The 71,241-nt window shown below is 48.7% G+C and overlaps 1 protein-coding gene across 1 annotated transcript; it reads right to left on the bottom strand.

The window, feature by feature from the left end:
* Positions 1 to 16,613: 16,613 nt before the first annotated feature.
* On the bottom strand, positions 16,614 to 58,188 carry LOC134409296 (gamma-aminobutyric acid receptor subunit gamma-4). The gene is made up of 9 exons (XM_063141981.1): positions 58,129 to 58,188; positions 49,231 to 49,379; positions 44,311 to 44,378; positions 29,356 to 29,576; positions 28,719 to 28,801; positions 21,299 to 21,436; positions 19,544 to 19,696; positions 18,506 to 18,708; positions 16,614 to 16,915 (listed from the first exon to the last, which is right to left on the bottom strand). The coding sequence occupies exons 1-9, from the start codon at positions 58,182 to 58,184 to the stop codon at positions 16,616 to 16,618; spliced, it is 1,371 nt and encodes a 456-aa protein (XP_062998051.1). The 5' UTR covers positions 58,185 to 58,188; the 3' UTR covers positions 16,614 to 16,615.
* Between the last annotated feature and the right edge of the window lie 13,053 nt (positions 58,189 to 71,241).

Genomic DNA, 71,241 nt, shown 5'->3' with positions numbered 1-71,241 from the left:
TCAAAGAGCAGGCAGGTAAGACAAGAAGCTGCTCTCTTCCTGCTTTCCGGGCTTTGTGGGGTTACATCCTTGTCTCTGCTCCATAACAAGTGCTGGAGAACTCAGATTAAAGAAGGGGGGATCTACACTACTGCTTTAAAGCGCTTTATAACAGTTTTGACAACTGTTGGGGCCCAGGACACACTGCATATACAGGTTTCAAAACGTTTTCAAAGCGCTTTAAAGCGCTTTAAAAGCAGTAGTGTAGATCCCCCCAAAAGCTCAAACTCCTAGGTTCAATGGGGGTTACAGGAATCCCACACACATATACGCCACAGTGCTTTCCCCCCCCAGCCATGATGACTGTGATGCAAATTTAAATCAGCAGTGTGCCTCTGCAAGCAGGGTTGGAGGTGAGTCCTGAAGATGTTCCAGCATTAGCATCCTCTCCATATGCCCTGGGTTCCAGACTGAGAGAGGGCTAACCATCAACAGGCATTTTAATAAAGCCGGTAAAACAGCAGCGGTTGAAGCAGAGCTGGTAGTGCAGAACTGCTTTCAACACGCAACAAGTCAAGTCTTTCATTGGCAGCGTTGCCCAGTCCAGAGGTCGGTCCTCAGGTCCCTCTGCCTCCAGGGCATCCCAGAGCTGGTTTTCTTTGCTTATCAGTTATGTCCTTCCACTCTGCCTCTTTACCTAAGAACATAAAAAGAGTCATACTGGATCAGAACCAGATTCCATCTAGCCCAGCATTCTGTTCACACAGTGGCCAACCAGCTGTTGACCAGGGACCCGCAAGCAGGACACAAGTACAACAGCATCCTCCCACCCATGTTCCCCAGCAACTGGTGTTCATAGGCTTACTACCTCTGATACCAGAGGTAGCACATAGCCATCAGGACTAGTAGCCCTTGATAGCCTCCTCCTCCAGGAATTTAACCCGCTTTTAAAGCCATCCAAATTGGTGGCCATCGCTACATCTTGTGGTAGCGAATTCCATAATTTGCACTGCGTGAGGAAGTACTTACTTTTATCTCTCCTGAATCTTCCACTCATCACCTTTGTGGGATGACCCCATTGGGTTCTAGTATTATGGGAGAGGAGAAAAATGTCTCCCTATCCACATTCTCCACACCCTGCATAATTTTGTACACCTCTATCACATCTACCCTTACCCTCCTTAGGCTAGGTGGGATCTCAGTGGCCCAAGAAGTGGACATGATCTTCCTTCCTGTACCACAAAGCTTCTGCTGCCACAGATATGCTTGGGCAAGGTGGGTGATGAGCTTAGAAGGGAAGTGGGAGAGGAGCCCAAGCAGGTGAGGAAGTCTACACCCACCTCTTGCAGGGGGGCGGCTAAGCTCCAATACTGATGAGGGATGCAGCTCGAAGTCCGTCTGTGCCCAGGCAGACACCAGTTGGAGCTCGCTTTGCCTGGGCAATGAAGCCATCATCATAAATGGCAATGAATTATGCATGGAGAGCATATTGCTGATGCAATAAATCACCACTTGGTAGCAATGAGGTTTTTCCTGGTATATTCAGATGCAAATGGAAAGTGGCTCTTCTCATTTCCCTCCACGCCAACATCTCCTAGTTTTGTTTTTTTTCTTTCCTTAGAACTTGGATTGCTGGTGCTTTTTGTGATTTTCAAGTGACCGGCTTATACCTTAACCCTTCGGCTTCCCGTTAAGGCTAAAATGACAATACTATTCAAGCAACCAAGTTAGAGGGTGAATGGGGGCAGAGAGAAGTTCTCTCTGCTTGAATATATTTACACCACTTCAGTGCAATCCTGTATGCGTCTATACTGAATATAGTATACACCTTCAGATGGCTTTAAAAAGAGTTTAGACAATGTATGGAGGGGGAAAGGTCTAGCACTAGCTGTTAGACATGGTGATTAAATGGAGAACCTCCATGTTGTGCAGCCGTTCATTGCCAGTTACTGGGGACAGACAAAGAAGGCAGGACAATTTGGTTGGCCACTCTGGTGGGAAGCAGGGGGCTGCTCAATGAGGTCTGTTTACACAGGGATTCACTTTGAACTCCTTACTTAGAAGAAGTGCAGGATACAAATGGAACAACCAATCAACTGGGCATTCAGTCACAAGCCCAGGTTGGAATTGTGAGCTCAGTTTTAGGACTGGATTGAAAGCTACATTCTCCTTCCTCCTTCCTAACCCTGGCTGCTGACATAGGATGTGGCTAACATTATGAAGAATTTTTGCAAGGAAAGCTGAAACCAAGGGTTGGTCCCACCAGCTTAATCATGAGCCCCAAGCCCTTGACTCTGTGATAGCGGAAGATTGCCTCTCTCAAGATAAAGGATGGTTGTTGTAAGGCTAAGGGAACTAATACATGTATGTATGTATGTATGCATGTATTATTGCATTTATATCCCTCCTTTTTTCCCCCAAGGAACCCAAGGCAGCGTACGTAATCCTCCTCCTCTCCATTTTATCCTCACAACAGCAACCCTGTGAGGTGGGTTGGACTGAGTCTGTGACAGGCCCAAAGTCACCCAGTGGGTTTCCATGGCTGAGTGGGGACTAGAACCTGGATCTCCTGACTCCCAGTCTGACACTTTAGCCACTACACCACACTGGGGCCTTAGTTAGACCTAAGGTTTATCCCAGGATCGTCTCTGCCTGCTCCCGGGATATCCTGTGTGTCATTTACATGAACAGGGATGACCCCAGGATGATCCCAGGATAAACCTCAAGTCTAGCTAAGGCCTGGCTCTCACTTGTAAAAGAGGTACTTTTTAGGCCAGCTGCCCTGTTTTTTGCATGTGAGCTCCATCATTTCTTCACAAGTCAGATCCAGTTTGCAATGCTGGTTGTGTGTTTCCTGCCATGGGAGTATTGCTGCTCCTTAGGCAGATACATAATTAAGCTCTCAAATGTCTCCCACATACATGAATGAATGGAAGAATGAATGAACCTGCTCTTATACTTAGGGCCGTTTTTTTTCCGAGGCCCTGAATCCACTGGCTGAAGGAACTGGCTGCTTTTAGCAGGCTTGGAGTTTCATGATCACATAGAGAGGCTGGCAGTACGATGACCTGAAGAGAAGCTGACCCAACTCCATAAAATATCTTGAAAGGTGCACTTGAGTGAGTCAAAGCTGGCCTGGAAAACAGTAAAGAGGCCAAGCTCAGCCAAAGTTGTGAGTGTGAATGTTCACCGTTTGGGTTTAGAAAAAGGCAAGTAACATCTCCAACCTGTATTTCAAGCCTCCATCACCAAGGTACATAGAATCATAGAATCATAGAATAGCAGAGTTGGAAGGGGCCTACAAGGCCATCGAGTCCAACCCCCTGCTCAATGCAGGAATCCACCCTAAAGCATCCCTGACCAATGGTTGTCCAGCTGCCTCTTGAAGGCCTCTAGTGTGGGAGTGCTCACAACCTCCTTAGGTAACCGATTCCATTGTCGTACTGCTCTAACAGTCAGGAAGTTTTTCCTGATGTCCAGCTGGAATCTGGCTTCCTTTAACTTGAGCCCTTAACATGTCAGGAGCATGAATGAAGGGTCCTCAACGTGTTCCCTCCTGAGCCAGGTTCTGTCCTGCTTTGGCACTGCTGTGTGTGGAGTGGGTGTGAGGTGGGGGGGGAGAGTTTCCTGTAGGATGAGTCAAAAGTGCTCTGCTATGAAGCAAGCATGACCTTCCCTCGTTCTAGATCAGATGAAAACCCTCTGAGAAATCCAGCTGAACTAGCTCCGTAAAGGGGACTGCAAGAACTTGGGCTGAAGAAGAAAGAGCTGGCTAAATGACCTTGCTTAACAGGTTCCAGGAGCTGATGAAGCCAAGCACAAACTGGGCTGTGATGGTCCCAGGAGCCGTGGAAGGCAAACTGCGGGCGGCTTTCCCAGGCATGGTGCTTTCCACAGCAGGCTGGATGCTTCAGCAGAGCAGGGTCTTCCTGGTACCACTGTGCTTCAGAGAATGACCGCAAAGGGGCTGGGTGGCTTGTGGGTGGCCATGCCTTCTAGCGCTCTGACCATGCTGGCAGAAGCTTGAGCTGCAGCCAGCAATGCTGCCTTGGAAACCCAAATATGAAATGTTCCTCATCAGTCCCAGCGAGCGTCCTCTTACAGTGTTTGAACTCTTCTTCCTAAGAAGGATTAATATTACATTAATTTGATGGGAGCAAATGGCAAAGTAATCCACTATTCAAACTAGAGCAGAAATGAATGGAGGCTGGGACCCTCACGTGGGTTCTGAGATATGTGGAAATCTCCATTTCAGAGCCTGCGTCTTGAATTCTGAACAAAAAAAATCTCAGATTTCAGAGATGTGCAAAATGTTGGAACCACTCCCAAGTGAGCTGGCCAGAAAGATGGGGTGCCCAGCACAAATAGCCTTAGGCTGGCCCTCCCAGGAGCAGAGAGGAACTTGGGGGTGACAGAGGAGGAGGAAGAGGAGGAGGAGGAGGAAGAGGAGGAAGAGGACTGCTCTTCAGAAATGAGAAGGTGGGGCTAGTAATGTTTCAGCTGGCAGGCTGCCGTTTTCCCCCTCGCAGGCACACTGATTTCAACAGTAAAGCAGAAAATCAAGTGTGTGCAAGAGTGACACCTCAGCAGCATTTGCTTTCCTTCCCCTTCCTTGCAAGGTCCTTCCTGAACATCCCAGCCAGATCCATGGACATGAAAGACTCAGGCTCCCCTGCCTCCTTTTCATATAGCACTCCGTCCGCATCTAGGGAAGCTGCACTGAGATGCATCCATCCAGTTGCATTCCCAGTCCCCTACCAAGCCTTAGCTGGTATCTCTGGACCCACAGGAGAAACTTCTTTTTTAGGAGCAAGATCCCCCACAGTACTATGGTCGTGACTTGGTGGATACAGGTGGTGTTTTTGCATGCTGAGTCTCCCTCGGCTGGACAAGGACTCTGTTTGTGAGAAAGCCTCCAACTTGCCTGTCAAAGTGAACAGCCAACAGCCAACAAAGCCATTAGGGGAGGGGGGGGCTGCTAGGCTCCACGGAGAGGAAGCTTGTCCCAAGCTGCCTCCCTTGCACTTTGAGGTTCTCTTTTGTGGGCTCAGCAGGAATTGGGTGCTTCATTTTTTCCTCCCCGGTGAGCCTTCAGCGTTTTCTAGGCCATCTGTCCCCAGCTGTTAGCTTCATATCTCACTCTCCTTTCCATCTCTGCCTCTACCTTCTTTACCGCTTCCTGCCTTGCTACGGAACTCCTTTTCCTCGATCAGGAGTGAGCCGAGGCAGCAGAGCGGTGGCTGGCAGCTTTGCCGGGAATACCAAACAGCTAGGCCACCTTGACCGGTCCTGCGGTCCCATGCCCTGATCAGTGAGGTACATGGCCTTGCTATAGCCATAGGATGTATGTGTGTGTGTGGGGGGGGGAGAAGGGCCTCTATGGGCGCTAGCCCTGATCTGGTGCTATGGCATAAATGCTAATCCCATGTAGTGCATAAGTAGGGGCTGAGGCTTGTGATAGGGACACAGTCTGAGCACACCTGGAAAGATGCACACAGGGGCTCTATCTACCCAGGCATCGTCGGCGCTAGTGCCATTCAGAATATCATTTCTGGAGACAAACTGGAGCAGACAGACTCCCGCAGAATTGACAAAAGTGTCTTTGGAGTTGCGTTGGCCAGCTCTGAATTTGTCGTTGCCCAATGTGTATAGATCACCACACCAGGAGATATCTGGGAGATGGGTTCCAGTTCTTGCATTGAAGTCACCCGCAGTTATAGGATAGGCTGAGGGAAATTTAGCTCTGCTCTAGAAAATAGCCTTCAGCTTTAAGCCAGCTAGCCTGAACAGTCTCTTTGCAAGCCATTGGTGGGAAATAGACATTGAATAAAAGCAAAGTCAGCCCAGCATCCCCTAACTCCAAGGCCAGAGCCAGTACGGACGAGCAGTGATTGGGGAGTTCCCTTGTCCTGATGTCAAGGGAGGAAGACACCAGGGGCGTTACTAGATGAGGCTCTAGCGCGCGTTACCTTCCGCAGTCACGTCGAGGCTTCCAGATGACGTTCACGAGGATCCGCCGTTATCCTGCGGTGAAGCCTCTTTCTCCCGACTTTAAAAAAGTGAGTTTTAGGGCGCCTTTTCCTGCCGTCCCGCGGTAATTTGGAGTACGTGTGGGAGGATGTGAGGTCACTGCGGTCCGCACTGGGCAGGAAAAGGCGTGCTAAGGGGGAGTGGTCAGCGGCTTCGGTCAAGCCGCCTCCGCCATTTGCGCGCAGTCCGCCAGCTGGGGCAGCGCGGCGGAGCGGCTTTTTTTTATTATTCCCCCAGTGACAGTTTGCGCAGGAACGGAGGAACGGAAAAGTGGCTAGTGTGCTGCTGGGGTGTGTGGGGGATGGGTGGGGGATGTGCGCCTGTTCTAGTGTTTTTTTTATTATTTCCCCAGTGACAGTTTGCGCAGGACCGGAGGACCGGAAAAGTGGCTGGTGACTCCTTGCGGTGGGCAGCTACCGTGGCCGCATAATGGCGGTGCTGTACGCTGCCTGTTAGTGTGGGTACCAGGCTGGCAGAGGGCAGAGCTGTTTGTGGGCTGCTGCCATGGCTACGGCCAGATGTGGGTTGGCTCCTTGGGATGGGGCACAGGGCACAGAGGCGATCATCGCCGCCGACACCTCAGAGGCATGATGGGAGATGTAGGCACAGAGTGGCCATGCAGACGATTGACCTCGGGTCATATGACACCCGCCACGACCCCCATCAGGAAGTGAGCGCATCAATGTTGACCCTCAACAGCACCAGCAGCACTTCAGCTGGCACTGGCACTGCCGCCGCTGCCGCCGCCAGGGCCGGCGGCGGCATCGCTGACGGCTGCGCAAGTTTGCGGTCTTTCGGACGTGCGCAAACCGTGCAGCGAGCGAAAAAAAAAGCCGCGGCAATCAGGCCGGTGTGGCTGCGCAACCGTGCTCGCGGCGGCAGCAGCACAACCGGCGCAAACTTCCGCCACAAATCGAAGGCAGGTGTGGATCATGAGGCGTCACGGCTGAACGGGAAAAGCCGCTTTCACCGCTCCTCAACGACGGAACACCCGGTAGGTCTAGCAACGCCCCAGGATACTTAAACCTTGTCTGGCACCGCCCTTGCCTTTACTTGGCAATGCAGAGAGACAATAGGACACAAACCCATTTACATGGATATGGTCATCACACCAGGTCTCCTGGAGCATGACCACATCAAAGCTGTTGAGGTAAGTTAGGAGGTCAGGGTCTCTGCATTTAGATTTTCAGCCAGCAATGTTCCAGGAGAGGATTTTTAGTGGGTTGTTGGCATGCCCCAGGCGGAGTCAAACTATAGTGTCCGTGCTTCCCTTCTGATCTCCCAGAACATAGCAGTTGGATGAAAAAGCATGGGAGTTGAGGAGTGGTGGAATTTGCCTGGAAGAATTCTTGGTCTTAGGTGAACCAGTCTCATGTGGGTCCAGGGATTGCATGATGATACAGTCCGGTGTGTTATAGCTGAAGCATTTCTACTTTACAGGAGAGAATCCTGCTGCAGTAGGAGTGTTTCCAGATGGAACAGACAGGAGCCCACATGTTTCATGGTTAAGGGAGACAGTGTGTTGGCCCAGATTTGATGGATGTTTAGCTGTAATCTTGGGACTTAGGGCTGGAGGACCCTTGAAGTTGAGGTTTCTCTTATTATTGTCTGAGGAGCTTTCTACACAAGTTGTGCACCCCATCTTAGCCCAGATATTTCACTCCTCTTTTGAGGGATCAGAGATGGCCATTTCTATTAGATCCTCTATGATTACTTGTCTTTTTAATAGCTAACTGTACGCTAAGTGTTTCTGTATGTAACTTTTGTTGGAATGGTCTATTGACTGCAATAAATTGTTGTTGTTGTAGGAAGGTAGCCAAGGCAGGCCTAGGAGCAGAGCAATTACTCCTGTTGCCCTGGTTGTTGTTGTAGCTGCTGCTGAGTTCGAATTGCCTCTTTCATTCCAAGGAGTCCCAGAGACTTTGTCCCAGAGCCTTCCAAGCAGCGCATGACAAAGAAGGAAGCAGGAGGCAGAGTTGGAGAGTGCTTTCAATGCAATCTGAAATCTTAAAATCCATTTAGCTGGTCAGAACCATCTTGCTTCCCCCCCCCTTGCTTTTTTGCAGCATCACATTTTTGTGCACAAACTAAATGGGAGCAAAAAAGTGACGCTGCACAAAGGGGAAAAATGCAAGTCTGATCTGGAGATGTGTCAGTGCATTCTGCTTATGGAAGAGAAGAGGAGGGGTGCAATTGTTCCACCCCACTTGGCACAGTTCAGACCACATCCAAGTTTTGACAACGCACTTTCATAACTCTCAGAAGCTGCCTGGTGTCCCCTGACACCACTCCAGGGAGCAGAGTCAGCCATATTTCCCTGCTCAGGTGCCCAGGGCCTCATCCTCTGTGGGCTCATAAATGACCCTACATCCCCCTCCAGCTCCATCTGGAATTGCTGCTCCTGAATTTTCCTGGCTGGATAGCCTATGCTCACTCCTGCCGTGTAGCTTTATTGTTGCTGCTTCACAGCAGTGTCGCTGCAGGGTTTTTGGGGGAAATCCGTAGCTAAAGTGGTGCTGTATAGACGCCACCTTGGAGAAGCAACCTTCTCTCCCAACGTCTTCGCCTCAGCCCAGATTCACTGACTCCACTGGATGACATCAGGTGCTGGGGAGCTCAGGCAAAAGAACCCAGCTGCCTGATTCCTGGACCACATAGGGAATGAGGACACCCTTTTAAACCATGGGACCCTTGAGTAATTCCTCTAAAGCCTGGGCCACAGTTGGAAGAAGTTCTGGATACAGCGTCTTCCTTTCCTGCAGTGAAAGCAGACCTTCCTTTTTTTCTTTTCTTTGTTAAACCTCTCCACAGCTGCCTGGTCCGAGCATTGCAGCCTTTCATTCTTTTCTGCAGCTTCCTTGCGTGGGACAATCCAGGCGGTTCTCCCAGAGCTGTTGCGAGGGTGCCTGTGATAGTCTTGGATGCTGCCACCTCGACAGAGCCTTCCAATAGACTTATGAATAAATTGTGAGCCGCTGTGATCTGATCCCAACGAAACCCTTTCAGTCAGGGCTGCATCCATTTCACAACAACTTCAAAGACACAAATAGTGCTTTGATTTGACTTTTTTTTTGTATTAAACATGCATGCAAATCCCAGAAGCTTCGAGGGAAGGGGCACATGGCAACTGCTGCGTGTGTGTGTGTGTGTGTGTGTGTAGAAACCAAGGTATGGCAGCACATGGCAACTACCAAAGCTCAGAAGCCAAACGAAGCATCTGTCCGGTGTCTTTGTCTCTTATTCATCATCTGTATTTATCCCCTTTCTGCTTGGTTGGGGTTTCCTTTTATATCTGCTCATTTCTGTTGCTGAAGCATGAAAATAAATTCTTTTTTGTCTCCTTTTTTTTTTTAGTGCTGTTGCAGTGCCTCCAGTGAGCTAGTAGTGACGGCCAAGAAAAACCAGAGTCAGATCAAATTAGTAAAATAAATTCGGAAGATTTATTTAATGACAAATGATGAGGACGTGCAAACTCAGCAATAATGGAAATATAAGGGGAGGTATATTATGAATATACCTCAACTTATTGTCACACAGAGGAGGGCCGGGATCTCTTCTCGATCCTCCCAGAGTGCAGGACACAGAATAACAGGGTCAAGTTAAAGGAAGCCAGATTCCAGCTGGACATCAGGAAAAACTTCTTGACTGTTAGAGCAGTATGACAATGGAATCAGTTGCCTGGTGAGGTTGTGGGCTCTCCCACACTAGAGGCCTTCAAGAGGCAGCTGGACAACCATCTGTCAGGGATGCTTTAGGGTGGATTCCTGCATTGAGCAGGGGGTTGGACTCGATGGCCTTGCAGGCCCCTTCCAACTCTGCTATTCTATGATTCTATGAGATAGGGAGCTATCTATAAATGCGAAAAAGTACAATATGAGATAACAGGTAATGACTGACCGGGGAGGGAGAATGTGAAAGAAACTGTAAATAGAAATCTAATCTAAGGGGCAAGTTAGTACAATGGGAATATGAAGAGAACAGTGTTTTACACAAGAAGAAAACGGAAAAGTAACAAACAATTAGACCAAAGGCCTCTTTAGTCTGGATTCTGTTTCCCACAGAGTTAAAAGCAGACTAAATTCCTTGTGATAGAACAGTTTATCTTAAAGGTTAAGGAAAGGAAAGAAGGAGAGCATTATACCCAGAGTGGTTCAAAACACAGGTTCTTGTGGGCTCAAGTGACCGTTGAGGAAGATTGATCCAGGATCCAGTGTACAGAAAATGATAGTTTAGATTAAAATAGAGGGAAAGGTCTGAAAATAAAATAGCGAGGGAATAAACAAAAATAAGTGGTTTTATGTTAACAGCAGCAGCTTCAGCTAAATCTATTCAAAAAAATTCATGAAGAAAGCATTCAGTCCCAAAAGGCTGGCTCAGGGGGGAGGGGGGCGGAATGACCAGGAGCGTCTTCAAAAACAGAGGGATGGGGGACATGTTCAAAGCAAGAAAATGCCCATCTTCCCTCAAATTAAGAGAAGACATAAAAACTAGCTGGGACCCAAATGGCTCCCAAATAATCAAACATCTGCTGGCAAAATGGGAACTAACCAATAAAATAGAATTGGGGCTGCAATCCTGTACCCACTTACCAGGGAGTGAACTCCATTGAACTCAGTGGGACTTTTCTGCCTAGCTATGTCTAGGATTGTACTGTAAATGAAGAACTGAGCTCCTGCACAAAGATGCAGTCTCTTCTTGATACGCCAATACCACCAAATTTGCTCTCCTTTTCTCACTAAAAAAATCTGCATTGGTGAAGGACAGGTCAGGGGGCAGAAATCTGCAACAACAGTTTCCTGTTGTTTTGGGGGACTGCTGTGTATTTGAATCTTATGCAAAGTCTACAAAGGTCGCCCAGAGCATCTGGCTATAGCAGAGAGGATAGGGAAAAAAAAGGAGTAACAAATTCTCAGGATGCAAACGTCTTTATTACAAAGCCTAATGCATTTCGGTTTGTATTCTCTCAAAGGCCTTCTTCAGGGGGTTGTTAGAGGATGACTGCAGAATTTTCTCTAGCAAGATAATTGTCTCATTGGCGACTGGTCTCCTTTTTTCTGACCTCACTTAGATGCTCTCCTCCTTTTTAGGTGTTGGTTATTACCAAGATTTGCCTCTCTCTTTTTTTGGCACTGCTGCATTGTTTCAACATAACTATGGTCTCGTTCTCAGGATTGCTTTGACTTCTACCTGTTTCCGTGTTCCGTGAGCCCCGGCAGAGAACATGCCTGTCCTTAAGAAATGACAATCAGGTCTTTGTTGTGATTCAAACAATGAACCAGAACATTTCTCCATTCGAGTTCCCTTCCATTCTGTTCCATAGCTCTCATAGCCTCTGTCCTCAAAAGACCAGAACCTCCCAAACAACAGCAGAGCTACAAAGCAAAGGGAAAAAAGAAGAGGGTCTCCTGTGCCAATTGAGAACCTTCTGAAAACATGGTAGGGCACTTCTGCTTCTCTGGGGAGCTGAAGTCCCCTTGCTCATCTTTCAAACAGGGCATATTGGGGCATTTGCAGCTCAACATCCACCAAAGTCCCTGCATTTCCAAGGAGGGCCTCTCGACATGCACAGACACCATGCTGGAGCCCGTCTGACATGTCTTTGGGCCATGAGCCACACACCTTGCCCTGGCAACTGGCTCCACAGGGCCAAGTCTTCATGTCCACTGGCTCACCACCTAGCTCAGGTGAGTATTCTTCTCTTAACCCCTCCGACTACTTTGTCCCCCACACCCCAAGCACACTGCTGTGGCTCTGCCCTCTCACGGAGAGGCAAACGTCTTTCCCACACTCTCATCCTCAGCCCTGGCTCCCTCCCTCCCTCCAATGGATGTTGCCAGGTGCTGGAAAGATCAAGCAGGACGGCCGTTTCTTCACCCATGGATTTTCTTCCAGATCAAACCCCCATATGCACTCTGGACCCATCCAGCTCCCTAGAGGGGATCCTCAAATTTCTCACTACAGCAGGATTGGTCATCCCCCCTCCCTTGCAAAAGAAAAAAAATGGTTTGCCATCCTTTCAGAGCTGCCTGGGATGAACCCCCTGCCTGCCAGGGCCAACTCCACCCCCACCCCGACTTTCGCACCTGATGTTAATGATGTGCTTCTTCATGTGACAGGGAACAACAGGCGTCTCCCACGGAGTTGTCACAGGATGGGCTGCTGTGGCTGGCAGGAACTGAAACAACCCCTAATTCAGGTCACCTTGTGTATCAGGATATTTCTAGATCTAATTATCAGGGAATAAAAAGGAAAACACAACCTGACAGGATCCTGCGTTCTCTTCCCTCCCTTGTATTCTGCCTCCAAAGTCCCTCCCCCCCCTCGCACATGCTAAGCAGCCACTCCACTGGCAATGCAGATCCTGCGGTGGCAGCGAGGATAGGGTGACCAGATGAAAAGGAGGACAGGGCCCCTGTGTCTTTAACAGTTGTAATTAAAAGGGATTTTCAGCAGGTGTCCTTTGTAGGTATGCAGCACCTGGTGAAATTCCCTCTTCATCACCACAGTTAAAGCTGCAGGTGCCCTGCCCTCTTTTAAATCTGGTCACTCTAGTATAGCTCCTGCAGTTTTAACTGTTGTGATGAAGAGGGAATTTCACCAGGTTCTCCATATGTACAAATGACACCTGCTTGAAATTCCCTTTTCTATGCAACTGTTAAAGATACAGGAGTCCTGTCCTCTTTTTCAGATGGTCACCCTAAGCGAGGAGGAAGATGGTGCTCACGTCATGAGGGATGGAAAAACCTCTTCTGTTCACAGTAGGCGTCTTTCTATTGCTCCCCCTCTCATTATTCAGTTCACATTTGATGTCCCCTCTTTGCATCTTTCCTCCACCTCCATGTCATATTGGTGATCACCTTTGCATGTTCTACTCAAACAACTCTCCAGTGCCCTGGTCCACCTCGGACTTTGTTGAGCTTGTATTCCTTGCCAAGGCCTGCAAGGCTGGCTTGCCCCTTCATTGGCCACCATAAACATTTTAGAAATGGATGGGGGCAGTGAGATTTGGGACAGAGGAAGTTTCATGGAAATTCTCTTACTTAACATTCTGCGTGTTGTTGCAGCTTTTTCTCACTCACTCCCCCCCCCCTTGTAGCATCCTCGACATTTTATTTTTTACAAAAATAGGCAATCCCAGCCAATCAGGATTCATAACTAATGGTCATCATATCAATTCACAGACAATTGGCTTTGGCTAAATGAAATTGTTTCCTTTGGTATTGGAAACACTTATTGAAGCTGATCAGGTATATCGACCCACGATTCATGTTTATAAATACTTATTATCAGTGACTAAATATGATTCATGGGGGAGGGGGCCTTCAGGAATGGAACAGGGAAATAGAATGTGCAATTTGGTCTAATCAATGAATGGACTGTCATTTTGGCATTGGTATCTGATATGTCTATGGACCTATGATTACATCTTATTCAGTAAAACCTTTTGTTTCTGGTCTAGAGGCCCAAGAAAATCAACAGGGTTACACGCTCCCTGACTATCTCCCAACAAAGGGAGTGACCAAGGCAGTTTCCATTCCAAAACCATGCCTGAAAACCAACTGAAATGGATCTAGATAATCTATTTAATCAGTTTCATTCAAAGGTTCCTGTAGTTGTCTGGGAACCACTTGTTCAAGCACCTTGCTCAGAAAGGGGAGGTTGGCTACCAGCATTTAGTTATTAATATCATACGGGTCCAGGTTTATTTGTTTTTTTCCAGGAGTGGCCTAATTACCACCTCTTTTAATGAGTTATGCACCACTCCTTCTCTCAAGGAGGTATTTACAATCTCCTGGGCCCAGCCGGATATCCCCTCCTTATTCTATGTAATATAAGCCATGAAGAGCAAGGATCAAGCACACAGGTGGTTGACTAGACTTGGCCAGGCCCCTTGTCCACATCCTCAGACCTCAATAACTGAAACTCATTGAATAAAATGAGATGCAATGGTGCTCTGGACACCTCCATGGATGGAACTACATTAATTGTGGTGACCAATTTGTGACAAATTTGAGCGACTTTATCTTCAAAGGGTTGTGCAAACTCACAGCATGCTACCGAGGCTTCCACCATTTTTCTCCAGATTGTAGCAGACCACGAACCATTCAGAAAAGCTTTGTTGGATGACACAGAGAAGATGCAATGGTGGCGGAAAAGAAATGTCTCTTTCACCCCCCCTCCTCACTGCCACAGACTTCACTTGAGCTCTACCCTGTGTTCGGTTAGACTCGTCATGAGTTTTTCTCTACCTGAAACCTCACTCTAAATAAGCTTCCTGATGACACCACAGTGATGTCACAAAGCCAATCAGAATGAGAGCAAGAAATGTGTGAGAATTTTTTTTTTGCTCTGTTTCCCAGGGCACCTGGAAAAAACTCTACAAAGTTTTGAATGAAAAACAGCAATATGCCACCCCTGTCCAGCCTCAATATGTGAAAAGCATGAACACGCACAGCAACATTATTGGTGTAGCTCTGGTTACAACTTTAGAACATAAGAAATGCCATGTTGGATCAGACTGAGGGTCCATCTAGTCCAGCCCACTGTTCACACCGTGGCCAACCAGCTGTCGACCGGCGACCAACGAAGCAGGACATGGTGCAACACCACCCTCCCAACCATGTTCCCCAGCAACTGGTACACACAGGCTTACTGCCTCGGAGGTAGCACATAATCATCAGGGCTAGTAGCTATTCATAGCCTTCTCCTCCAAGAAAACCAACTGGGTTTCCACAGTGATTGCAAGGGCTGCTCCAGATCCTAACCATTTCCTATGGCAGCACAGAAGGAGACCCACATCCTTGGTGGCAAAGTGGGTGAGGAGCCACAGGTCAGTAGCAGAACACTTGCTTTGCATGCAGGGCCCTTCAATTCCATTAACTGGTTAAAAGGACCAGGCAGCAGATGATGCAGAAGAGAGCGACCCTACTGTGCCCGGGGCCGTTGAGAGACCATAGATGGACAAAGAGGTCTGACCTGGTACAAGTCACTATCACCCTAGAAAATCCCAGGGATGCTCACTATCCTGCTCTCCTGATGGATCCTTCGGCATAATTCATCACCATAGCTTACTCACTGTGCCTGTGCATGGTGAGCAAATCTAGAGTGGAAAATGCCCTTTGCACAGGGGGACTGTTGTTGGCTGGGAGAAGGAGGCATCATCCGCTCACCATCAGGAAGGCTTGGGCTGAGCAGCGGGGACTGGGGTTTGCTTCTCCTGACAAGAGTCCTCAGGAGCATTTGACCAACAGGCATCAGCAGAGGACCAGTTTCCTGAAGCCATAACTCCAAGTTCCCTGTAGGATCACCGGCCACTCCGATCTCGCTTCCCTCCACAAGCCCAGCCGCCCTGTTGCACCCCTCCAACCCAGGCTGTGGCTCCATCCTCCTGCAGCCGCATCTTGGCTTGGCCCCATCAGGAGCTCCTGATCCCAACTCCATGTGGTTGTGTAATGACGCTGCCCCTTCGCTTCCCCGGAACCCACGCGAGTCTAAATTTATGAATGAATTAAACATGACACATCATTATTCAGATCATATTCAACGGTGTCTAAACCCATCTCTTTCCCTGACTGGATTTGCTCTCTAAGAATAGGGTGCAGCTGTCCCTGTCAGCGTCTTTTCCGCATCCTGCATCTCTTCCAGAGACAGGCCTTTAATGTGACACTCGCTTCCAAAGTATGTTCTCTTTAAAACATTTATTTGCAATTTACATCATGAGTAAATATTAATGGGACGAGGCTTTGAGCAAATGGGAGCTCCTTGTAAGGTTGAAAGCAGGGGCAATCCCCCCTTCCCTCCCCCCCCCACCAGTTCAGGCTCTGACCCTCCAGGGAGATTTCCCATGCTCCATGCTCAGCTGGGCATTTGCTGACCCTGGGAAGGGTCATACTATGCCTCTCCCCCATCAGTTTGCCCCTGCAAGGGAGGAAGCAGCACCAAAACCTCCCAGTGATCACCTTCGCCTCCTTGGCAGTAGCAGAACCACAGGGAGAGACCATTGGTTGGCCAAATTGCTTGCATCCAGAGCATTTTACACTCTCAGCCACTGAGGAACTCTTCACCATGGTGCTATTTGGAAAATATTTGGAGACAACAGCTTTTCTGAACTGAGTATAACAGGAAAACCAAGAGATCTGCATACTTCATCCTGAAAAGCATCTCTAACCTGTGCAGAACCACCACCTCCAAAGCCCTGTTTGCTACGAAGCCCAAATGGGACAGGGAGTCACTAGGTAGTGGTGGTGGTGGTGGTGGTGGTGGTGGTGGTGGGGCGTCTCAGTTGTCTTGCGTCGCACCTTTTCACACAGTGCAGAGATCCAACTTTCAGCTAGACAGTAGGAAGAGATTCCCAGGGATGGAAGGTGTTTGGGAGTAGGGCAGGCAGCCTTGGAAGCTGGTGGACTCTCCATCATTCCAGATCTTTAGAGCAGCAGCTGGAAGCTGTTTTCCTGCAATGGCAGAGGGCTGGACCAATCCTGGGATACTCTGCTCCCTGCTCACAGCCCCATCCGTTGTCCCCCCAATGGCGACAAGAGGCAAACGGACAGGAAAAGAGCAGTGGACTACAATGTCCTCCTTTTCTGCAAATCTTTATTGGGGGAAACTAGAGATAGAGATAAGCGATCCAGTACACAATGTTGAAGAGCAGGAAGGCTGTGGGAAAGAAAACTCGGGAATAGGAGTCCAGGCGGGAAATGTGGATCCGGATCCGGCCCTCCCGCCACGTTCCTGTCTGGCAGTCCTCGATGCAACAGAAGAAGCGCTGGCATTCCTTCCCCTCCAGGCATGGGGGCCCCAGATCCTCACTCTCATCATCGTCATGGTCCAGTTCGGGCGGCCACTGCACCAGGCTGTTGATGTGGATGGCAGTGTAGGAGGGCAGCAGCTGGCCATGGCTGGCTGGCTGGAGAAGGACAAAGGCTAGTGAGAGGAACAGCGAGGGAAGGGTGGAGATGCCTCCTATCCCACCCTATTGCTGCCCAGCCTGGCTGAACTGCCACTCAGGCACCTGTTTGGCAGGTGCAGGCAGGGAAGCGGTATGCTCTGGCTGCACAGATCACCTTGATGGACGCCCAGCTCTTTCCTGGGGACCACAACGCACTCAGCAGCCCTTGCCAGGACAGCCAAGCTGGCAGCTTCTCTGTAGCTCTGTGTAATTCCACATTGCAAACACAGGGCAGAGAACAGGATTGTGGCACTCAAGGTAGCAAGGCAGGACCCTGCTCTGGGTGGAGGAGTGATGGAGTCCAAAAGGCAGCTGCTAGAGGCAGTGGCATTAACTGGAAACGCATTGCCTTTCACCCACACAGGCCAAAGTGCCGAGGGACATCACAAAGAGCCCCTTCCTCTCATCCGCCATGTGCCCCATCAAGAAGTGGTTCTCTTACATTCAAAGTCACTACTAGGGTGACCATATGACCGGATTTGCCCGGATTTGCCCGGGTTTTTGATGGCAAATCCGGGAGGGGGGAGGGGAAATCCGATTTTTTTTCCAAAGAGCAGCTCTAATGGGAATTAACAAAAATGCTTATAACTCCATCATTTTTTTAAGATAAAGACATGAAACTTGGCACAATGGTAGCTCTTAGGAAGGGCTTTAGTCATACCAAATTTGAAACAGATCCGTTCATCCATTGATTTTTTAGGATTTTTTTTTAAAAAATTGAGGTTTTAAAATTATTATTTTTAAACTGTTATTTTTAAAGATAAGGAGCTTAAAGTTGGCACCATGATAGCTTTTAGGTAGAGCTTTAGCCATACCAAATTTGAAACAGATCTGGGGCCAGTAGCAAACCCTGTTAACTACAACAGCAGCTTGCAATGAGTGAAGATACAGTCAGAAAAGATATTTGAGGGAAGGGGAGAATGTAACACACAGAGTACAGCAAAAGCTTCAAAGTACAGCAAAACCTACAAAAGTAGGAGTGAGTGAAGTTAATTTCAGATACATTGAATCTCTCACTTGTTCTTTATTTCAGTGATTTTAACATTAAGATGTTATGTAGAACAGATTTGTCTTAAATGTGTGCTGTAAAATCAGACATGTGATCGGGTGGGCACGCCCCCTTGGTACTGGACACGCCCCCTTGGGGGCGACCATGTTGTCCTCCTTTTTGGTTTCCAAAATATGGTCACCCTAGTCACTACTGACATCCCTGGCCACAGAGCCATGGCCCCCAAAGGATCATAAGGGCCAGGCTGGATCATACCCAAGTGCGCTTTTCTAGTCCAGCCTTCTGTCCCCACAGTGGCCAACCTGATGCCACCATGGGAAGCCCACAAGTAGGACATACTGCAGCTGAACATGGAGGCCACATGCAGGCATCATGCCTCATAGCCGTTGACAGCCTTCTCCTCCATGTATGGTAGAACCATTGAGGCAACCCCCTTCTTTTCTCTCCCTGCTCCTTCCCTTGGTTAGATCTCTCAGATGGATGTAGCCGTTGACTCTGCCAGGCACTTTCTCCCTCCACCCTCTACATCTCATGCTCACCAGCCTGGGCCTCCTGTTGCTGTGCTCTGCTGGTTTCTTGTTCCCCACCAGATAGTTGAGGGTGGCATACTCCATGAGGGCCGCAAAGACAAAGATGAAACAGACAGAGACAAACAGGTCCATGGCCGTGATGTAGGAGACCCTGGGCAGGTGCTTGCGGGAGATGGTGCTCAGGGTGGTCATGGTGAGCACAGTGGTGATCCCTGGGGAAGAAGAAGAAGAAGAGCCAGGTGGGCCTCCAGAAGGCAATTCTCAATGCCGGGAGTGGGTGGATCAAGAAACCCCTACACTGTTCTCACCTCGAACCTGGGTGTTGGAACCCCACTTCTCAGCCTGGCCTTGGGAGTGGGCTGGGGACAAACAGAACTGCTATGGAAGGACATTCTCAAGCAAATCCTCATACCCTGATTTTGTACGCAAAAATCAGATTCATATTTTTCTTGATCTCCGCCCACCCATTAAAATCTCTGTTTGAATTAGTGGAAACAACCACAGCATTAAATGGCTGCATTTGGCAAATGCATCCTTTATTGTTTTAAAGGCCAATGAGAATGAGGGTTTGCAGTGATGGTGATGAGATTCAAGAGGAAGCTGCTTTGTGCTGCTGCAAGAGAACATGGCCTGATCCTGGAACAAGGCATTTGGCTTCCATCCTGGAAGGAGCCACCACCACCAGGTTCCTTCTGGAGGGTTGGGACAGAGAGAAGAGGCCCCGCAAGGAGCAGCCCATGGGGTGATGGTGGCATGATATGGATGGGCAGAGCTCTGCTCTAAGGACCATGAGATTGGGCAAGGAAGAGAGTCTTTCTTGTGCTACAAGTTCAGTGGTGGGCTTCTTTGGCTGTCTGTGGGCTACACACACACACACACACACACACGAGCCAAAGGTCTCACCCTCCTCCTAGCTCATCCCTTCCTCAGGGTGTTCCGTCTATTCCCTGCACATGCTTGCTCTCTGGGGCCTACGTCAATGCCTTTCTCAGATGTTGGGGTTCATTGGTGGGACTGTGGGTGGAATACCACAATGCCCTGCCTTACCCAGAGATGTCCTGGCAGGTGTGGAGTCCCTCTTGATCCAGAAAGAGACCCAGGACAGAACAACCGTCAGGATGCAGGGAATGTAAGTCTGAATAGCAAAGTAGCCCATTCTCCTGCTCAGGTCGAAGGAGACCGTCATGACCATGTAGTCTCCTAGGGAAGGCCACAAACAGGCAGGCTGGTCAAAAGGAGAGGCCCAGGGCCAGCCCAAGCCATTTTGCTGCCTGAGGCAGAATAGCAAGTGGCACCCCTCTCCCCACGTCAAAGTGTTTAGTACTGGCCAAGTTGTTTTTGGCACCTGAGGCAGAAAATCTCACCAGCACCTCTTCCTGGGAGCAAAAAATGCAATACTAATAAAGCAAATCCTTAACCATTTGCTATCTTTTCATGACATGCAGCATCTGCTGCCCGGGGCAGCTGCCTCACTCTGCCTGATGGTAGGGCTGGCCCTGGAGAGGCCACACCACAAGTGAAGTCACCTCAGCCCCCTCCCAGTAGCAATGATGCCCACCCTGACTGCATACTCAATGGCACAGCCTGAACTGAGAGGCCATTTCAATGAGCAAGCACAGGCTGTTCTTTGCAGCTGCCGTTACGGGCACCAAGGGGGAAGATGTTGCTTTTACAGCAAGGCTTAGCAATGACGGGCACACACTTCACTCACTTGGTGGAGCATTTGCACCTGTTTAGTTTTCTGCCTTGGCTCCTAAATTCCTTTGCTTGCCACCATGGAGGTAACATGGCAGTGAGAATTGGGTGAGTTCAGGGCCCAGAATTGTTGATTTGGAGGAAGGGGCCCAAAGGCCAAAGTTAACTCCTTTCTCCTGCCACCCACCAGCATTCCCACAGTTTGACCCATGTAATCCAGGATTGTCCACACGGTGTGCCCTATGCAAAGATGGGTGCACTTGAAGAAGACCTCTCCATCACTTTGAAGGGAAAGAAAGGCTGATGAGTAATTATGCTATGGAAAAATGATATCACTTCATTAACTTGTTTTCTTTTGGCCAAATATGACAGTATCTCAGTGCAGGTGACATTCTGAGGGTTTTCAGTGAAGGAAGTCACTCTCCCCCCCTCCCCCTCCCCCAAATTATACAGGCAGAGAAAATGTGTGATTAAGGCAGCAGCCTTGCCGGAATTGCCTGAATCAAAAGATGTTCGCAGGCTGTTGAAAAGGCAGACAACTGCCCTTTACGCCTGTCACAGAGAACATCTCTAGTTAAAATCTGCTTCATAAAAAAAAGGCCCCATTTGTAGCCTGCCAATCATGAATAGATTAATAGTACAGATTAATCAATACGAGATTTCAGTGTAAATTACATTTCCCCACCTTGAAAAAGCTTCAAGGAGTTTTGGTGGTCTAAAATTGCAACCAGTGTTCTATTTTTCTGCCTGAGCTCCCTGGAAATGACTCGCCTAGTAAGCCTCAGGAGAGCAACAGGGAATTAAAGTCTTCCAAAAAAAAAATGCAACAAGCTGTCCTGCCTCAGATCGCAACACGTTGCACAGAATTCTAAAGACCACATCGCTAGACGCAGGCACAGCTCCTAAGCAGGAGGGGTGATGGTGTGATCAAGAAGGAACAAGAGGGGCTGGGTACAGCTTCCTGGGGGCTCTGAAGCCTGAGACACGTGGGGCCCAGAGGGGTGCTGCCTCAGCATGCTCCACTGTGCTGAGATGCCGCAGACTCCTGCGGCATCTTCCTCCTATCATGACCGTTCTCTTGCTTTTCACATACCAAAGGTGCCTTACCAGCGCCTGTCTGGAGCACCTCTGATGTGTTCCTGAGACCCGTGAAGTCAAACTGATACAGTCTCCAGGTCCTCTGGTCCGAGACTTCAATGGAGTACCTCCTCCAGCGGTAGATGATTTCCTCTCGTGGATAACCATCTGGAAGGGGACAGACATAACCGAGAAGGTGAAGGTCGCAAACCCTTCCCAGTGTAAGTCGAATTCTTTCTCCTGGCTGTTTCCTCCTCTTGTGGCAACTTGATCACAGAGGCTTTGTAATACTCTGTGCCTGGAAGAATGTGCAAAACACCATTGCATAGAAGCATTCCTCTGCCCCTCTACACACACACACACACACACACACACACACACACACCTGTATTAAAACTTGTATGAATGTTACTGGATCCATCTTTTTCAGGAGACATCATGAATCATCTCGTTCCCCTTCCACCCCACTTTTAAATCATTGTTCTACTGTGTTGGGTAACATTTTTATGGTGATTAACGTTTTTTTTTTAAATCCTTGCTATTTATTTATTTATTTATTTATTTATTTATTATTTATTACATTTTTATACCGCCCAATAGCCGAAGCTCTCTGGGCGGTTCACAATAATGAACCGCCCTGCTAAAACTCTAATAATTAAACTGTGGGCTCACAGCTGTGGAATGAAGTTACAGGGCTGATAAGTGGCTGCCTTGGTATCGGTCAGACAATATGTCCACTTTGCCCAGTGCCGTAGCTCTCCAGGGTCCGGGCAGCAGATGCCCTTTCCCCGCTGATGGGAGATAAGATGCTTTTAAGGGGAGTTTTGGGAGGGGAGGGGAGATGGGACCAGGATCCTGCTGCAAACAAAGCAGGGTCTCCACCCCCCTGAGCTTTGCCCCCTCCTCTCAGCCCCCCTCCCGGTTGTCCCCGGGGATGGCAATTCCTCCCTCCGCTTGGTAGACTCACATCCCTTTGATGTGTGAAGAAGCGCTGGTGGTGCCCACTCAGGCCACTGGCTCGCCCCTGGGCCTGGGGAGTGCGGTATGGCTAGGTGACCGTGTGCCTCAATGGCCGTAGATGCCCTGGCCGTTGGGAATGCTTCGTTTGCTGTTCCGAGGGCACGGTGTGGAGGTAGGTAACCTCTTCTTAGGAGGGATACCCACTCCCCATGAGTGAGTCTCAGCCTGGGCTCCAGTGCCAGCCTTGCTGTATCCAGAGGCAGCTGAGCCAGAAGTGTTGGGCACTGTTGGCGGGGGAGGGGGGAATCTTTTCATGTCTCATTAGGATCCTCTCCAGCCTGCAGCCTTTTTGGAAACGGCCCAAGAATGAAATTGGTGGCGGAGGGCAGGGGAGGAGGGAGGCTGCAGACTGGAGAAGTTGGGCTATCAATCTGAGAGTCAGGAGAGAATTGCTGCTGGTGGTTGTCCCCCAACCCCCCCCCCTCAAAAACACCTCCCTTTCCATGTGTAAAGCACCCAGTTGCTTGTGGAACAATTTAATTTGTCCGAAGGGGCCCTCCATCCATTTTCTTCTTTTAACAAGTGGAATGAAAGCCTATCCCTTTGCCCCGGGAGTTGGGCATCCTGCTCCTCTGTATAGGTTGTGTCATTTTGCCTGGCCCCATCCAGGTAGAGCAGGGCCCCTCCCTCCCAGCCCAACTCTACCCTGACACCACTCACCTGAGGGACAGGGCCTGGGCAGGCGTGTTCTGCAGGTAAGGTGAGTGCTTTGGGGGCTGACAGGGATGTGGAAATGAGTGGTTCCTTTTATGGGAGTCACCTGGCCCATAACCCCATCAGCGGTTGCTAAGTTCTGGGCAGAAATGGGTTCTGGGCCATACAGTTCTGAAATGTAAATGTGTCTTTGCCACCCTGACTCTGATTGGGTGTCAGGGCTGGCCTTGCTTAAAGCTTCATTCCATGTACCTGCTTCCCTCGGATTATCCCCGTGGCACTAAGCTTTCACGGTTGTTGTTGTTTCTGCTACCGGGCGACAGCGATCCTTTGCATACCAGGAAGTGAGTTTAAGGGGGGAAATGTAAAAAATCGTAACAAATCAACGGATGACCCAATTCAATTCAAATTTGGTATGCTTAAAGCTCTCCCTAATATCTATTACCATGCCAATTTTGGTGTCTTTATCTTTAAAGCTTACCCAGATGTAAACATTTCTTTAAAATTCTGCTCCTGCACCCCAGCGGCGGCTTGGAAGGTACGCTCAAAAAGTAGGGGCTAAATACGGCAAATCTTTTTGCTTTATTGCACAATTAAGGCAGGATGCCTGGGAGTACTTCACAATCAAAGCAGATTATAAGGTGGAAAACTTTGGAGTCCTTTGCATGCAATTCGCAGTGATTGCACAGTATAACGCTGGTGTGATAAAGCTCTTAGAAAGGATGCCTCATCCCACCTGGACATGTGGGGTGTCCTGGCCTGTCCCAAAGAAAGAGGGAGATGGCTTTGAATACACTCCCTCTTTGCCGCATGCAAGCGCCCAGCCCTGCCGCTGACTTACAAGGGAGGAATGGAGGTGGAGGAAGGTCCAATACTTTCAGCTGCCTCTGCCAATGCCTCCTTCCTCCGGTGAAGGCTGGTGGTTCCTACATCAATGGGGCCATGAATCCGCTCCGGGTTTCAGTCAGAACCAATCAGAACTCTAAAGGCACGATCCAAGCTCCAGTCAGCCCTAAAGGAGCTATCTGAGGTGCTTGGATAGCTCCTTTACAGTTTTGACCACATTTTGACTTGTTCTGACGGAAACCCGGAGCGGATTCACTGCCCTACTGACATCGAAGCCACCCGCCTCCACTGGAGGATGGAAGTACTGGAAGAAGCAGGTGGAAGTATTGGACCCTCTTCCACAAGCACTGGACACACGCTGATGCCTCATCTCGCTCTGATACAGCAAAGCCAGAATTTTAGCCAACTTGGCTTTGCAGTTCTCCATTCATTGCCTAAATAAATACCTCTCTTTTAAAGTATGCTGTCGGTTCATCGTATGCCCTCTGTGCTGAAACGGGCCTCTAGTCATATGCCCCTAGAGCCCTTTTCAGAAGCCGGAGGGTCTCTGGGGCAAAGGACAGCCCACACTCCTCCACCCAGAGTCATGTCTACCCTGTTTGCAATTCCTGGGCAGGGGCTGACTATGAAAGCAGTAGCTCCCAACAATTATCAGTGCACTTCAATACTCCTATAAGGCAGTAGTGAAGATCTAGCTATATCCTGCTTTTTATCATGCAGTCGTAATGATTTGACACAAAGGGGTCATCTACACCTACAGCCCTTTCAAGAGGGGGGAGGGATGATCGCTGGGTTTCCAGCTTCTGAGATAGTCCCTCATGGGGCACAAGCGAGGGAAGTTTCCTGGGGAGTAAAGGAGAGCCATTGCAGGAGGACAGACCCCCGTGATGGTGCTTTTGAAGGTGTAGCAGAAGAAGTGGGCGGGACTGGACAGATGGGTATTAAAAAATACCTCCTCCAAGATGCACACCAGCGCAAATACACAGAAACACATGGGGGGATAGGTACTGTGTCAAAGATGCGCTGCTGCGCATTGATACGTTTGTGTTAAGAAACTAAATTACTTTTGTCTGTTCCAAGCACTAAATATTATGTGCCTGATACTGTAAACAAAACAAGTGTCTTAGGTTAAGCGTTTCACACTCTATAAAATATTTTTTGTTTGGTCTGAGCACTAAATAGTATATGCCAGATACTGTCAACTAAATAAGTGTCTCATCAAGTATTTTTCAACTCAAAACAACTTTTGTTTGGTTAAGTTAGGGTGACCCTATGAAAAGGAGGACAGGGAAGGGGTCACTTGTATATATGGAGAACCTGGTGAAATTTCTTCTTCATCACAACAGTTAATTAAATCTGGTCACTCTAGTATAGCTCCTGCAGCTTTAACTGTTGTAATGAAGAAGAGATTTCACCAGGTTCTCCATATATACAAATGACACCTGCTGAAATTCCCTTTTCTATGCAACTGTTAAAGATAGAGGAGCCCTGCTCTCCTTTTCATATGGTCACCCTACTAAGAGTCAAATTCCTGCTGCTGCCCTTTGACAGTCCTGCTTCTGAAGCTGAGGGGCAGGAGCTTCTCGGCAGAAGGGTCTGGATGCCCAGAGGGAAGGGGTTTCTCTTCCATGCCCATTCACATGTGTCAGAAACAGCACGACTGTGCAGGCACACATCACCCCACACCCGCTCCCTCCAAGCCAGACTCTCCTTCAGATGGGAAGAGATATCAGGCTGCAGCCGTTCCTATGGGTCACACAATATTCTTGGAGAGGGGGCATGAGTGGATGTCTTGCAGGTAAACTCCCCCTCCCAAAGTGCAATGCTTCCCCCTGTGTTAGGAGGCCGTGTGTGTGTGTGTGTGTGTGTGTGTGTGTGTGTGTGTGCTGAGGAGGCAGAGGCAGAAAGCAGATTTCCCACCCACCCCAGCAGAAATGGGGCTCCAGCAAGCAGCCGGCGTGGTTTCATCTGGCATCCTGGTTTTATCTGCAAAATGAAATGTCAAAACTATTTTGACGCCTGTATGATAGATCCTCTGGGAGGGGGCCAAGCGAGACCTCACAGCATCGCTGATCTATGTTTGTAATTAATTGCCAAGCATGCGTGGCGTGTACTGTTAATTAGGTAAGAAGATGGGCCCAGGCTGGGAGGGGCTGCCGAGATGGTTCAGAGCCACGAAGGGGGGGGAGCAGTGGGAGCGGAAGGGGGCGGGTGTGATGTGAAGTGGGGTGACAGCCCAAAGGTGGGGGTTGGTGGAATCCCGCAAGCAGCAGGAGAAGCTAGGAAGCAGACAAATTAAGGAGGAGGAGTGGGGAGGAAGGGCAGCCGTCCCATTATAACAGGCCAAAAGGGGGGGCATGAAGGGGTCCCTCTGGCTCCCAGCTCTCCCTAAGCACCTTAAATCTCCACCTGGCCCTCTGAGGGTGGCCGTGGCTCTTTGTGCATGGCTGTGTGTGTGAATGTGCTGGATGTGGGGCTGCTTTCATAGGAAGGGCCTCTGTGGGCAGCTGTGACGATGGCAGGTGTGGCCACATTCTGCACACATGGGCAGCTGGGCAAGAGAGAGAAAGCACTGGAGGGATGGTGAATGGGAAAGAGCAGATTTGGAGGAGACATTTTGGCCAGATACCCAAAAGGGGACATGCCCTCGTGAGCTCCAAAGAATACCCTTCCCTCTCCCATAGGTCTTGGCTGCACTGGGGCTCTTTCCTGCTGCTTCAAGGGTCCTCCCCCTCCTCCAAGTTCCATGTGGTACGTGGTGCAGATTGCATTCAACAAAGGACATCTCTAGCCCTCATGGTTGTGGAGGTGTATTTGTCCCATGCAGGGAGAAAAGTGCTGGGAGAGGGCAGGGAGGCTGTAGGAGGTAAGAGGCAGTGGTGCCTGGCAAGAGGGATTTAGCTCCCCTCTCCAGTGACCTGCTCTTGTGTCTTCAGGCTGCAGTCCCAGGCACACTTACAGGAGGGTCAGATGCAATCAAAAAAGAGGGCCTGGCTTTGGAGCAAAGATGTCAAGGGTTGTGCTGCAAATCAGACCCACCTGCCCATGGCTTTTCATGTGTTTCTGGAAGAGCCACACAGCTCTGTTGCTGTCATGTGTAGCTTGCCCCTGGCTCAGATACACCCGGAGGTAACGTGGGCTGGCCCTCTTGTCGTAGACTCTCAGATGCCTCCGGAGAAAGAGCCCCCTCCATGGTGGGCTCCTCCAGAAGAGATGAGAGGGTGCCAGATAGGGAAAGAAGCACCGAAACATGCAAATCCCAGGTTCTGCAGACCTGGGGGGAATCCGCACGTCGTTCTCAGGGCGCTTCCATCCGCCCCCAGTGCACCCCGAAAACGATCGTGTAATTTGCCTGTAAAAGAGACGAGGAAGAAGCGTCCTTGCTGCCGCCGCCACCCACAGACCTCCTTGCCGGCCGGCGAGGAGAGCTCGGCTGAAGAAGGCAGAGTGGAGAGCGGAAGAAGCTCTCCACCCCGCCTTCTTCCCCCGAGCTCTCCGAGCCGGCCGGCGAGGAGGTCTGTGGGTGGTGGCGGCGGCGGCGGCAAGGACGCTTCTTCCTCGTCTCTTTTACAGGCAAATTACACAATCGTTTTCGGGGTGCACTGGGGGCAGATGGAAGCGCCCTGAGAACGACGTGCGGATTCCCCCCTGGGCTCTGAAGGGGCTATCCCTCAGTGTGATAGAGCATATGCTTTGCATGCAGAAGGTCTCAGGTTCGATCCCCGGCTTCTCCAGGTAAAGCAAGGAAAGGAATCCTGTTTGAAACCCTGGAGAGCTGTTGCTGCTAGTCAGTGTCGACAATACTGGGCTAGATGGACCAATGGTCTGACTCAGTATAAGGCTGCTCCCTATGAGTAAGGAAGCACTTTTACTGAAAAACTCTTGGTATGGTCTCTCTCACCACCAGGTTCCTAGACCATATGATGGTGGACCAAAGTTTGGAAATGTATTTATTATTATTATTATTATTATTATTATTATTAATTTATTTATATAGCACCATCAATGTACATGGTGCTGTACAGAGTAAAACAGTAAAATAGCAAAACCCTGCCGCATAGGCTTACATTCTAATAAAATCATAATAAAACAATAAGAAGGGGAAGAGAATGCACCAAATAGGCACAGGGTAGAGTAAAACTAACAGTATAAAAGTCAGATCAAAATCAAGTTTTAAAAGCTTTAGAAAAAAGAAAAGTTTTTAGCTGAGCTTTAAAAACTGCGATTGAACTTGTGGTTCGCAAATGTTCTGGAAGAGCGTTCCAGGCGTAAGGGGCAGCGGAAGAAAATGGATGAAGCCGAGCAAGGGAAGGAGAGACCCTTGGGCAGGTGAGAAACATGTCATCAGAGGAGCGAAGAGCACGAGCGGGGCAATAGTGTGAGATGAGAGAGGAGAGATAGGAAGGAGCTAGACAGTGAAAAGCTTTGTAGGTCAACAGGAGAAGTTTATATTGGATTCTGAAGTGAATTGGAAGCCAATGAAGAGATTTCAGAAGTGGAGTAACATGGTCAGAGCGGCGAGCCAAGAAGATGATCTTAGCAGCAGAGTGGTGAACAGAAACCAACGAACTGATGTGAGAAGAAGGAAGGCCAGTGAGAAGAAGGTTGCAGTAGTCCAACCGAGAAATAACCACAGGTAGCATCTGCTAGAGGTGCTAAACTCCAGGAGATGGTAGGTCTCCAGGCTAAACCCTGCAGAAGGACCTCTGTCCATCTCTTCCCCTGTTCCTCTTGCCCCCTGCCAGCCCAGATATTACTCCCAAACCAATCCCGAAATGGATGCAAGTGCCATTCTGGGGTGGGGGAATGTCCTAGCCCCCTCCCCCAGCCCTCTTTCATGGCCGGGGGCTACATAGTGGAATCGACTTGCCCCACTACTCAACCCCAAACTCTGTCCTGCCATGGCACCCGGGTGGCCGCCAGTACTCACAGCTGGAGAAGACAAGGGGGCAGGAGTGTGTGTCCATGGGGAAGTTCTGCAGCTGGAGCAGACATTCGGCCTCAATGGTCAACCTGGAGTTGGGATGGAGGGAGGGAGGCGTTAGTTTGACAGCCTTTGCAGCTCAGCAACTAGCCACGGCTGCATTGCAAGAGCAAGACATTGTCCCTCTAGCCACAGTGTTTACACACACACACACTGACATGGGTGTCTCAGCAGCCTTGAGGCCACGAAGATCCTCCTCTGGGATCCTTGGAAACTCCTCTGCAGACCCATTTGTTGCAATCACTTCTGTCAGACATTAGCCCCCAATCCTTTCATAGAATGATAGAATAGGAGAGTTGGAAGGGGCCTAAAGCCCATCGAGTCCACCCCCTTGATCAGGTTGGAAAACATGAAACTGAACTAAACCATTAGACTCAATTAAACTGGGGTTGATGAACCTGTTTTGCAGGATTAGACCAGGCAAATGTTTTCTCTCTGGGTTGGAGCAAGGAGCAAAGGGCAGTGATGAGCAGCCCTGCATCCACTTGGAATGGCAACCCGCCCATCCTTCTTCCTGAAGGGTGGTCTTCTTCTGTTGCCCCCCTGGCCCTCCCCTCATCTCTGCCTGGGAGTCAGGAAGCACCTGAGAGTGTAGAGCACTTTGCCGTCGTTCCAGATCCGGAGGAGCTGGTTGGGGGTGGTGATCCAGTGTGAATCTGCCCTCTTAGAGTTCCTGAAAAAGGTGTCTGGGATCCAGATGCGGCTCACCATGTTGGTATTGAGGGTCAGTGCTTTGAGGGTGCTGTTGAAGCGAAGGCGCCGGTCGTACCACGTCTGGGCAAAGAAGATGTCGATGGTGTATTCCTGCAAGAGGCATAAAGCAGCTGTTATCTGCAGAGTGTCAGGAACTAAAAGCCTTCCTTGTGGACTTCCGTTCTGCCAGGTGACCTTTTGGGAAGATGTGGAACAAAGCATACCCAACAGCAGCAGGTGATGGAGGAGGAGGAGGAGGAGGAGGAGGAGGAGGAGGAGGAGGAGGAGGAGGAGGAGCATGGTGTGGAGAATGTAGATAGGGAGACATTTTTCTCCCTCTCTCATAATACTAGAACCCAGGGTTGTCCCATGAAGCTGGTTGGTGGGAGATTCAGGACAGATAAAAGGAAGTACTTTTTTCATACAGTGCATAAACTATCGATTTCACTACCACAAGATGTAGTGATGGCCACCAATTTGGACGGCTTTAAAAGGGGATTGGATAAATTCCTGGAGAAGAAGGCTACCAAGAGCTAATAATCCTATGTGCTACCTGCAGTATTTGAGGCAGTAAGCCTAGATACACTAGTTGCAGGGGAACATGGATGAGAGGGTGCTGTTGCACCATGTCCTGTTTTTGGGTCCTTGGTCGAAAGCTGGTCAGCCACTGTGTGAACAGAGTGTTGAACTAGGTGGACCCTTGGTCTGATCCAGCATCAGGGCCCTTCTTATGTTCTCAGGAGGAGGAAGAAAGCACTCAGGCAATGCTTCCTTCTTCATCTAGGCAGGGCCGGTGCTACCATAGAGGCCACTCAGGCGGCCTCCTAGAGCGCCAAGCTAAGAGGGGCACCATGCGCCGTGCAGCACTCATGCACGTTGTTGGCTGTGAGCCGGCCCGAGGATTCAGCTGGGCCTGGGCGGGTGAGATGGTGCCCCATGCCCGCCCAGCCAAAGCAAAGCCAGGGACGCTGGGGTGGGGCGGCAGCTCCACATTCGGACTTCCGCCTGGAAGCTGCCCTCCCAGAGTTGCTCTAGCTGCCCAGAAGCCACCCTCCCAGAGCCGGGAGGCTGCCACTGCCAGAAGAAGAAAAAGCACGTGGCGAGCTTGACCCTGGCCCAAGCCATCCTCTGCCTTACTCCTGAGGAAAGGGCACCGGGTCGCCTCACCTCTCTCCTCAAACAGGCCACGATGTCCAGGCAGGTGGGCAAGCGGGACTCCCTGTCCCTTCCCCCAGGAAAGCTAGGGACTTGTGGACTGCTCGCAAGGCAAACTCTCCTGCTTCCCGATCCTGCGCGCATGGATCAATGGGACTTGCATCCGAGAAAGCATTGCACCGGGAGGCACCAGTGTGGCCCGATCCGCCTATGCCTCCTTACTCGGAAGCCTTATTCCCCCAAGTAAATGTGCGGAGGGGATCGGGACGCCAGGCTGCATAGCGGGTTGCATTCGCACGGAAGTAAGTCCCGGCGAATTCCAGACGGCTCGGTCCCAAATCGAAGTGAGCCAGTCCCAGCTCTCCACTCGGCGCACACCTCCGCGCAATTTGGGGGTGGTGGTGCAAGTAGCTCGCCTTGCCTAGGGCGCAAAATGATCTGGCAGTGGCCCTGCATCTAGGTGATTCTTTGATGTCTGGTAATTGTGAGGTACGGACTGAATTTGGAATGGAGGAAGCTCCTTCCTGGTAGCAAGTCAGCCCATCAATCTATCTAGCTCAGCAACATCTGGACTAGCTGGCAGCAGCGGCTCGCCAGGGTTTCAGGCTAGACTCTCTGTCAGCACTGCGTGGAGATGCCCCTTGGGATTGAATATGGGCCTTTCTCCACCACTGAGCTACAGCCCTTCTGCCAACATCAAGTGGTGGTTGGGAATTCTAAACACCAGGTCCTACAGGTCCATCTCTCTGCACCCATAAGAATAGAAGGAGATCCCCTTAGCTGAATCATTCCAAATGTCTACCTAGTTCAGCCTTCTGTTCCCACAATGGCCAGGCAGATGCCCCAATGGGAAGCCCACAGGCTGGGCACGGGTGCAAGAGCACCCTCACGCTTGTATCCTACAGCAATTGGTACGCAGAGGAATTATTGCCTTCTGACTCTTCCAGGGGGATGTTTATTGCTCTTAGAGGTCTTTTGACCTTCAACCAGCCATAAATGATGTATTTTCCAGTGTGAACAACAGCAGGGCTAACAGCAAAAGCCTGTGGACCAACCAGGTATTTCTAGAATAACCAAGGAATGGAACATTTATGCTTCAGAAGGAGCCGATTTTCCAGTGATGGAAAGGCATAAAGACATGCCTGGTTTCTGTTTGCTACATTGTGCCGCATTCGGTGGAAAGTCAGGATTGCAAACCTAATAGATACATAAAATAAATTATGAATAAATATGCAGGAGTGCTCAGAAGTAGTTTCCATAGTTTAACGAGGCTCCCAGGTATATGAGGAGAGGATTGCAGCCTTAGGCAATGAGTGAAAATACACACTATTTTGATTCAGAGGGGAAACTCTTCTAAAAAGCCCATAAGCTCTGTGAAATGAGTTCTGCTTCCTGCGCAGGCTGAAACATCGACGCCTCCTCTGACTTTGTGGCTGCCGGTAAAAAAATGTGGAAGGAGGCTCATGGTGCCTTTGGGGCAGGAATGAGGCTGTAGGAACCCCACACATCTTGGAAGCCCGGAAGCCTGAAAGAGCTGTCCTGAAATGCAGAAGAGGCAGAGGTGGAGGAAGGAGGCTCTCCTGGTACAGGAACAGCCAGAGGAAGGACGGACAAAGTCACTTGCCTTTGCAAAGCGGTCAGGTGTCGTCATCCCCCCACGCAAAATATCTCTATGGATTCCCTGATCATTTGACCGAAAGATGCAAAATCCCTTGCCTGGATTGGGCTCTTTTCCTTTCAGGTGCTTGTTGGTGGGCATTTGCTAAATTGACCATCTCAGTCTCAGACTGGGTTGAGTGAAAGGTCGAATGCCATTCACTCGGTGTCAGGGGCAGGTGATGTCTCTCCTGCTGCTTCTTTGTGGATCTTGGCAGCTGCATCCAAGGACCCTGCTCTCCATGCTGTCTAGGTAACACCCAACCATCTCTCCCCATCCTGTTCAGTGCTCCTCTGTGGAGTGGAGATGCCATTTGAACGGAAGGACCAGAATGGGAATATCCATCACCAGCCCTGGTGCTCCTGCCAAGAACCTTGAAGCTGGAACAGGCTGTACGGGATGCTCTGTGGATGAAGGATGGGTCTAAATTTCTCTGGACTCAGCTGTACAGCATTTTTTCAGGGAGTTTGGGAAATATGCAGCAGGATCACCCTAAATTTTGCAGGGTGGCCTTCTGAGAGAACATCCTAGACTAGTATCAGGGCAACCTGTGGCCTCAAGCTCCCCTCCCTCCCCTTGTCATAAGGTGTGTGCATGGTGTGTGTGTGTGTGTGTGTGTGTGTGTGTGTGTGTGTCCATTTCAAGGCATTAGCAGGAAGAGGCCCTGTTGTTTTCTAATAGAGTGAAGGTGACAAAACAGAGATGCAGAATGTGGCTAGGGAGACATTTTTCTCCCTCTCTCAAAATACTAGAACCCAATGGGGTCATCCCATGAAACTGATTGGTGGGAGATTTGGGAGAAATCAAATTGAGTACTTTTTCAAACAGTGTATAGCTAAACTCTGGAATTCACTACCACAGGATGCAGTGATGGCCACCATTTTCGATAGCTTTAAAAGGGGGGTTAGATAAATTAATGGAGGAGGAGACTATTAATGGCTACTAGTCTTAATGGTGTTGTTCTACCTCCAGTAGCAGAGGCAGAATGCCTATGTACACCAATAGCTGTGACAACTGGTTGGCCGCTGTGTGAACAGAGTGCTGGACTAGACAGACCCTTGATCTGATCCAGCAGGGCTCTTCTTATGTTCTTATGAAGCTTCATTATGGGATGGTCCTCAGTTCACCAGTAAAAAAGCAACACAGCCCAGGACAAAAGTCACCTCCAACCCTCCTTGCAAATTTCCTTGGGGACATACATTTCAGACACAGAAGGCATCCCAGCAGTTAAATAAATATTTCATGTGTGTCACCCTCTCTATTTCACTGCTCTGTGGTGCCTGAGGCCATCCGGATGCACATAATTAATTTGAAGCAGGTTACTAAACGCAGCTCAGTCAAAATCCACAGGCAGAATCTGTTGCTGCTTTGATTCATGGCAGCTTCACAGCCCCATTAGTCACCAAGGCTGCCCCCAGGCTTTTGTTTTGCTTAGGTGTGGGGTGGCTCCCACATGCGAGCCCTTCTGTGCTGCTATTGAGGCATTGGCCATGTTTGGATAATCGCAGGGGCAAAAGAACCCAAAATGGATTCCTTCCCCACCCACCCCACCTCCCACCTGCTGGTTGCATAACCATGAGTTGCATAATTACCAACTTGCCCTGTCACTGAGGTCATTGGAGGGCATGCTCCTGGTGGTTCCACACGGACCTGTGGCCCAGTTGGAGTCCACCAGGAGAAAAGCCTTTAGTGTGGTGGCCCCATTCCTTTGGAACTCCCTGCCCCTGGAGGTCAGGCAGGCACCAACACTGTGTTGCTTCCGGCACCTCCTGAAAACAGCTGTTTTCCAGGAAGCATCCTTAATTGACCAGTTACAATTCTTATTGACATTTTGTTTTTAAAAGAACAATTTGGATATGGTGTTTTAATTCTTTTAATCTTTTTTTAAAATCATTTTACATTTTATGTCAACTGCTCTGGAATCTGTTTTAGATGTGAAGCAGTATACAAATGTAAATAAATAAATAAATGTGTTGCAGTGTGGGTAACCGTGTCGTCCGAACCTGGCTTCTCCCCCACACCACAAGCCCTACTACAAGATGGGGTGTACAGTGGGTAAGAATCCACCCCTGCCATGCAGTGCACTGGATTTATTTATTTATTTATTTATTACATTTTTATACCGCCCAATAGCCGAAGCTCTCTGGGCGGTTCACAAAAATTAAAACCATAATAAAACAACCAACAGGTTAAAAACAGGATTCAGATGATACAGCAGCCTGCAATGCATTGCAGGTAATTATGTAAATCATGGTTACGTGACCGGCATGCATGGAGACAGGGGAAGAACCCATGATGGGTTATTTTGGACCCACGATTATCCAAACTCGGTCACTGCCTTTTTGCAAATAGCTGGAAGCAGAATTAAAATGGTGATTTTACTTCAACAGAATATAGCAATAATTTCCCATATTCCTCATAAAAAGCATCAGTGGGCAACGCCCTATGTTGATTCAGAAGTTAAGTCCCATTGAGCACAGGTCCTGCTATTCCCTGCAGTTGTGTCTTTAATACCCCACTTGAATCATAGAATAGCAGAGCTGGAAGGGGCCTACCAACTTGCCACTTACCCCTTTCTCTTAAATGGCTGTTTAGCTCATTTATGGCCAATTGGACCTTAATTAATCAGTTCCTGTCTCAGGAAAGGGGTGGAGGCTTTAATCATTGGATTCATCTTCCCAGATAGAACAATTTCCCAGTATTTTATTTTGTTTTTATGATCACAATGGCAAAAGGAAAACTTGATTTAAAAGGAGCATTCATTCTTGGTGGAAAGAAGAAAACAGTCATTAAAGCTTCTCCCTTGCAGGAAGCAGGAACTGAATTATTAATGGTTGTTCAAGAATGTGAGGGAACAGGCACGCTAGAAGCAAGCTTTTAATTAAAGGTACTGTAATCCTACAACCTCTCCTTAGTGCTAGACAGGCTGGCACTGCGATGGCATTTTAGGTGGAGCAAATATCTCCACAGATCAGATCTGAACAAAAAACGAGTCAGAAAACATCAGGACATGACCACCAGGTGATGATGTTGACTGGATTCTTCATAAAATGGAATGAATGAATGAGGTGTTCCATCTACTCAATAGAATGATTCATGTGGAAGGAAGCAGCATCACATACTGATAAAGAACCTGAATTATTTGGAGTCCCAGCAGAGATGGCTGGATCTTCTGCAGGATGGTTGCAGGTCAGATCAGCCGGGTTCTCTCACTACGTTTAGACTCCTCGTCTGTCACGACGAGAAAACCTCACCCACTCCTGATTGTTGTCACATGGCCTGGTAGCAACATCTTCTGTCGCTACTGGAGAAGGCTCCCAGAGGTGGGCAGAGCAGGCAAACTGTCCATGGCCCACTTCCATACCCCACCACACACAGTACGGAATGGCCCATCAACAGGTCTTCTTCTGCCTACCTCATGCTGTGCCATGAAACCATCCATTAAACAAACGAGATGCAAGAGGTCAATTAGTTCATGCTATGGTGAAAGTGGGTCCCAATGCCTTGCTCAGCCATGATGCCCATTCCAGGGAGCCTTTGAGCTGCATCCCACATTCCTGTTTCCCTCGGATTATCCCCATAGCACTAAGCTTTCACGGTTGTTGTTGTTTCTGCTACCGGGCGACAGCGATCCTTTGCATACCAAGAAGTGAGTTTAAGGGGGGAAATGTAAAAAATCATAAAAAATCAATGGATGACCCAATTCAATTCAAGTTTGGTATGCTTAAAGCTCTCCCTAATATCTATTTCTTGTGCCAATTTTGGTGTCTTTATCTTTAAAGCTTACGCAGATGTAAACATTTCTTTAAAATCCTGCTCCTGCACCCCAGCGGCGACTCGGAAGGTACGCTCAAAAAGTAGGGGCTAAATACAGCAAATCTTTTTGCTTTATTGCACACTTAAGGCAGGATGCATGGGAGTACTTCACAATCAAAGCAGATTATAAGGTGGAAAACTTTGGAGTCCTTTGCACGCAATTCACAGTGATTGCACAGTATAACGCTGGTGTGATAAAGCTCTTTGTTCCCCAACTGCTCAATGGGATATGAGGGTCCAGAGCCCTTCCTGGCATGATCAGTGCACCCTAAAAATGGCTGCAGCAGCAACAAGACATTTGTGGAACACTTTCACACACTCCGTCTTCCATGCAGCCAGGCCAACTGCAAGCTAGCCACTGCCCCTATCCATCCACCTACCCACCCGCCAGGTGCTTCCATGGCCCTTCCCATCAAGAGTCATCTTGCATTTATCCCCTCCTTAATGGACTTTTACTGGTAAGGGGGGGGAAGATGGAAGAAGGAGTGGGGAACTATGGGAGGGTTACAAATGGAAGACGACGTCATCTGGACCCCCTGAAACATTTTGTGAATGAACCACAACAATGACACAGTATAATGATCCCATCTGGAAGTGCTCCCCCCTCTCTCTTTCCCAGCAGGTGCAGCCTGACCCCATTAGCACCAGACCACAACGACCTAGATACATATGCTTAGCTCCTGATTAGCAGTCCCCTTACCCTTGAGCTGAGACATGACATCAACCAGAGTCTGCGCGGAGAAGAGCAACCAGTCTGCACTCGTGATACAAACAAGGAGGAGGTAGACAGACAAGTGGGCGGCAGCATAATTATGGAGGGAGGGGCTCATTCAAGGCATCTGATGGGGGGGGGTGTTCTACCGGTTCTGGATGGGACTGCACTCACCCTGAAGGAGCAGGTTCGTAGCTTGGAGGTTCTTTTAGATCCATCATTGTCACTTGAGGCTCAGGCGACCTCGGTGGCACGGAGTGCCTTTTACAAACTCCTGTTGGTGGCCCAGCTACGCCCCTATCTGGACAGGGATAACCTGGCTTCAGTTGTCCATGCTCTGGTAACCTCCAAGTTAGATTACTGCAATGCACTCTATGTAGGGCTGCCTTTGAAGACGGTTCGGAAGCTGCAGCTCGTGCAAAATGCAGCGGCCAGATTGATTGCGGGAACCAGAAGGTTCGGCCATATAACACCTGCTCTGGTATGCTTGCACTGGCTGCCTGTATGTTTCCGAGCCCAATTCAAGGTGCTGGTTTTGACCTATAAAGCCTTACATGGCTTGGGACCACAATTAGGGTGACCATATGAAAAGGAGGACAGGGCTCCTGCATCTTTAACAGTTGCATAGAAAAGGGAATTTCAGCAGGTGACATTTGTATATATGGAGCACTTGGTGAAATTTCCTTTTCATCACCACAGTTAAAGCTGCAGGAGCTATACTAGAGTGAGCAGATTTAAAAGACGGCAGGACACCTGCAGCTTTAACTCTTGTGATGAAGAGGGAATTTCCCCATATATTCAAATAACACCTCCTGAAATTCCCTTTTCAATACAACTGTTAAAGATACAGGAGCCCTGTCCTCCTTTTCATATGGTCACCCTACCACAATAACTGATGGAACGCCACTCCTGATGTGAATATACCCGGTCACTACGTTCAACATCTAAGGTCCCCCTCCGGTTGCCTACCCCAAGAGAGGCTCAGAGTCTAATCCAGATTAGGAGAACAGAGCTTGAAGAGGAAGTGTGCAGGGGGAGAGGCTCCTGACCATTCTTCTTTGCCTGTCCTTTTACTAACATTTCAAACCATCCTCTGTGTGTGAGAATGAATGGGCTGGGCCAGACAGGTGAGCGACAAAGGAGGTTTTATTCTTATGTGCTTGTGAGGTTACCCCAATACTCCATCACTCCTTGTTTGTCTCTGATCCAGCTCTTCAGAGGCACTGCCAGAGAACTATTCCTGCAGTGAAGCCCAGAGCAAAGAAGAAGAAGTCCCTTCACCACTGGCCAGTTTTCTTTTTTGCTCTGCCCCCTTTGTAGCTTTGCTGCCCTCTCTTGGGCTGAGGGTTTCCTGTTCCTGAAGCCCTCAAGTAGGGATGCATCAAGCCTACCCCCCTACCCATAATCTGACCCAAGGAGGGGGGGTCCACTGTTGGGAAATCTGGGCCACTTGGGGCCTAAAGGATTTCCCCAGAAGCCTGGCATGTCTGGCGGTATTCACCATTAGACTATCATGGCAAAATTATGTCTGTAATTTACGGTGACCATATGAAAAGGAGGTCAGGGCTCTTGTATCTTTTAACAGTTGTATTGAAAAGGAAATTTCAGCAGGTGTCATTTATATATATGGAGAACCTGGTGAAATTTCCTCTTCATCACAACAGTTAAAGCTGCAGGTGCCCTGCCCTCTTTTAAAACTGGTCACTCTAGTATAGCTCCTGCAGCTTTAACTGTTGTCATGAAGAGGGAATTTCCCCAGGTTCTCCATATAGACAAATGACCCCTGCAGAAATTCCCTTTTCTATGCAACTGTTAAAGATACAACAGCCCTGTCCTTCTTTTCATATGGCCACCCTCTGTAATTGGCACATGTTTACAGCATTTGCAGCTGTAAAGCACATACTTCTACATCAATGCGACCATAAACGGTGCAATCCACTGTGGACTCTGGAGGTTGGCTTCTTGGGAATGTAGCCTCATTTGAGTCTGCATCAGATTCCTCCAAATTTCACTCCCCTCAAGGGCTTCTTTTATTGCCAGTCTTCCTACCTCTGGCAATTCAATCATCAGTTGCCTTCAAGTTTCAACAGCTGCAGTTTGGGCTCTTTTTCCTCTTGTTTTTAATTCTCTTCAGTGAGTTGGGATATGGCTTCTGCCTGGACCGTGCCATTCAGCCTGAGTTATCAAGCTTGTCGTGCAAGAATTGGAGAGTTATGTGATTCTGCGCCCTTAATAGAAGCCTGCCGCTTTTTCTGCTCAGATCTCAAAGCACTTCGCAGATGACAAAAACACCCCATTATAGTTGGTTAGTTAAGAAGAATATTTTGTTCTTTCAGCCACCTTTTTTCCCCTTCCTGTCAGAGTGACACTTTTTTTGGGGAGGGGGAGGGGTACGCTTTGCACAGATGAAAGTCTATTCCACCAACACGAGCGTCTTCTTCCCATCCTCAACATTGTTAGTATGCGCCGTGGCAGCTACATCACGGAGGTCCGGCATTATAGCTTGAAGGAGGTTCTTATTGTTTGCAGAGGAAAGGCTGATGACTTATTGAAAACACATGTTCAGAGATTTAGCAGCAAGAGGGTCTCTTCACCCTTTGAATGAGCAGCTGGCAATGAAAAAGGGATTAGTTCAGCCAGCTCCAGTCGAAGGCAGAGCAGCGACAAGGCCGTGGTGAGGTGGAGGGCAGATTCTATGGGGCTGGATGATGCTCAGGTCTAGCCAATTGTGTAGCAAGGGCTGAGTGAGAACAGAAAGAGTGCCTGTTGACGTCAAGAAGCCTCTCTAGCTTGTAATAGTAGCAGGACCAAAGCCCTAAAATCTTGGGGAAGGGGGGGTCCCCATCTTGTCATCTCTCAGGGCTTGCTGAACATACAGATGGGATATAGGGTTAGGAAAGAACTCAGACCAAAATTGGCTTGTGAAATAGAAGTCCCCTGTGCATACACACTCCTCTTCCTGCCCAGATAATATATGGTTTGGCTCACTCACTGGAGCCATCTGCTTTCAGCTCAGATCCCACATTTCCCCTTTGCTCCGTGTTTGTGGCAGACAAGCGCTTGTCCTTTAACAGATTAAGCATCCAGGGACTGAATGGAGAGTCGTCGTCCTCCTGCCATCAAAACAGGCTCAGGCTGTTCAGCACACAGGATGGATTTGGCTGCTCCAAACTAAGCCGCCTGAAGGACTTGTCTGGGAGAGATTCCCACAATGTACCGTTGAAGAGGCACCTGAAGCAACCTTGGAACTGAACACAACTTAGCCCTCTCTTGACAGGCTCTGATTTTTACTGAGTGGTTTATTTTGGTTTCCTGGAGCTATAAAGCCAAGGGAAGAGGCAGGCTGCTCTCAGAGCCCGCTAGCGTTATAATCCATAATGATAAAACCATTCCAAAACAAGCAGCCACAATTTCTGTCAGTAAACTACAGCATCAGCAAAAAATTAATTAAAAAATGAAATGGTCCTCTCCCTCAGTTCCATTACAAAGAAGGTTCACCCACTATCACTGCTAGGCCTCCACATCTGCCCACTCATATAAAAATGAATCTAGGACTGGTTTGCAAATAATTTGCTAAAGAGAGGAGACCAGGATCTGCAAAGGTGACCAGAGAATCCTGCTTGAACTGCAGCCCCCCAAAAATAGAACCTCATCTAAGTAGAGAAGATGCCCCAAAGCCCCATTCCTCACCCCATGGGGCTATCATGGAAACAAAGCCCTATGAGGAGAGACTGAGGCCATAGCTAGACCTAAGGTTTAACCCTGGATCATCCTAGGGTCAAACCTGTTCATCTAGGTGACACACAGAGGATCCAGTGCTCAAGCAGGGGCGAACCCTGGATGATCCCAGGATAAACCTTAGGTCTAGCTGTGGACTGAAAGAACTTAGCATGTTTAGCCTGGAAAAGAGAAGGCTGAGGGGAGACATGATAGCACTCTTCAGATGCTTTAAAGGTTGTCACACAGAGGAGGGCCAGGATCTCTTCTCGATCATCCCAGACTGCACGACACAGAATTATGGGCTCAAGTTCCAGGAAGCCAGATTCCAGCTGGACATCAGGAAAAACTTCCTGTTAGAGCAGTATGACAATGGAACCAGTTACCTAGGGAGGTTGTGGGCTCTCCCATACTAAAGGCATTCAAGAGGCAACTGGACAGCCATCTGTCAGGGATGCTTTAAGGTGGATTACTGTACTGAACAGGGGGTTGGACTCGATGGCCTTGTAGGCCAACTCTACTATTCTATGATTCTATGATCATGTCATTGCCACCCTGCCAGCCCCACTGAGGTGGATCTGCCACAACAGGAAGTTCAGCGTGATGAGGAGGAAGGGCTAGGGAAATGGAGGGGGAGGGTAAACATGGAAAAGGGATGTGAGGGGATGCGATTTAGGTGGAATGACTGTGTGTCACTGAGTGATCCATTGAGAACCATTGGATCAAACTCTGTCTTTCCTCTCTGGTCCCTTAATCTTTTCTCCAAGCCCCCTCCCTCAATTCATTTATTTGTTTGATTAAAATTTGTGTATCCCGCCCTATATCGTTGGGATCCCAGGGCGGCGTGCAGATAAAATCAGTTCAAGCAGTATAAAACAATGAATAATTTGCACAGCTAAGAACAAATAAAACCATTAACAATGTAATATAAGTAAAATTAAATTAAAACAATAAAACAATTAAACTATGTGCGGCTTTAGGCAAATCTAGCCTTCAAGGCTTTGATAGAAAGCCACATTTTCACTTGGTGCAGAAACAAAGCCAGTGTATGTGCCAGTTGAGCCTCCAAGGAGAGGTCATTCCACAACCAGGGTGCAACAACAGAGAAGGCCCTTTCCCATGTCAATGTCTCTTTCCCTGGCCCCACTCTCTACACACACACACACACACACACACCCCGACACCCCATGGAGGGGAGCTGAGCTGCTGAGCCTCTGCCAGAATCATAGAATAGTAGAGTTGGAAGGGGCCTATAAGGCCATCGAGTCCAACCCCCTGCTCAAAGCAGGAATCCACCTTAAAGCATACCTGACAGGTGGTTGTCCAGCTGCCTCTTGAAGGCCTCCAGCGTGGGAGAGCCCACAACCTCCCCACGTAACCGGATCCATTGTCACACTGCTCTAACAGTCAGGAAGTTTTTCCTGATGTCCAGCCAGAATCTGACTTCCTGTAACTTGAGCCCATTATTCCGTGTCCTGCACTCTGGGAGGATTGAGAAGAGATCCTGGCCCTCCTCTGTGTGACAACCTTTTAAGTATTTGAAGAGTGCTACCATGTCTCCCCTCAATCTTCTCTTCTCCAGGCTAAACATGCCCAGTTCTTTCAGTCTCTCTTCATAGGGCTTTGTTTTCAGACCCCTGTGTCCCTCTCCAGCAAAGATGAGACAGGCACCATTTGCATTCCTTCAGCTACAGCTGAGAGGCATCAAAATGGCCCCACTTCCGCTGAACCACTGATGGTGGATCTCTCTCACACACACCAAGGATGAGAGTTTGGGCTGTATCCATCCTATTAAACCTAAGGAACAAAAGCATGCACACCCACACCATATGGGCCACTGTCCAAGGTGCCAGTGGTTCATGAGCACTTGAGCTGTTCAAGATGCATGCAAATGAAATGGAGACCCTTCACAAGGCACCAGGGTTTCCCGTGGCAGGAGCATCTGTGGCATATACTTGTTTTTACCTCAATTTTAGAATTTCTGTAAACCGCCCAGAGAGCCCTGGCTATGGGAGCAGTATATAAGTTAAATAAATAAATAAATAAATAAATAAATAAATAAATAAATAAATAAATAAATAAATAAATGTGCTCAAGGGATGGAGCACAGGGGACCTCTACCCCAGGGCCTAAGAGATCTCTCTGCTCCCTCAACCTCCTCCTCCTCCAGTCATTCATATCAACCAAAGCCATGATTCCCTGGATAGACACTTTTGCACACCATAGTCACCAGGGGCAGCAACACGCCATCTTCCCCCATGGTGCTGCATAGCAATCCTCAGAGCCTTTCTTCAGCTGAAGTGCCCAGCGGCATCTCAGGAGATGCCACCCCCCGCCGCCTCTCTCTGATCTCACAAAAGCCTCCTGGGACCCCTGCTCAATGGCTTTTCCTCTAGAGGCTTGCCTATTTTATTTTATTTTTAGGAAGGGGGAAGAGATTATGGACTCCTGAAGAAAGCAGCTCCATTCTTGAGAATCTCAGCCCCGTTGGTTGCCAAGTGGGAATTTAATAGGAAAAATGCTTTGGGAATTAGAAAAACAAAAGGTTGCTAAAATACAGATTTCAGACTTTTCCAGAAGGTAAAATGTTAATATTTTATAGATAAGTATTGACATTTCGCGTGCGTAAGAGATTGGGGCTGGGTGGAATCTCTGCTAGGCTTGTAGATCAACTGAAGACAACTAAGATGTTACAGAAGGAGGTAGGGGCAGATTGCCTTATACAATCCAGTGAGCCCAGTCTGCGGAGAATGAGATGTGGGTGGTGGGTGGAAGAGAAGCAGAGAGGAGGGGTGGTGGAGAAAAGTTGGTGGGGACAGCAAAGTAGCCAGGCCACCATTCTTTCTTAGAGGGCTTCTTAGAGAATTGAGGGAGTGTATATAATAAAATCGGCAACTTCTACGATGAGCAATCCTCCCTAGTCCTAGGTTAGGGCTTGGGGGAGGTATTTGGCTCTCTTTAGGAACACAAGGGTGGTCATCAGCTGGAGCGTTTATTACAACCTGTTGTGCATGAGCTGAGCTTCCAACTGAATGTATCCATGGGTGTCTTGAGATGGGCATGCCACTTTATGCGCAGGGCTTTCATGGAGGAGTTGGAAGGGCTTTGGAGAGAACTGGTGGCGCTTGGGACAACGGAGACACAGCCAGGAGAAGGAAGCTTGGGAGGGGAGCAGAAGGGGCTATGTCAGAGAGAAGGACGCTCTGGAAAAGAAGCTCCAGGAGTTGGTGAGCTTTGCAGGGCAGGTGGCTGAGGACAAGATGAGTAACTGTCAGTGCATAGTTAAATTATGGAATTCACTACCACAAGATGTAGTGATGGCCACCAATTTGGATAGCTTTAAAAGTTGGTTGGATAAATACCTGGAGGAGAAGGCTATCAAAGGCTACTAGCCCTGATGGCTGTGTGCTATCTCCAGTATTTGGGGCAGTAAGCCTGTTTGCACCAGTTGCTGGGGAACCTGGGTGGGAGGGTGCTGTTGCACTGTGTCCTGCTTGTTGGTCCCTGGCCGAGGGCTGATTGGCCACTGTGTAAACAGAGTGTTGGACTAGATGGACCCTTGGTCTGATCCAGCAGGGCCCTTCTTATGTTCTTATGTCAGGAGGAGGAGGAGGAGGAGGAGGAGGAGGAGGAGGAGGAGGAGTGGGTTCTGCAGGCCCTCTTCTTTTCTGAGTCTGTCCATCTCCACTTTGTCACCGTGCTGAAGAAGCCCTTGCTCTCCAGGGCTGCTTCCACATCACACATCCACACTTCTCCTGGTTTTCCATGTCAGATGGTTTGATACTCACCATATGGATCACGGAGACAGGCCCAATGCTGTTGACATAGATGTCCACATCAATGAAAGTGGGCTTGACTGAAAAAGAGACCCAAACACAGATGGATCAGCTAGGGAGGAAGGATGTGTGCCAAACATCAAAGGAGAGTGCGGCCACAGAAAAGAAGGCAAACTCCATGTCAAGCATTATAAGGACAGAAACTGAGAATAAAACTGCCAGGATCATGCTGCCTTTATACAAATCCATGGTGTGGCCACACTTAGAATACAGTATACAGTTCTGGTCACCACACACACACACACATGAGCTGGGAAAAGTGCTGAAAAGGGCAACTAATGATTAAGGAGCTGGAGCATCTCCCCTATGAGGGAAGGTTACAACAACTGGGATTGTATAGCTTGGGGAGAAGCATACAAAATTATGCATGGTGTGGAGAATGTAGATAGGGAGACATTTTTCTCCTTCTCTCAAGCAACTAGAACCCGGGGTCATCCCATGAAGCTGATTGGTGGGAGATTCAGGACAAATAAAAGGAAGGGCTTCTTCACACAGTGCATAGTTAAATTATGGAATTCACTACCACAAGATGTAGTGATGGCCACCCATTGGGATGGTTTTAAAATGGGGGGTAGATAAATTCCTGGAGGCAAAGGCTATCAATGGCTACTAGCCCTGATGGTTGTGTGCTATCTCCAGTATCCAAGGCAATAAGTCTGTGTGCACCAGCTGCTGGGGAACATGGGTGGGAGGGTGCTGCGGCACCACATCCTGCTTGTTCATCCCTGGCTGATGGCTGGTTGGCCACTGTGTGAACAGAGTGCTGGACTAGATGGACCCTTGGTCTGATCCAGCATCAGGGCACTTCTTATAGCTCAGAAAGTCCCTAGTTCAATCCCCGGCATCTTCAGGCAGGGCTGGAAAATCAACAACATCTCCTGCTTGAAACCCTGGGGAGCCATTGCTGCCAGTCAGTGTCGACAATACTGAGCTAGATGGACCAAGGTTCTGACTTAGTATAACACAATGTCTTATGTTCCTAAAAGGCCAAAACTAAATAAAAAGAAGCCCACTGAAATAAAATAGTTCCTAGTGCCAGCTTAAAAGTGAGTGATGGAGGGGACTCTTGGGAGGTTATAGACAAAAAGACCCTCTTGCATTATAGACAAAAAGACCCTCGTTGCACCACCAGCTGCAACGATGCCAGGAGGGAGGACAGCAAGGATAGCCTCAGAAGTAGAGGGAAGCTCTTTGAGCAGAACCACAACACCTGATTTATTTATTTATTTATTTATTTATTTATTTAAAGCATTTTTATAGTGCTGCCTCACCATTTCTGGCATCGAGGCGCTTTACAATAGCATATTATTATTATTATTATTATTATTATTATTATTATTATTATTTATATAGCACCATCTATGTACATGGTGCTGTACAGCGTAAAACAGTAAATAGCAAGACCCTGCCGCATAGGCTTATATTCTATTAAAATCATAGTAGAGTGATAAGGAGGGGAAGAGAATGCAAACAGGCACTGGGTAGGGTAAACGGGCAGAGGGTAGGGTAAAACTAACAGTATAACAGTATAAAGTTCAAACAACATCAAGTTTTAAAAGCTTTAGGAAAAAGAAAAGTTTTTAGCTGAGCTTTAAAAGCTGCGATTGAACTTGTAGTTCTCAAATGTTCTGGAAGAGCGTTCCAGGCGTAAGGGGCAGCAGAAGAAAATGGACGAAGCCGAGCAAGGGAAGGAGAGACCCTTGGGCAGGCGAGAAACATGGCATCAGAGGAGCGAAGAGCACGAGCGGGGCAATAGTGTGAGATGAGAGAGGAGAGATAGGAAGGAGCTAGACAGTGAAAAGCTTTGTAGGTCAACAGGAGAAGTTTATATTGGATTCTGAAGTGAATTGGAAGCCAATGAAGAGATTTCAGAAGTGGAGTAACATGGTCAGAGCGGCAAGCCAAGAAGATGATCTTAGTGGGAGAGTGGTGGACAGAAACCAACGGACTGATGTGAGAAGAAGGAAGGCCAGAGAGAAGAAGGTTGCAGTAGTCCAACCGAGAAATAACCAGTGCATGAACAAGCATTTTGGCACCCCCTCCCCAAACTCTTGTGAAAATAAAAACGCCTTACAAAGGCATTTGAAGCAATTGAGAGAGGGAGCCTGTCTAATCTCCAGTGGCACATTGTTCCATAACCGGGGGCCAGCCACTGAAAAGGCCCTGGCCCCGGCACATTCCAATTTGTAGCGGGGGATCATGAGGGCACCCAGCTCCTGAGAGCGAGTCTGCCAATGGTGAGACACAGGAGAAAGGTGAGTGCTCAGGTATCCAGGACCCAAGCAATGCAGGGCTTTATACATGGTCAACAAGACCTTGTAGCGCACCCTAGCAGCCACCGGCAGCCAATGGAGCTCTTGAAGCACCAAAGTGATAGAAGACCACTTTAGGAGCCCCTTGACCAACCTGGCTGCTGCATTTTGTACAGCCTGTAGGATTTGCTACAAGGGAAGCCCTGAATACAACAGGTAGCAATAGTCCAGTCTGGAAAGAACCAGGGCCTGGACTGCAGTGGTAAGATCAGCCTCTGACAGAAAGGTGCGAACTTGGCGGAGCACATGGAGTTGATAAAAGCAACTCCGAATCACGGCCCCCACCTGTGATGACATAGTTAGGGACTGGTCAAGAATAACACCCAGGTCCCGCACCTCAATCACAATCCTTGGTCGGATTCCTGAAATAGGCAGATCTACGAGTTCCTGCCTCAAATCTGCCAGCCGCTGACCTCGGCCAATCACCATCAGCTCAGTCTTCTCTGGGTTAAGCTTTAGTTTACTCCTTGACATCCAGTTACAGATCTCAGCCAGGCACCAAGACAGAGTAGCATGGAAGGCCTCTCCCGACATGAACCTACCCGTACACTGCGCTCAACATCTAAGGTCCTCCTCCGAATGCCTACTCCGAAGGAAGCTCGGAGGATGGCAACAGGGGACAGGGCCTTTTCAGTGGTGGCCCCCCAATTATGGAATGATCTCCCCGATGACGCTTGCCTGGTGCCAACATTGTTATCTTTTCGGCGCCAGGTCAAGACTTTTCTCTTCTTCCAGGCATTTAACAGCATTTAATAACGCTAAGTTTGTTTGTTTTCTAACGGACCCCAGAACTGTTGTTTTTAAATGGATACCGTTGTTTTTATACTGTTTATGTTTTTGATGGTTTTAAATTCTGTATACTTTTTAATGTTCACTGTTCTAACTTTTGTAAACCGCCCAGAGAGCTTCGGCTATGGGGCGGTATATAAATGTAATAAATAAATAAATAGGGGGGATTTCTGGAGAAGGTCTGGTTCTGGGCCAAGGTTTTTGAATTATAAATTTAAAAAGGAGCTTCTACCCTCTCGTGATTATACTGGAACATTTAGGAATGTGAAGTGTGGTTCAGGTGGGAAATGGGCTGGTGATGGACCAGCAAGATCTCGGTGACGCTGGCTTTTCAGAGCCTACAGATCAGAGCTGCTCTCCTGCCTCCTCAAATTGTCCTCCTTGGTTTCCGAAAGCTGTGCTTGGTTGGCTGCCGGCCGCCTCTCAGCCCTGCCCACCATATGGCCATTCTCCCCTGATGGTCTTGGGAAGCTGGGACATGCCGATGATACACTGGGACATGCCGATGATACACAATTATATCTTTCTTCTCCGGATCTTTCTCCTGATGTTCACGATCGTATCTCGGCATGTCTTTCAGATATCTCAGCTTGGTTGCTTCATCGTCGTTTGAAACTTAATATCGCAAAGACTGAATTGCTTGTTTTTCCTCCTAAACCTTATTATTATTTTTATTTATTTATTTATTTATTTATTTATTTATTTATTTATATAGCACCATCAATCATCTCTCATTCTCTCTTACTGTCAATGATGTTACACTTACTCCAGTCAAGGAAGCTCGTAGTCTTGGCTTTATATTTGATTCCTCGCTCTCCTTTATTCCTCATATTGAGGCAGTAGCTAAATCCTGTCGTTTTTTCCTGTATAATATTGCCAGGATTCGATCATTTTTGTCTGTCTCTTCTGCCAAGACGCTTGTTCATGCACTGGTTATTTCTCGGTTGGACTACTGCAACCTTCTTCTCACTGGCCTTCCTTCTTCTCACATCAGTCTGTTGGTTTCTGTTCACCACTCTGCCGCTAAGATCATCTTCTTGGCTCGCCGCTCTGACCATGTTACTCCACTGCTGAAATCTCTTCATTGGCTTCCAATTCACTTCAGAATCCAATATAAACTTCTCCTGTTGACCTACAAAGCTTTTCACTGTCTAGCTCCTTCCTATCTCTCCTCTCTCATCTCACACTATTGCCCCGCTCGTGCTCTTCACTCCTCTGATGCCATGTTTCTCACCTGCCCAAGGGTCTCTACTTCCCTTGCTCGGCTTCGTCCATTTTCTTCTGCTGCCCCTTATGCCTGGAACGCTCTTCCAGAACATCTGAGATCCACAAGTTCAATCACAGCTTTTAAAGCTCAGCTAAAAACTTTTCTTTTTCCTAAAGCTTTTAAAACTTGATTTTGTTCTGACTTTATACTGTTAGTTTTACCCTACCCTGTGCCTGTTTACCCTACCCTGTGCCTGTTTGCATTCTCTTCCCCTCCTTATTGTTTTATTATGATTTTATTAGAATGTAAGCCTATGCAGCAGGGTCTTGCTATTTACTGTTTTACTCTGTACAGCACCATGTACATTGATGGTGCTATATAAATAATAATAATAATAATAATAATAATAATAATAATAATAATAATAATAATAACATGACATCTACCTTGCAGAACAAGAGAGTTTGGGCACCACTAGTGTCCCACCTCCTGCCTCACTTTGGCTTGGCATCTGCACTGCCAGCAGAGCCACATCTCAACCAGAGCTTCAGGGGCAGGACTTACCGCCAATGTCTGGGCGAAGCTTGTTGTCGTAGTTCTGAAGCAGGGTGTTGAGGATCTGGGTGGCATCTGTGTCCTGGGCTTTGGGGGTCAGGACCCAGGTTTTGTTGGCGCTGAGATAATCATAGTCATATTCCTCTGCACTCTCTGCCCTGCAGGAACAGGTAAGCCATGATAAGAACAAAAGAAACGACCATCACTTAGTGGTGGAACCCTTGCCTTGCATGCAGAAGATCTCAGCTTCAAACCCCAACCTCTCCCAAGTATAAATGAAGCAGATAGCAGAAGACTCTCTCTACCAGAGTTGCTGCCAGGCAGTGTAGGTAACACTGGACTAAATGGAGTTTGCAGAAGGCAGTTTCAGGTGTGCATCTACAGCCATTTCCACATTTGGGCCAAGGCAAATACATGCAGAACACAACAGCCATATGTGAAGTATAACACAAGATGAGGAGGAGGGGGGGTGCCTGGTGTTTTGCAAAGTTGTTGAAGACAGGTCCTTGCCTTGAGCTCATAATCCAACATGTGACACAGGTGAAACAGCACAAGCAGGGAAGTAGAGGTAGGGTTAAACAGGGAAGAATAGGTGGCTTCTCTTTGGTGTATTTTGGCTTTTCTTTGGCATATTTTCCGTCTTTGAACCCTACTCATTGTAAACAGGTTTTTGGAAAGTGAGTCTGCAGTATTTCCATTCCATTTAACTCTGTGCAATCATAGGTAAGAACATAAGAAGAGCCGTGATACTCAACCATACCAAGGGTCCAACTTAGGGTGACCAACTGTCAGGATTTCCCCGGATTTGTCCTGGTTTTTGTTCTTTCCATGGTGTCAGGGGGGATTTTCTATAATTTTCAATACTGTCCTGGAATGACACACCTTCCTCTTTAAGGCTGCCATTAGCATGGCAGGAGGGAGTGACATGCTTTCTTGAGGCACATCATTCCCCCACCCCGAGCTCCAATTGAGGTCTTAAAGGGGAAAGTGGGTCATTTGTGGACATTATAGAAAAGGCCCCAATTGGAGTGGGTGGTGGTGGTGCAGAATGAAATCCTTTCCCCTCCTCCACTCCAATCGGGTTCTTTAAGGTGGCGGGGGAATCACGTACTTTCTGCAGGACTCAGAAAGCTGCTTCCACACACACACACTAGGTGTCCTCTTTTTTGGTTTCCCAAATATGGTCACCCTAGTCCAACTAGTCCAGCATTCTGTTCACACAGTGGCCAACCAGCTAGCCACAAGCAGGGCGCAGGTGAAATAGCACCCTCCCACCCATGTTCCCTGGGCAACTGGTGTACATAGGCATACAGCCTCTGATACTGCAGGTAACACCTAGCCATCAGGACTAGTAGCCATCGATAGCCCCCTCCTCCAGGAATTTGTCCAACTCCCTTTTAAAGCCGTCCAAATGGGCGGCCATCACTACAGTTTGTGGTAGCAAATTCCATAGTTTGATTATGCATGGTGTGAAGAAGTCCTTCCTTTTGCCTGTCCTGAATCTCCCACCAATCAGCTTCATGGGATGAGCCCGGGTTCTAGTATTATGAGAGAGGGAGAAAAATGCCTAGCAAGATAGCTCTGTGGTATGCAAGATTTGAATCCAAATTGGAATGTAAGAGCTACCTAACTCTCATTTCCAATCCTACCCTAAGAATTGCCCTAACCAGACTCAGGCTGCAAGAAATGTTAACTGTCCTTTTAAAAGGGCATTTATAAAAATAAAATAAAAAGACACCATACAATTTTAGAAAGTCAGGAGCTGGAATGAATTTTCTCCAAGAACCTCTCCTCAGTGAATTCTGACTGTTCTTTGAATGTTTCGTGTTCAGCAACAGCATTTAGCCTCCAAAGACCCTGCAACTGTATTCAGCATTTTACAGTAATTTATAATGAAGTCATGCAGTCTGCAGGGTCATAGTCTTAAGATAGAAAGTAGGAAGAGGTTGCAGACATCTACCAAGTGTTGCAATGGTTCCAGGTTGTTCCTAGGGCCATGAAGAAACAAGCAGACCACGTTGATCCCTCACTTTTGAAGCTATAAACTGTCCCTCCCTCCTTCTATGTAAGGGATAAGGGGAGAACCTCAACACTTTCCTTAGCAGGGGCACAAGCTCAGAATTGCCATAGTGTCGTCCCTCCTTGCAAATATCACAACTGTCTTCTTCTCACTGTTGTTTCCGCCCACCCCACCAAACATTGACTACTGTATGCATCCCTGTGGAGTCCCATCTCCTGAATAGCCCTCATTCAAGCAGACACTTCAAATTGCACAAAACCCCCAGGAGGACTTTGATACCTGCTGGCCAAGAAAACAAACACAGCTTGTCTCTCTGAAAAGCTCTTCTCCACTCCCTCATCTGTATAATGTGCAATGTTGCCAATCTAAGTGGAAGGAAGACCAGAGAATGGCTGGTTCTATGGAGATTCCATCTGCCCTCCTCCTCCTCCTGTTTTGGGACCCTTTTCTTGGGTGGTCTCCTGTTCTTTCACTGTTCCCAGTAACTCAGGTCTTGTTGTGGCCATCAGTGTTGACACAAGGCTCATAGGAAGAGCCACGGGAGTTTTGCAAGCATGAAAATCAGGACTAATTACTCTGTGTTGACCTGCCACTGAAAAGTCAGTTGAATTCTTTGTATATGAGGAAATGTTCAAAGTCACCAACTTTATCCCAAAGAGAATCCTGTTCAGATGCTGGCTTTGGTCCACCTCCAGGGGAATTTGGTCCATAGTTGTGGCTCAGAGAAGTTGTCACTGTGTGCATTCTATTGACATTCTTGCCCGCCTGAGGGATTGGGCCAATCTCAGCTGGTACAGGAAGCAGCCGAACAGAAGCCAAGTCCAATCAATGGTCCATCCAGCCTAGCTTCTCTTTGGGGTCTTGGGCAGGGAAATGGTGATGTTCTTTCCAGATGGGGGCTTTGTCCTTGAGATATTCTCCTACCCAACCTCCCCTACAAAGAGGCATTAAGGACTGTCTGTGGGTGACATTCCCTCTTGTAAAGGAAGCATTCTGTCACCTGCCTGCATCTGGCTTCCATTTCAGTGAGAGGTTTACAAGCTCTCATCTCAGCCTCCACTTTCCGCTAACAAGTCCAGGAAGCTCTTCCATCTCCCAGGTGTAATAACTGACGCCTGGGCTCCTGCAGGCACCAAGCAATTAGGGAGGTGGAAGGGCCATGCCTCGTGTCTGTTAATGGAAATGTCACACGCGGAAAACATTTTGCAATCAAGAGCAAAGCAGACGGGAGGGAGACATCGCTTTCAGCCTGAGCCATTCAATCTGGCAACTTGTGAAAGGTGCAGCACATCTGGCTCAGGCGGAATCAAGAAGAGCTATTCATGCTTGACATATTGCAAAACTTGCTTGTCAAAACAGCCACCTCTTTTGACCAAGCAATGTATGGGAAGGCAGCAAAGAAAAGAAGCCACTGGTGTGTGTCTGCGTGTACCCATTGGGAAAGGAGATATGTATGTTGACCTGGAAGAAGCAAGAAAGCAAAGGGATGGTTCCCCTTATTGGGCCAGGGATGTGTCAGCCACATGAATGATCAAACCCAGGAGAGAACAGATGGAATTCAACATCTATCCTTGGTTGACATTATCCCATGAGCATGCAGTGTCAGCAGGCTCTAATTGGCTAAAGAAAGGGTATGCAGCCCTTGACAGCATGCAAATGGCCATGAGAAACATGTCCAATTGGCAGGTTCAGAGACCTGGAATAGAGCATCTGCATTTGAATAGTGGTACGTTTCTGGTAAGGACATCATTAAAAAACTTCCGTAAGGGCCACCAACTTAGATTATCAGCCTACAGACTTCTATTTGTTCAGGGGTTGGCAAATGTTGGCGTGACTTATTCACCAGCCATTATTTGGGGTTGCCACCAATTCCCTCTCCTTCCTTAACATGCACAGAGGGCTTGGGAGAGGCAGGGACAGTCATCTCTTGTTTTTGCAAGGTGTGGAAAAGGCAAGAAACAGCAGGAGTGATCTTGGCCCTTGGGAGAGATTCCTGCTGTTTCTTCCCAGCTTGAAAATCAGACCTCCTGGATAGGAATGTACTCATCAGAGACCTGGAGGCACTTGACTCTAGCGAGTGAGTGAACGAGTGATTTTGTGGTAGCCTGGGTTTGTCTGATTTTAGCTACATGTAGAACCTAGTATATTTGGGGATCTCTAGAAATATTTGATGATGATGCAAAGAGTAATGGTTGGTAGAGCATCTTATGCATGCAGGAAGGCCTGAGACATTTGGGAAAGGGCTTAGTTTAAGAAAAGGGGGCAGACATCAAGGGAACATGGTGATTAAGTGATAGAATTGTAGCTGGCAAAGAGCGGGATTATCTCCTAACATTTCTGCTCACGGACATCCAACGAAACTGACGACCGATAAAATAAAAGGTCTTGCGGCACATTAAAGAAAATCAACACTTATTGTATAACCTTTGATGGACTAGAATCAGCCTCATGAGATGCAATTTGTTAGTCTTTAAGGTACTACTACAAGTCTCCTTGCTGTTGTTGTTTGCAGCAACAGATTAACACGGCCGACCCTTTTGGAAATGACTGTGAATAGGCTCACAGCAGACATAAGCACTTATTCATAATTCACTAACAGAATTCACAGTCCTAAGATATTGTGAAGAGAGCTCTTAAAATGAAAGGAGAGAGACAGAGCCCACCTTTTATGACTAGGTACTGGGTACCAAAAAAATAAAATAAAATGTTCAGTGCTTCCCAGGGGAATCGCAACATTATAAGATGTTGTAATTGTTATTTTAATATTGTATTGGTTTTATATGCTCTTTTAACTAATTTTTTGTATTATATTTTATTTGGTGTTGTTCCCTGCCTCAATCTAGAGGGAGAGGCGGGTAATAAATAAAATTATTATTATTATTATTATTATTATTATTATTATTATTATTATGCTGTTCCTATATTTGAATGGGATCCTCTCCTTGCTAACTGCTTCCTCTGGATTTCGAGACCTCTAGCCCTGGATTGGTAAGGATATTGGCATTTGTTTGGATTGGAGCTGAAGAGCTAAGAAAAAGATCCCAGCAGAATGGTCACCACCTTTTGTGGGGAGGGGCATTTCTTCTTCCTGACTCATTTTTTCACACTCTCCAGCATTGCACAACTTGGTTTTCAGTGTGCTATTGCCTGTGGGGGGGAGTGGGGTTTCCACAGCTCAGGGGCATGCAGAAGACCCCAGGATCATTCCCCAAAAAGGAAAGGAAAGGAACCTCTCATGCAAGCACTGAGTCATTACAGACTCTTGGAGGGACTGGCAGGCCTTATAGCGGGGTGGTTTGCCATTGCCTTCCCCAGCTGTTATTACCTTTCCCCCAGCTAACTGGATACTCATTTTACCGACCTTGGGAGGATGGAAGGCTGAGTCGACTCAGGCTGTGGGGAGAGTTTCAGCTGCAGAAACTGCTGCTTTACCGCTCTGCGCCACACGAGGCTCATTCCCCAAAGGAAGGAAGGAAAGGAACCTCTCGTGCAAGCACTGAGTCATTACTGACTCTTGGAGGGACGCCAGCTTTCGCTGACGTTTTCTTGGCAGGCCTTATAGCGGGGTGGTTTGCCGTTGCCTTCCTCAGCTGTTATTACCTTTCCCCCAGCTAACTGGATACTCATTTTACTGACCTCGGGAGGATGGAAGGCTGAGTCGACTCAGGGCGTGGGGAGTTTCAGCTGCAGAAACTGCTGCTTTACCGCTCTGCGCCACATGAGGCTCCATTCCCCAAAACCTCAAGTTAAATGGATCTCCCACAGCAAGGCTAAGGAAAACCTCTCATCAGAGATCTGCTGCCAGTCAGAGTAAAGCATGCTAGGCTGGATCGACCAAAGATGTCAGAGGCAGCTCCATATGTTCATGTCAACAGTCGGCCAATGGAAAACTGGCCAAAGAAGACGGGGACCGTTTGCAAGTTGGCAATACAAGACTTGTCATGTGGAAATAGGGATGGCTCCAGAGGACCTCCGCTGGTCACCCTCAAAGTGCCCCCCAAGTTACGGTACCCTGGCAGTGGGGGAGATTGCGCAAGATGATGCTGACATGAGAGAGAACAGGAGGCAGGAATTAGCCTGATCAGCCAATGGGTTCCTCTATCAACCTTCAATGTGCCTGTTCCATCACACCTCAAGGATTTGGACCCTTGACAAGGTGGCTGATTTGCTGACAGACTCTACTGGCATCGCCCACTATTGGCATCTATCGTCACATCTTGACTCCACTTCGGAATGATTTCCAAAATGTTAAATGGCTTTCCTGGGGAGCATATATGTCACCTTCATTCAATATCCCCTAATCAGCCTGCACACTGCCCCTTTGGACATGTGTGTGTATGCATGTGTGTACCAATTCAAGGTGAGATTGTTGATTCAGGGCAACAACCTCACATGAACAAGTCCTGAAAATGCCTAGGGCTCATGGGACCTCTTCAGTCATGCACAAAACATCCGAAAGGGGACTCTGATGAATCCTGTAAGGGGGATCCAGAGGACGTCTGAGGAGGAGCCCTGACAGAAAAAGGGTCCCTCCTCATGCCTTTTCTGCTTGATGGGGCTGCAGAATCGAGGCGGCAATGTAGAATTCTCTTTCTTTCTCTGTTTAGGGACTGGTCCATTTTAAATCTGCATACTTTCAGGAGACTTAGCATATGCAAAAGATGAAAGACTGATCCCCGAGTGCCAGCCAGACCTCCATCTCATGCTCCTGAATGGAGGTTGTCTTTCATACACCCCCCTCTCCCACCTGTGTCAGTCATAGGATTCCTCCTCCATCCATCTCTCCCCCTGCCCCCAGCATCGGTAGGGGGATTTCATGGGCCTTAAGTCGTCTTACTCTGTCAATTAGCTCCATCCAGTCAAATCTCTCTTCCCCAGAGTGCTGGGGGAAATGGTCCGCTGGCAGCATGTTCTTTTCTTGATTCACTCATTAAGCTCATGAGCTGGAACTCCTCCCCCCTCCCCGCCTCTCTGCCTTTGCTTTGCGCTTTCCCCCCTGCTATTTACAGGAGAGCTTTGCCACCCACCGGCTGGCCAGAGCAGCTTGTTCTCTCTTCCATGAGGTTGCTTTGAAAGTAAGGGCATCAGTGGCAGACCACCAGAAACCTCATTGGAAGTGTGGCTTATCCAAGGGCTGAGCTCCAGAACCTGTTACCAGGGTCAAGTTCAGCTCCAGCATCTTGAGGGTCTCATCATCTAAGCATGCTGGTGGTGCCATCTCTCCATCTCCCCACTGGCTAACTGCAGCCCTACATTTCAGACCAGGGGGCCTGGCCTCCTCGCCTAAGGGCATGCATAGATTCCAGACCCAGAGCCTCTCCTGAGAACTTCACAGCTGATGATCCCTCCCAGCCATCTTTGGAGACCACCACAGGCCAGGCCTGAAGTTATTCTGGCGGGGCTTGGACTGGCAACCCCACTTGCTTGAAGCCACCTGCTCTGTCCTTTAGGTACCTGGCTACCCACATCCTCCTTGCCTTCCTCCCCCAATGAGATGTACCCCTTAATAAGGGCCTTGTGAACTACTGGAGGACCATCAGATCTGAACTTAGACTTTGGTAGTCAGTTTCTCAAACGGCTAGATTCCCAAGTGATCTGGCCCCATACAAAGGTATTTGGTCACCAGATCACAACTAAGAAAACTCAGGTGCAAAGAACCCACACTTCCTTCAGGACTGTCCAGAAACCACACCGGGGGCAAAATCTGGCCAGCATGTGTGTGTGTGTGTGTGTGAAGGTATCACCAGGACCACTCTTTGACCATTCTCCTGCATGGCTTCCCTGGCCACTTGGGAACAATTCGAGGTGCTGGTTTGGATCTAGAAAGCCTCACCTCTAAGGACCACTGTCCTACTCCCCCTGCCATCCTCCTGTTTCGTCTTCCAGATCAGCCGAGGATGTCCTCTTGTGCTGATCACCCAGGCAACAGAAGCATGCAGAGGGGGTCCCTCCTTCTCCCCAAAGGCCAAAGCAAAGCATCTTCCAGAAGCAATGGAATTTCGCCTTGGACAGGAAGGTGTTTTCCAAGGGGATAAGTAAAGGTGAATCTTTACATAAACATGAATCGTTCTACAACCAAAACCAAAGAAGTTCAAGAAGGGTGTTACTTGCCGACTGAGCTTATATGCAGAGAGAAGCGAGTGGGGGGAGGCCAAAGAGAAAATGGATCTGGTAGTGGAGGGGGTGTGGAATCTATTTTACTACAATGGGGTCTAGATAGCAAACCAAGCAAATCCGGAGAGAGCCAGGGGGAATTCCAGAGCAGCAGGAGTCTGAGCACATCATGCAGTTGTGGAGGGAGAAGGGAAGCAGCATGCTGACCAGAAGACAAAAATGGCCCAGAAGTGCCAGGCAGCGAAGATGCAGAGAGTCCGGCAAGCGGGCTTGTGGGCAGGAACCACCAGGGCTGCCCCTCACTCACCATCTCACCTATGAAGTACCCTACCTGACTTGGACAAAGCCACAGGGCACCAGCCAGGCCACCTGCTTCAGGTAGCACCTGCTGCTCTGCTCCCGTCCTGGGCGATTCCCCCAAGCCCTTTACAAAGAGCGTGGAACCCTTGCAGGGATTCCGCGGTGCGGGGGGGGGGGGGAGACGAGTGGGGCGCTCCTTTCCAAACCTTGTCCCGCGGGGATGGGGTGAGGAGTGGGGGGGGAGAGAGAGAGAGAGAGACCAAAGGGAGTCCCTGCACTCACGAGGTCCCCAAAGAGCTCGCACCCTGGCCGTGTGCAATAGCCAAGCACAGCAGCCGGGGTGCCCGCGATCATCCTAACCCAGCTTCCAAGCAAACATGGGCGCAGGGTGGGTTGGGATGGGGAGGGAGTGTGGCGGGGAGGGGACCGCAAACGGGGCGGAGGTCTGCGGAGCCGAAAGCCAGATCTCTCACCTGCTCTGGAAGGCTGGACAGATGATCAGAAACAGCAGGAGAACTTCCCCACACATCCTAACCAAGCAGCCCCAGCCTCGCAGGCCTCCAGGACTCCCCTCGGCATAAGTGGGGGAGGGCAGAGGGGAGCAGCCAGGGGACCTCGGAGCAAAGGGGAGCAGGGGGGCCCGTCCTCCTCCTGCTGCTGCCGCTGCCGCGAGTCCAAAGCGCAGCGCAGTCGCCGCGGAGCTAGACGGGCCCCCTCGCCGGCGTCGTCGGGGCCAAGCTAGGCGGCTGGCGACGGGGCGGCAAAGGCAGCGGCATCCCCGGCTCGAGGGAGCTTCGACGTGCTGCTGCTGGCGGCGGAAGAGCAACGGGCGAAGAGCCGCAGCCCTGGCGGAGCTGAGCCGAGCCGGGCGGCGAAGGAGCCCGTCTAGCCCTGAGCCGGGGCGCACAGCTGTCGGCAGAAGCCGCCGCCCGTCGGGCGAGACGCCGGACGTGGCCTCGCGCCTCTCCGTCCCACCGGTTGCTGCTGCTGCTGCTGCTACCGCCGCCGCCTCTGCTCAGTCGCCTGCCCGGGCGCTCTCCCCACGTTGCTCCACGCTGTCCTTCCCGGGAGGACGGGGAAAGTTGGGCGCCTGCATCGCGCCGCCGCCGCCGCCGCCGGTCCGTCAGCTGCCGACCTCGGTCTTCTTGGCCCAGCCGGAGAGCGAGACGCAGCCGGGCGGCGCGCAGCTCCCGCCTCGCTGGGTCCTAACGCCCCCGTTCCCTCGGGCTGTCGGAGGATCCGGGACGTCTGGCCACGCCGCAGCGCGCGCTCCTATGTGACTACTCTTCTCTTCTGAAATCTTAAGCCGAGGTGTGCACCAGTTGCTGGGGGGCAGGGGTGCCAACATGCCCTGCTTCTGGGTTCCTGGCCATCAGCCACTGTGTGATCCGAACGCTGCGCTAGATGGACCCTGGGTCTGATCCAGCGGGGCTCTAGTCTAGTGTTCTTAAATCCCGAAGGAAAAAAAAGGGTGCCCCGAGGAGGGAGGCTGCCGCCCGTCCGGCAAGCGACGCCTCTCCAACCAGCAGCCCTCCGCCCCAGTGCCAGAGAATGACTAGGCGGCAAAGGGGCTGGGAGGTGGCTTCCTTGGGATTGAGAAGAGCTGGGCTCGGGAACAATCCCTGCAGCGAGAAAGCCCAGAAAGGGCTGCGCTGGAAACGCGCCCGGGACCATCGAGGGAAGAGCCCGGCTGGCTTCCAGGACAGCCGCCGGGGCGGTGGGCGCGCGCCCTGGCCTCTCAGCACTGCTGGGGTCTAGGAGACCTCATTCGGGTGCTGCCAGACGAGGTTTTGATTGGGCTTCTCCCCACCCCCCACCGCGCGCCTTGTTCACAACGTTCCTTGAGCGGGGGAGCCAATGATGTGGTGGTGGGGCTTCTAGGCAAGAGGGCTCCGGGTGCTTACGAAGAAAAGGCACTGCGCAGCTCTGGCATCTGTTTTAGCTTAACGGGGGATTTTCCGCAGTAAGAAAAACACCAAAGAAGCAGCAGTGGGAAAACATGGGAGGGCTTCACACTGGCGTCGTCTGGACCCCCATAAAATTCCAGGAAGGAGGCAATTCATGGCCCTCTCGTGTTTCCCTCTGCTTTTTCCGCAAAGGAGGCTGAGAGAGCGAGAGCGACAGCGAGAGAGTGAGAGAGAGAGAGAGAGAGAGAGAGAGAGAGCGCTCCCAGCAGTATAAACCGAAAGGCTGTGCCATCTTTTCCTCCTTAACAGACCTTCTGCAATAAGCAAAAAGGTGAAAGAAGTGATGGGAAGGGCATCTGTCTGTCCCTCGGTTGTTGCCCTCACACATTTGGGCTTCTTCATCTCAAACTGTGCTGAGGCACCCTTGCTACTGTACATGTTTTGGCTTGCACATTATAGGAAACTTGGTAAATATGGAGACAGCTTGTGAATGTTTTATATGTGTAATAGGCTACCTGTTGCCTACAAGCTCTCATTTGCTATTGGTTAGGCCAGTGTCAAGTCACGGAACAGTCACAAACATTCTAACTGGCTTGGGGAAAACTGATACACAGGAGATGGTTGACAGAGCAGGTCTTGTGAGATGCGGAGGGCACTTGACTAGGGCCCAAGGAAAGGAGGGGGAAGAGCGGCAAGACAGTTCAAAGGGGGTCTGGAAGATAAGGTGAGAGCAGGAAGGTTACGCAGGTATGGAGGTAAGAGAGATCAAAGGCTCAGGAAGGGTGAAGAACAGATGGAGAATATAGGGAGAAACAGGTGAGGTTAGAGAAAGGAAGGATCATGGAGGAAGATCAGCTATGGAGGAAAAAACACTTTCAGAGCTTAGGGGCAGGAGGAGGAGGTGGTGGCATACTTTATAGACATGAAAGAGAGGTTGGAGGGTGCTCAACTCTCTCTCTCTCTCTCTGTCTCTCTCTGTGTGTGTGTGTGTGTGTGTGTGTGTGTGTGTGAGAGAGAGAGAGAGAGAGAGAGAGAGAGATCCACAGGTCAAAGAGGAACACAGGAAGTGAAGTGTCCAATCATGTCGCGGGGAGTCAGCCTGTGGTATGACTTGCATCTGAAGCTTTTTTGGCAGTTTCTTTCGTCACCCACCCGCTCTGCCCCACCGCTCTGCATCCTCATCTGATACCAAGATGGACATGTTGGCCATTGGCCCAAGAGTGGTTTCTTCATCATCTGGAGGATGGCTGTACCTGATCTGGTGTTCCAGTTCACCCACTTGCTCCTCTCACCAGGTTGTGTCTGCTTCAAAAAGTTCTCAACTGCCTGCCTACTCATCTGGTTCAGGGCCCATCTGTTCCACCAGGTGATGTTGGGTGCCACTGTTACAGCCTCATGTCCATTCGGAGCAGGTGATTCTCCAACAAGCTGGCCATGGGCAAACGTGCCAACGCACCAAAAGTGCCACTGCTTTGCCAAGGCTGGTTTGCCTGCCTTTCAGATTGCTTACAAGGAAGAGTCTTCCAGAGGGTTAACCATCGCAGAGCAAAACTGCCTCTTTTGCATGAAACATTCCAGGCTAGAACGGAAGGTGAGAGCTGAGGGTTAATTCACATCCCTCTCCTAAATGATTGTTGCTTGCGCCAAGTGGCTCTCGAAGTATTTGCTGCAGCTGAAGTCCTTGTTGTTGAACAGACCCACCACCACCAAAACCACTTTTCTCTTTACTTGAAAATAATATTTCATAGTCACAATGTGGATGTGTTCTTGTTGAATGAAAACGTTCTGGGAGTATTTGATTCCAATGAACAATATGGTGCCACTTTCCTGTAGTGTTATGATTATTTCTCTTTCTTGCATTGTCTCCTGATATGCAGCACTATTCATTTCCATCTGATACTCGAGATTCTGGTTGAACTGAATGGATGAGCCACAAATTCACAGCATGCAAGTGGAGCAGTCGGGAGCATTTCCTGAGTTGAGACAGGAAGCATTAACAAGAAAGGCCCAAGAGTGATTTCAAAAGCGGCAGTCTTTTAGCTTAACCCAGCAAGGCTTCAGATGGCCACAGAGCCCAACAGGGCTGAAAACTGCACCTTTCTGATGGCCCATTTACCATCTGCCAAGGATGACAATCATTCTGTTTGGTTCTTTAATACAGGAGCTGATAAAAGTTCTCTTTAAGGGACATGCAGAGGGAAGCCAGGTTTTGCCACTGAAAAGATGCTCAGTGATATAGATGCAGGTCTGTTACTTTTAGGTCTTCACTTAAAACATCTTAGATGTATTCTGAACAATTCTGAGGAATGAAGTGACCCTGATGAATCAAATAGTTTGGGGCTCAGCTGCTGCAGATGAGTTTCCACTGTTTGATCCGGTCATTCCTTTGTAAACCATCCAGAGAGCTTCAGCTATGGGGCAGTATAGAAATATAATAAATAAATAAATATTTGCAAATACAACTATTTCCAGCTCTAGCTTAGGTCTCCAAAAATGCCATCAGAGTTTCGACAGGAGACTTATCAAGGCTACTGGCGTCAGTCCACAGATGTTCACATGCCAGTTACAGCTGTGCACAAGTCACTTCCTATGTGGTGTTGTGGCTAGAGTGCTGGACTGGGAGTCGGGAGATCCGGCTTCTAGTTGCTACTTGGCCATGGAAGCTCACTGGGTGACTTTGGGCCAGTCACAGACTCTCAGCCCAAACCTACTTCATAGGATGGCTGTTGTGAGGATAAAATGGAAAGGAGGAGGAGGATTATGTAGGCCGCCTTGGGTTCCTTGAAGGGAAAAGGGCAGGGGTATAAATGCAACAAATAAATTAGTTGAATCAGGAGCACAAGCACACTTCCCAGCTATCCCCAGGCTAACTGACATCAACTGCCTTGTGGGAAGGAACCTCAGAGGTTGGGTCCTGCCTCCAGAGGAGCTGTTGTGGGATGTATGGACTTCGTCAAATCTATTATGCCTGTGTTTTGTGGATGTCAAGCATCTTTTGTTCTATTGTCTGCTCACTGACACAATGAGATTTTTAAAATATTTTTAGGGATCTAGAAGAATTTCATTCCTGTTTGCAAGTGCACTAATATGCATCACCACTAATGCACACTTGTGTGAATACTTATTTGCACGAATTCCCTCTCCCCCCCCCCAAAGCTAAACACACACACAAACAGTCCACAACTTGAAAGCCAGTCCACTGTGGAATCATTTGGTCAGATTTATAGATACCCAAACTCAATTGAATCCTTTGCAGAATTCTCCAACATCCCTCTGCAGATGTTTTGTTTATCTGTGGCTCTTTCAGTATCAGTTGTATTTGATAAATATTGCATGCCACTTTGAGGACTCTCATTGAAAAGTGGGATACTGTATATATCTGCATTTTCTCAGGAAGAAAAAAGGTCTCTTCCAGGCCTTTTAATTACAGATGGCAAGGACAGAACTGGAGCCTTCTGCATGCATAGACCCTATCAAGGCTTCTTCTAGGCAGGCTTGGCTTTCTGGATGGAGCAACAAGGGACTTGGTATAAGCTGTTTCTTGCCTTCACCACCTCCCCTCCACCACCTGGCCCTGCTGATCACCTGGGATCTCAGCTGCTGTGGACATGGTAGGACTGGGTTTGACATAAACATAGGAGGCAACTCAAGAGCTCTCCCCTTTCCTGCAAACAGCAGGGTTCTGTGTTGCTGAGACACAGCAGAGGAGGAGGAGGAGGAGGAGGAGGAGGAGGAGGAGGAGGAGGAGGAGGAGGAGGAGGAGAAGAAGAAGAAGAAGAAGAAGAAGAAGAAGAAGAAGAAGAAGAAGAAGAAGAAGAAGAAGAAGAAGAAGAAGAAGAAGAAGAAGAAGAAGAAGAAGAAGAAGAAGAAGAAGAAGAAGAAAGCCCTCTAAGGCTTCCTGGAACACGAGATTGGGCAGTGATGGAGGGAGTGTCTGCTTGAAGTGTGTGCTCAGAGGACGGCTGTTTTTCAAGAGCCTGATCTTAGAAATGTGCTTTCCATGGCACAGACATTTCTTCGCCACCTGTAAGCAGCCATCACAATCAGTGTGGAATTCTTTCCACTGCTAAATGTAATGTTCCTTTTAAGAATAAATGGCATAATAGATCTTCTTTTTCATGCCGTGTAGGGTGGGTGGGAAATTGCCTCCAGGCATTTTTCTCTTGACCCATGTGGAATTAAAGTAGGGCCTTTCGTAGCATTTTTGAAGATGGCTGGAAGAACTCCACCTTAGAAACCAGGAAAGCAATTTCTCCAGAAAGTCTCTAAGTATAATTATTAGCTCCGGAAAAACTGGATATCCTATGCCAAGGACCAGATGATGGCAATGCTATTTAGAGGCCACGGGGGGTGTTGTTCTTACAAAAGAGTGGGGTTGACTTTGAATTTAATTTTGGCTGCAGAGCTAATTATACTTAAACCCTGAGAAAGTGGGGAAAGACTTTCAGCTGCAGGACAGTGAAGAGTGTACAGGATGGGATCCTACAGCACAGCTGGATAAAGGATCATTGCTGTTGGTACACTTCTCTGGTCAAGAGTGGACTTCTTACTCCTGTGTCTATGGTTAGAGGCTGGCTGCCACATGCCTCATGTCACTTAATATGTGGTTTCTCGTTATGGGAAGGGAGGCAATGGGTTGGGTTCCATAGGAAGTGCTTTGGGAATGTTCTGCTTGCCACAGGTCTCCGCTCACCTGGCCCCTTCTTTATTGTCTCACCAGTTCAAATGTGTGTCTCTCCCCCCCCCCCCATTTTCTTGTGCCTTCAATAATTCATCTGTTTGTAAGAAGTTTCTGCTCAGCCGTTTTGTGATCAATACTTTTTGCTCTGTCATTGGTTGGTTGTTCTTAAATTAGTCAACTGCTTTGGGAATTTTGTTGAAGGGATTAAAAAAATGAAACAAATTTATGTTTTCCCCTGCATGCTATCCCCCTGCTTTGCTTGCAGAAGGCTCCTGGTTCAATCCCTAATGGCATCTCCAGGTAGGACCGGTGGAAAATCTTGCCTAAAATCCCAGAAAGCCATTGCTGCAAGTCAGTGTCGACAATGGGCCTGTTCAGATGATGTGCTAAGCCAAGGTTAGGCCGCTAACCCTTATGCAGCCAATGGTTAGTGAGCATGTTTAAACTGTGTTTATGTAGCCACCATGGTTAGGAATGGTTCACGTGACATGGTAATTCATGGTTCACATGACATGCTAAGCCATAACGTTTGGCATAAAATGCTTAACCACTGTGGCTTAGCGTGTTGTCTGAACAGGGTCTACAAGGCAGGTTCTGATGCTTCCTTTCCCACACCCTTGCACAATCTGGCCACAGACAGCCTCAGGATGGGACTCCTGGGAAGGCAGGCAGGGGAATTGTCCTGGAAGCATGGCTCTGTTGACATTTGTGCAATGGCTCCTTCCATGTCTAAGGGGCCTGAGCATGTAACCACCACAACAGCTGATGTTTGGTGGGCACTGCCCTTGGCAGCATTGCTGTGATACTGGGAATATGACTGCCATTATTGGTTCAATGTGTGTTTTTCAGAGCAATCTGTTTTCCCTTTCCTGTTCTCGCTGGGTGAGTAGAGGATATTGAGATCGTTGCACCCACGTAATGGTGGCTCCTCCTTCCTTCTTTCCCTCTCTCTCCCCCCAGTGCAATTAGTGTTTAGGATTCCACAGTTAATTGGGCTCCTGCATCGCTGTAGTATGATTTGTCTTTGTGGGACTGTTCAGTTTTTTAAATTTAATTTAAAAAATAACAAATGCCAACGTTTCTCCTAGATCAGCTTAGTCTCTGAAAATCCACTACGAACGCATTCTTTTCCCAATGGTCCTACAAGGATTCATTCAGCTGGGTTGTATTTCCCTCCTGTGCTTAAAGTTCGCCTCATTTTTGAAATGTGGAATTGCATAGGATTTGTGCTAGAATGCATCACCTGCATCAAGGAAATGATACTAGACTCTGTGCCCAAGAGTTTCTGAGTTTTAGACAGTCTGTTGCTTATTCCTTCCATGTCTATCTTATGCTCAGGAACATCTGTTGGGTGTTCTTAATATCCATTATTCTTGTGACAATTCCAGTAGTCACTTGACTTCCTGCCATGTAAGAGGTCCCAACAGACCACTGACCTGTTGAAGTCATGGAAAGAGTTGATCCAATAATGGAAGTCAGGGCCGGCAACAAGACACTTTGCTACCTGACGTGAAGAACAAGATGGCACCCACTCCCATTCCATGTACAAACCTGGACTGGCTGTTGAACCTTACTTCAGTACTGTGGATGGGGAAGTGTCCTCCAGTGCACCTGAAGGCAGCAGGCTCGCTTTGGCGGTGCAGGGCAGACTGCGTGGCATGCAGCTCAATCCTCCAACACCTTTCTGCCACCTCCCAACATCTGCTGTCTGAAGTGACTGCTTCACTCTGCCTAATGGTAGGACCAGCCATGATGGAAGTCAACTACAAATGGCAAAGCTCTCCTTCAATTCTCCCATGAGCCATGCATGTTCACTTGCCCTTGAGCATCCCATTTCTAAGCAGCAGAGGAGCTTAATCATGTTTGCCTCTTCCTCTATGAGATGCATGCGGTTCTTTTGCTTCCCTCTTCTGTAGCTCTGCTCCTTCTGTATTCGAGCAGCAGAGGGTGTGTGTGTGGTAGGATCTCCACAAAGAGGTAAAGCAGACTACTTTGATGCACAAAGTGAAGGAAAGGCAGGGGTGGAAGTCAGCATCCCTATAACCTGCACTAGAACTGTGGGTGAAAAATCATCCCCCTGAAGACATTTTGCTTGCTCTCTGCCTCGCTGAGCACTGGTTGCTAGAGAAATCCAGAGACCTTAGTGAGGAAGCATCAGTCAGAACACAGCATAATTCAGACCAAAAGTGAACAGAAAGTAAGTTGACACAAGTTGTTAATAAATCCCATGAGGAATAGTCTTGGAGTAGACCAGAGATGGCTTTTAAGATAATAAAATCCTAAATGATGGAGATGCTTTGTTGTGCTGCCAGTGAGAATCTCTCATGGTGGGCCAAAATGATGACCCTGATGGTGTGATGCATAAGAGAATGTTTCATGGCAAGACTCACTGGAGGGACTGTGCAGGCTGGAGAGGATTCTGTTTACGGATCTGTTTGAGAGTTTCTGCATCCTCACGGTGCTCGGTCTGCACCTGTTGGTCTAGAGAGTGGACAGCCTAATGTCTCTGCAAAGGCTGTGTAGGTTCTGTGAAGGGGTGTGCAAGCCAAACATTTAATCAGAACCAACAGATCCAGCCAGGAGCTGACTCAGACCCTCTTCTACAGGGATAGGCTAGCAGCATGGAGAAGTCCACAGCCAAAGAGATAAGAAAGTGTTATCAGTGGAGACAGGAATGGGGCTGGCCAAGGCTGCTTGACTAGGCTTTCTGCAGTACAGAAAATGAAGGCTCCAAGCCTTGGCACAGGGACTCTTGAGTTTCCTAAGCCTTCCCAGCCAAGCTGCTTGGTGACCTGGCACGTCCTTGGCCTCTGCAACAGAATCTACTTGCCAAATACCTGTAGAAGCCAAGGAATCTTAGCCACTTTCAGAATGGTCTTCATCATTCTCCAGCTGGATTCATTTTGCAGCCTCAGCAGGTGGGTTACAGCCTAGCAATCAAGAAGCGAAGCTGGGTTCTGCTTTGTTTACTCATTGGCCAATGTAAGCCTAAATACTTTGTCTTGTTCACTGGCTGGTTAATTGGAAGACCCAGTGTAACATAGCTGCCTTCCTTACTCATAGAAGTCTGTGGGCCTGGCAGAAGTTTAACACTTGATGGCCCCTGGCGGAGCCTCCCGCAATCTGAAACACAAGGCATAGACTGTCTGGAAATGAGATGGGCCTTTCTCCTGTCCTTCTGCTTCCTCTCCAAGGGCAGTTGTCCCACACCAGAGACACCTGCTGGAAAGAACCTGCACAGAGCAGATGCTCCGTCCGGCTTCCCACGTCATTGATCAGCCCTCCAGCTGGGCTCCGCTTCTAGCATCATTAGAGCTGGAGATGTTGGATGAAGCAGAGAGGAGCCTATGAATTTCCAAGGTCCTGGCTCTGCTTCTTGTGCTGACAGAGGGAAGAAAAACGATGGTTTTGAAGTGTAAACAAAGCAGCAGGCAGGATAACATGGAAGTCACAGACAAGGAAGAGAAAAAAAAACAAGTTCTCCCTACTTCCTGCGGAAAACCAGGTGCATTTGAGTATCTCCCTGCTTTTGCCCTTAGGGGTTAGATCTCAGTGCAGGATGTTATAAGTAAGTCCAAGAAATAGGCATGAAAAGACTGTCATATTTCTGAGTTTCAGCTGCCTTGTTTCAGAAACTGGGCTGGGCTGGGTGGGTGTTACACCTCCCATTTTGTCCCAGAATGTGAGATGTAAACTGACACCTGCCACACCTACTAGTGACTAATTCATTCAGCCTCTAGTCTTCACCTTGGGACTAGATCTAAACTGCAAACCCAGTGGCAGCAAAATCCAGCCTTATCTCTGTACTTTTTTGTCCTTCCTTCCCTCTTTGTATCACCTAGCCAGATGTAGAGTTCCAGAGGACTCAAAAGCTTGCACACTCTTTGGTGACATTTTGGTTGGTCCCAACAAATATATTGTCCAACTGCAGGTTTTTCAGTTATATTCTGTGAAGTTCAACGTAAGCAAACAGTTGAGCCTAGAGATGAGGCTGGAACTCTCTGATGCTGTCCATCCACTTTGCTGAAACCAACAAGTATTTCTCTCTTGTGGGCTTATGTGTAGCTGATGACCTGGTGCTGAATGTTTTTACCCAGGATATCGAGGAATTCTTAATGTCCCCACCACTCCATAATTTGTGGGGCTGACCTGCTATTGAGTGTGTGTGTGGACACCCATGGACCCAACCTTTGCCCATCATATGGACAACTTTCCTGCTAGCCCAAATGTGCAAGTCACCTGCATGAGGGAGTTCAGAGGAGGGCAACGAGGACTATCAGGGGTCTGGAAACAAAGCCCTATCAGGAGAGACTGAAAGAAACGGGGATGTTTAGCCTGGAGAAGAGAAGACTGAGGTGAGGCATGATAACACTCTTCAAATACTTGAAAGGTTGTCACACAGAGAAGGGCCAGGATCTCTTCCCTATCATCCCAGAGTTCAGGACATGGAATAATGGGCTCCAGTTACAAGAAGCCAGATTCCGGCTGGACATCAGGAAAAACTTCCTGGCTGTTAGAGCAGTATGACAATGGAACCAGTTATTTAGGGAGGTCGTGGGCTCTCCCACCCTAGAGGCATTCAAGAGACAGCTGGACATCCATCTGTCAGGGATGCTTTAAGGTGGATTCTTGCGTTGAGCAGGGGGTTGGATTTGATGGCCTTAGAGTCCCCTTCCAACTCTGTTATTCTATGATTCTTTGAGAGAGGTAAAAGGTGATGCCTGTGTCTGCTAGGGAGCCAAGATCTATAATTGGCTCCATGAAAAGAGAGGTAGCCAAAGAGGGAAAACAAAGCACTTGCATGTTCATGGCCAGGAGGGGAAGACAATGAAATTCATGAAAACTTCATGGTCTGGTCTTTATGGCCGCAGAAACTGAGCTGGGGCTAAGTGGGGCTGGGCCCAAGGAAAGCCCTTTGCAGCAGCTCAGAGCCGGCATTGCCCTGTGAGAATCTGGCCCAGATCCCAGGGTATATGGATCCCACTGCAGCCCACAAGGAAAGGGGAGTGTGTGTTCCCCAACCCCACCTCGGGAGGGAGCTTCCCCCACACTTCCCCACCGATTGTCTCAAGTCCAAGGTGGCTGCCTGTCACTCCCTTTGGCCATTTAACGGTGCCCTCACTTCCTACTTCTCTTGCAGCTTCTCACTTTGACTGGTCTCTTTTCTTCTGTGTTTAGAGTTGAGCTCATTTTTGAAATGCAGAAATGCTGAATCTGTGAGCTGATTTATCACACCAAAGACCCTTAAGCTTTAATGCTCAGAACATAATGAGTAGTGAAATATGTCCCCCTTGCACACTGGATCACACATGCACAATCTCTCTCTCTCTCTCTCTCTCTCTCTCTCTCTCTCTCTCTCTCTCTCTCTCTCTCTCTCTCTCTCTCTGTGTGTGTGTGTGTGTGTGTGTGTGTGTGTGTGTGTGTGTGTGTGTGTGTGTCTCATACACTCTGTGGGTTGCTGCCGCTTAGGATGTTTTTCCTCCTAATACTTGCTAAACTCTAATCTTAATCTTGTTTGTTGCTCTTAGACCCTGGAGAAATCAGGCTGAAATGCTTCAAAGAGAGATGAAAAGGAGACATCTGGGAGGTGTCTGGAACTGTTTTCTGTTGCACCTCAAAACAGGTTGCAACATGAAAGGGAAATCAAGGACAATTTCTAACTGAATGTAAGTGAGAAGCACACGGGGTCTTCAGCCTTGAGGCCGAGTTGAGCAAACACTGGTCTCTTTCAGAATGTGCTAATGGAGGAGGGTCCACGGTTCATCAGTCTGAGTACTCTGAGCAGGATAGAAATAGTAGATTAATAACATATTTTTAGTTATTATTTTCCTTTCACTGCCATGTCCGAAGTGCCATCATCTCAGCTACTCCTCTTCCCATAAGATCTGCCTCCAAGGCCCTTCTCTGGTTCTTTTCTGCTATGTCAGTGTCCTCCTTGTATTGTGGTGCCTGAAACTGATCATTCAAGATGCCATCTTATTGTGACGTCCTGTATGTGGCTGCCGGAGAGTGGAATGCCCAGCCTTCTGGTTGAGTTCCTGGTCTGGCCCTATTGGGGCACATTTGCATGACCTCTGACAAGCAGCTCCCAGCCTATTTACATTCTGCACAATGTTACTGAGGCCTGCAGCTGTAGCTCCACTCCTTGATAGCAAGTAGGAGTCAGGCTACTCCTGCATCCGTAGATAAAAGCTTTCTTAATATATATATATATATATATATATATATATATATATATATATATACCTCCCTCCCTCCCTCCCTCTCCCTCTCTCTCCCTCTCTCCCTCTCTCTCTCTCTCTCTCATTCTCCCTCTCTTCAATAACAAAGGGAAGATGTCAAAGGGGTAGGCACCTTCTTAGCTGCCTTCCATCTTCGCTGCTTCTTCTCTATAGTCCAAAGCAAGCAATGCCAAGCCGCTCTGGGTGGGAGAAAAGGAGCTGGATGGGATCATGGGACTTCAGCTCTTGCAAGATCCCCAGAGCTTTCTGGATTCTCAGGTCACTGTAGCAAATGCAGGTCCCTGGTCCCCATCTCTTCCACACGCATCTTGCCTCCCACTTCCTTCCCGGTGATGGTAGCCTCAGGACAGAGACCATCGGAAGGTTAACAGGATGTGACAAGAAGTAGGTTTTGGAGCGCAGCTGCGTGGGCTGCCTGCCTCGGTTACAGATCTGCTCTGATTCTTGGACTGCCTGGTGGTGACAGCTGCCTGCCTGCTTCCCATGGACACTGGGCTGCCCTGGGACCTGGAGAAGTGGACAAAGTGCCAGTAATTCTCCAATTCCCTTCCCCACCCTGGAGCTTTGCATGGACATTCCTAGGAACTGAGTTGGACAACCACCCCCACCCCACGCTCGCAACTGCAAAAGGTGACAGGCTGGGTCCTAATGCAGAGAAGTAAAGGCAGTTCAGAATCCCATGACACTTTGTATACATGAAGAAGTTGCAGCTATATCAGCTGTGCAATATCAGCTTTGTAAAGCGAGGCAGCAGCC

This window comes from Elgaria multicarinata, chromosome 15 (assembly GCF_023053635.1).
Source record: "Elgaria multicarinata webbii isolate HBS135686 ecotype San Diego chromosome 15, rElgMul1.1.pri, whole genome shotgun sequence".
Lineage (NCBI taxonomy): Eukaryota > Metazoa > Chordata > Lepidosauria > Squamata > Anguidae > Elgaria > Elgaria multicarinata.
Note: the sequence above shows the minus strand (reverse complement) of the source record. Positions and strands in the feature narration are given on the sequence as shown.

Coding starts and splice junctions, on each gene's coding strand:
- LOC134409296 (XM_063141981.1), bottom strand. CDS start 58,184: ATGTGTGGGGAAGTTCTCCTGCTGTTTCTGATCATCTGTCCAGCCTTC. Junction 28,802..29,355: donor AAAGTGCTCTACACTCTCAG/GTGCTTCCTGAC, acceptor TCCCAACTCCAG/GTTGACCATTGAGGCCGAAT. Junction 16,916..18,505: donor GCAACAGGAGGCCCAGGCTG/GTGAGCATGAGA, acceptor GTCCTTCTCCAG/CCAGCCAGCCATGGCCAGCT.